At 39.1% G+C, this 56,595-nt stretch overlaps 3 gene segments (V, D, J or C); all 3 read left to right on the plus strand.

The window, feature by feature from the left end:
• The first annotated feature begins 14,216 nt into the window (after positions 1–14,216).
• Positions 14,217–18,709, plus strand: LOC119799832. The segment is given in 3 exon segments: positions 14,217–14,268; positions 14,445–14,770; positions 18,596–18,709. Coding segments are annotated over 3 exon segments (492 nt in total).
• Positions 18,710–19,471: 762 nt separating this feature from the next.
• Positions 19,472–20,612, plus strand: LOC119799833. The segment is given in 3 exon segments: positions 19,472–19,566; positions 19,683–20,030; positions 20,539–20,612. Coding segments are annotated over 3 exon segments (474 nt in total).
• A 24,839-nt stretch (positions 20,613–45,451) lies between these two features.
• On the plus strand, positions 45,452–46,016 carry LOC119799835. The segment is given in 2 exon segments: positions 45,452–45,503; positions 45,679–46,016. Coding segments are annotated over 2 exon segments (390 nt in total).
• The last annotated feature ends 10,579 nt before the right edge of the window (positions 46,017–56,595 follow it).

Consider the following 56,595-nt stretch of genomic DNA (forward strand, 5'->3'; position numbering starts at 1 on the left):
GGATAAGGAAGCAGAGAGGGAAATCAGAGAAGTATCACCTTTCAAAATAACCACAAATAGCATAAAATATCTTGGGGTAACTCTAACCAAGGAAGTGAAAGACCTATTTGACAAGAACTTTAAGTCTTTGAAGAAAGAAATTGAAGAGGATACCAGAAAATGGAAGGATCTCCCTTGCTCTTGGATTGGGAGGATTAACATAGTAAAAGTGGCAATACTACCAAAGGCAATCTATAGATTTAATGCAATCCCCTTAAAGATCCCATCAAAATTCTTCACAGATCTTGAGAGGACAATAATCAACTTTATATGGAAGAACAAGAAACCCAGGATAGCCAAAACAATCTTATACAATAAAGGAACTTCTGGAGGCCTTACCATCCCTGACTTCAAACTCTATTACAGAGCTACAGTATTGAAAACAGCTTGGTATTGGCATAAAAATAGAGAAGTCGACCAATGGAATCGAATAGAAGACCCAGATATTAACCCACAAATCTATGAACACCTGATTTTTGATAAAGGAGCTAAAAGCACACGATGGAAGAAAGAAAGCATCTTCAACAAATGGTGCTGGCATAACTGGATGTCAACCTGTAGAAGAATGAAAGTAGATCTGTGTCTATCACCATGCACAAAACTCAAGTCCAAATGGATTAAAGACCTCAATCTCAATCTGAACACACTGAACCTGTTAGAGGAGAAAGTGGGAAGTACTCTACAACATTTGGGCACAGGAGACCATTTCCTACGTATAGCCCCAGCAGCACAGACATTAAGGGCAACATTGAATAAATGGGACCTCCTGAAGCTGAGCAGCTTCTGTAAAGCAAAGGACATTGTCACTAAGACAAAAAGGCAGCCCACTGACTGGGAAAAGATCTTCACCAACCCCGCAACAGACAAAGGTCTGATCTCCAAAATATATAAGGAACTCAAGAGACTAGACTTTAAAATGCTAATTAACCCAATTAAAAATGGGGCACTGAACTGAACAGAGAATTCTCAACAGAAGAAGTCCGAATGGCCAAAAGACACTTAAGGGCATGCTCAACCTCCTTAGCAATCAGGGAAATGCAAATCAAAACAACATTGAGATATCATCTTACACCTGTCAGATTGGCTAAAATCAAAAACACCAATGATAGCCTTTGCTGTAGAATGTATTCTTTTATTGGAAAGTGAAGACTCACTTCCAAACATTTCTCCAAAAGTGACTCATCCCCTTCTTGAGATTTCTAGTCAATAACCTGAGAAATAAAGTTTTTTAGGTAATGGAGTTAGGATAGTGGGAAATAAAGTTCAGTCCCCTGAAGACAACACAATTATGAAGGACTCACAACACCATTAATATACGTGGGTGCGATGGCAGATTGTGAGTGTCCTGTCAGAACAAAGACCCATAGTTGATGAAAATTTCCCCAAAACTTCAGCAGAATACTTTGCAGTCATAATAAGGTAGGAAGTCTGTGATCAACTTGTGACATGTCAGACTGGAGATACTAAGAACCAGAGCTTCCCAGATGAGCCCTCAACATAAGAGCAGTGTGATGTTTAATTTCTGCACTCAAGTTTGAAAAAAAGTGAATGGCAGTTGAAAGGCCACAAACAGATATGCAAGGGTATTTCCTGAAAATCAAATTTCTCATAGTCATGGGGAGGGTATGTAGTGTGTCACTGCTATGGGGCTTCAAGCTACACAAAAGCCAAATTTCTTATCTGGAGTCACCTGTGACAATGCACATGCCCTTAGGAAAGGGGACACAGCCAGCTTAATTTACAATATTCATCAGCGCATGAGAAAAGCAGACAAAGGAACAAGAGGAGAAATAACTGGGGTCCTTTTCTAGGGACCTTTCCTGGAACTCCACTTCACACCTTTGAATTACTGGCCTCCTGAGATGAAGAGCTAGCACCATGTTCAACCTCGACTGAAAATTCACCAGAATCCTGACTGTGACTTCAGATGTGTACTTGACGGACCCCAGACCTAATGAGTGATGTGGGGTAAACTATGTCCCTTCAGATGTTGTATCACCCTGACAACCATGTTAGACAAGGTTAGGTATCTCAGTAATTCCTAATTCTAGAAGTCAAAGGACAGCACCTGTCCCACGCATGACTTCATCTCAGTCAAACTTGACACACTGAAGGATGCTCAGGAAGTGACCAACAGATGAAACTTTGCTTAAGCGGTTCTGAAAGAACAGATTTGAGACTTTCCCTCTGTAGGTGTCAAGTCTCCCTTTTTTTCTACAGGGAGGTGCAGGTCTCTTAGAAGTTACCTTTCTCCCTGCACAAGGTGACACAGGGGGCATCCTCCTAAGGTTTATTTAGAGTTACAGAGGATGTACCTTGGTTTCAGAGCCTTCAGTCATGTGCTTTCAGAATCCTAAAGATAATTGCTGCTGTCACAATCACCCAGGTAGTGTAGGACTGGCTAAATCACTTGTTGATGCTTCAGACTCTCATTTAATGGAAAAGCCATTCAGGGACAGAGCATTTTCACCAGTTTCACAAAGCCATCTTCACTGACAGCCCCGGACACCTAGAATAGGCAGGAAGGGGCAGCCTCTGCCTTGGTCCACTGGCTCTAGTAGCTCTCAGTCTGAACTGGTGACATGTCTCACCCACAGCTGGTAAGTTAGAAACTTTAGGGGTCACTGGAAGACAGCAGCACTTGGTGCCTCTACCCTGATAATGGTTGTGATGTAGAGAATGACAACCTTAGGCTTTGTCAGGGTGCTCTCCTTTCCCTATTACTACTGAAAAACACCCTAAAGCACAGCAGTGGGAGCAAAGTACAGTGACGGGATAGAAATCTGATTGATTCCTCCATGTGTCCTTCCCACTAAGAGGGAAAGCAGAGGGTACCGAGCACAAAGGTTACAGCCTTGTCAATTCCTGACTCTGTCAAACTAGCCATCGTGAATCCTTGATGGGGGATCAGCACTTTAGAAACACAGAGAAGCAATATATGCCTATTACATCCCAGGTGCCTCCAGTTCCTGAACCCTAGTCCTGAAAGGCCCAAGGCCATCACATCCAGAAAGTTCCCTAGTCCCTTCCTTGAACTCACTGCGTCTTCCCCAGAACCATTTAATTCTCCATGTTTTTCAGTTAGACTTAGGGCCTGCTTCCTTCTTCCTCACTCTGGTCTCTCCATGCTGTCCATTCTCTCAAGTAGACTCCTCAATCTTGACAACATGCCTATAGGTGAACCTTAAAGACACTAAATGAATGCCTTAAGGGAAGTTGGTGTTGCTATAATGCTAATGACATCACAGAGGGTGCCCAGAGCTCTCCAGGATACAATAGAATTTTTGGAGAAGGGACTGATGATGTCACAGGGCACAGTCTTTTTGTCCGTGCTAATGGGTTCTCCCTATACTGACCAGAAGCTGAGGTTACTTTTACAGGATTCTCTCAAGTGACACAGAGGAAGCCATTCATCACCATCTTCTTTCAAAGGTAGAGATTTCTCTTGGCCTAACTAGAAACTTTTCACTGCTTCACCCATGAGGAGTTGAATGCTCACATTATAAGCACTGCTTAAGAATGGCTGTTCCCCTCCTGAACATCCATACGCAATAATATGAGAAATAAAGCATGCCAAGAAATTAGATCAGGATGATATGGTGGATCAAGGTTGTTATGAAGTGAACAAACTCCTTGGGAAGGTTAAGATTAGGTGAAGGTGGCAATTGGTAATTTGCACGTGAGCTTAGATTGTTTTAAGACCCAAATGGGTCTAGACTGCTCTCTCTACATGCCTGCTGTATTAGTCAATGCTCTTTAAAGTAACAGAAGTTATAAAATGATCTCTCTATATATTGAAAGGGTATTTGTTAGAATGATGTACAGACTGTGCTCTAGCTAATCCAATAATGACTGTCTATGAAAGGAAAGTCCAGGAATCCAGGAGTTTTTCAATCCAGAAAACTGTATGTCTCAGCTGTTTGCAGTATATCCTGGATGCTTAAGGAAATAGACTCTGTCAGGGAAGGTTTTGAGGTGCTAACAAAATTAGAGCATGTAGAAAAAGAGTAAAAGTTTCCTCCTTCCCTGTCCTTATATAGGCTTTCAAGAGAAGGTGTGTTCCACATTGCATCTGGATTAAAGATATGAATTAAAGGTATGACTTAGTATCTCAAAGATCAAAACTAAAGTAGTTCTTCCTACTTCAAATTAAGCAGAAATGGCCCACAAGTGTGTCCTCTATTTGGGATTTTTTTGTTAATCCCAGATGTAGTCATGTTTACTAGGATTTGAAGTTTCTCTGAGGGTCAGAGAAGCTGGATTTGAGGCAACACCACCAGGAAACAATTCATACAGCCAATTCATAGAGCCAAATCCTACTCCAGAGCTCACTGCTGACACTATCATGATGAACATGAGCTCTGAGCTCTGCAGTGAGTCATCAAGAAGAATGGCATTACACAATGCACCTGGTGCTGCTTCAGGAACTTGCCACATCTATGACTCTGAAAAAGGGATACAGACTTTCCCAAATTATCAAGCAGATTGGACTCCTCCATTTCTTGAGAACATACGCTGGAATGAAGTTGATGATTCAGGCTTGTATTTGTGACCTAGTCTCTGTACAGGGTACGGCTTCTGATGGCAAGTTCCCCACCAAAACACTGGAGGAATGGTCAAATTTGCTTGCAGCCAACAGTCACCCCCAAGTCTATCCTATAGGAAACATAAGGGGCTTTAAGAAGTCAAATTTATCAACTTGTCCTCTGTGTATTGGGCTTATTGTCACTCATTGTTTTAAATACAATACTATTTCCTGACATAAGTCCTTTTAAATGATTATTCCTAGGATTGAAATTTCATGTCGGACATAGAATTCTATGGAATTATACGGAAGCTCAATTTTTCTAAGCAGTAAGCAGAGGTTTATGTTTTCTAATATAGGGCTTGCTGTTGTGGCTAATCTTTGCTGTCTGCTTGACACATTGTTAAAAAATTGACTTCATAAGAATGACTTACAAGCATGTTTGTTTGGCATTTTCTTAATTGTTAATAGATTTATGAGCGATTGGCCTTCTGGGGATAGATAGCACCATCCCTAGGCATGCGAGCCTGGGCCACAGAGGAAAGCTAGCTGAGCAGATCAGTGAGCAGTGTTCCTCTGTGGTTTCAAGCCCCTGCCTTGGGATCTTGTGATGTCTTCCCTTGATTATGGACTATAATCAGTGTGGTGAATAAACCCTTCACTTCCCCCCCCCCCCCACCACAAGAGAGAGGGGGGATGGGGGAGAATAAAATTGTCGTAGAGGAATTGAAAGGCAATGCTCATAACTGGGCCCCCCTGGTGTCCATGCATACATGGTCTCCTTCTGTGAGAAGAACCTAGAAGTGGCAGGTGACAATTCTGAATTATACTCTATTTTAAAAGAAATGCAAAAGGACTGCACTGGTAACTATGTCTCTCATCAGTTTGATTATGTTGAATTTGATCTGAGTTCATCAAAGTGAAGATTGTCCCTCAGGGTCCTTTTATGTATGTGCAGCACCCTCACCTGGGTCTCCATCACCTTCCGGAGCTCACACCTGAAAGCCAGCCTGTCTCAGCCATAAAGGGTCTTCAGACTGATTGTGGGAAGGGTGAAATCACAAACAACTTATAGACCTCCTGACAACGGGACTGAGGGGTGTGGGAGTTCCTCTGCTCTGAGTCACAGGTGGAAAACTGGATACAAACCACTTGAGATTACAGAGTAAAGAGACTGGGGTCCCAGGTTCAGACACCTTCAGGGATCTGGCATGTTCCATGAAGGCAACACAACAGCGAAAGTGGATTCTTGGGAAATGTTTTATTCTTATGAGTTAGATCATAGGCGCCATCTCCTTGTTTCTTGTTTTACAAAGAAAAGAAGCTTTCTCCTTCAGTGGAATTATGAGGGACAATTGAAGGACAACAGATGAGTAGCCGTCCCTCAGCTCCAGAGCAGCTGCTGCAGATGCACAGATGCCGTCATCAGGCTGGGACACCAATTGGGCTCAGCAAACTCCTTAAGCATGAGTCCGTGTGGGGACCCCAACCCAAAGGAGGGTTCCAGTTCAGAGAGAAACAGCTCTTTTCTGGGACAGCATTTTTTACCTCAGTCAAAATTTCACCCAATGTATCCTATGAGACTGGGGCACATTACTTGCTCTCATACTGTTGAGATGAACTGAGATGGTGTAAGGTTGATGGTAAGCTGTTTTTAAGGAGATTGCATGTTTTATTTTCATTACTAATCTCATTTCTCAAGCTGTCAATTTTAAGGTGAACTCCTTAAATTGTATTCCTCTATTGTTATTAATGCACAATTCTTTATCCCCTGCATCCACCATATATAAAAGCACAGCAGCTCTGCTGTCCCTGTCATTCTGGATACAGCACTCCTGCATTAGCTTTCCCTAGTCCACGTCCTTCTTATGAATCCTTATTTTTAAATCAACATTTAGAACAAACCTACAAACCTTGAATGGAGCAGGAGTATCCCAATTTTAAAATGCATTCTATAACATTAAAACCGTTGCATTTATACTTACCTTATCATTATGCTCCTGTTCATTTTCTTCTTCTACTGTGGTGACTTTACTCAAACTAGTTCATGGGTAAATTCTTGTTACTGTTGTTTATGATCATGAGAGTGGATTGTGAAAATATGTGGTATTTTGTGCACAGGTTCTTTGGAAAATAGACGAGAGTAACAGGTACCCAGGAGCTGGAGTTACAGGAAGTTGTGAACTACCTGATGCGGCTGCTGGGAAGGGAATTAAGGGCTCCTGGAAGGACAAGGAGCCTTACCCAGTAAACGGTCTTTAGTCAAAACATGTATCTTTTTCTGAGTTAAAACTTTAGCTATTTTGCATTAGCCCCTTCAGTTGGCAGTCTAGAAGACTCCTTACTATTGGAACCAGAGGAATCACAGCAAAGGGGGGAAATTACTTGGTGTTAGAACAGTTTGCACACTCAGAATTAGAAAACAGGTAGTTATGATGCCAGTACCGTTTAAGGAGCTGACTGAGAGAATCTTGATTGAGAGCTAGGCAGTGGCTGGACTGCAAATGAAAGAGGACTTTGGATCTCACCTCTAGGGCACCTTCTGACTAGATTTCAGATAAGAAAACCCTTTGTTATGGGCAAACAGAATGCTTCCTATGCAAAATAAACATTTAGGGACAGTTCTTTCCCTGTTTTTCATACTTCTCCTGCAGATTGAAGCTGAATATAAAATATACCTTTTCCCACAGTTCCGTCTAAATATGTGCTTTATTACCTCTTTAAACAAATAAATACTCTACACTAGTAACTGTTATACTCGGAAACACAGTCCTAAGGTTGGATGATATAAATTAAATTTCCAACCCCAAAATAAAATGAAAGAAAAATTGTTTTACAATTCATGTAATTTCAAATGTTCAGCCTAGGGATATAGCTCAGTAGAAGAGCAGCAGATTGGTATTTGACATGTATGATTTCTATAACCACAATGAAATAAAAATGAATGAAAAAAAAACTTTAGCTATTGTTTCTCTGAGTATGTAAGGCTCTGTGTGCAGCTGAGGATTGTTCTCCGTGGGCAGGGCTGGTTCTCTCTTGCATCCAGGATCCCTAAATCCATCCAACCTCAGGGTCATCTGAAAATGCTCCCACTGTGCTCCACCCAGACTCTCAGCCAGGTATAGTTTGGGAGAAGTTTCAGACTCAGAAGGTTGGAAGAGAACTCTGTAGTATCTAGCTTGGCAGGGTTCCTGGGTGAAGCTGTCTGGTTGTAGGGGGAAAGACACTTCAACAGTCATTCTGACACCAAAGGCCAGGGGTTGGTTACTTGCTTCTGTTTCCTGTATTCAGGCAAACACCATGAAGAGGTTGCTGTGCTCTCTGCTGGGGCTACTGTGCGCCCAGTTCACTGTGAATGTGGCTGTCCCCATTCAGGGAACAGAGAGGATTGTGTTCAGGACATAGAGGGGTGGAAAAACAGTGTATGGGCTCCGAAGAGCTCTCACCTTCTTTAAGGACATGGGAAAGAGTTTAGGGATCCATTAATACTCAGTGTCCTCCACCTGTGTCTCTTTCTCTGTTTCTAATCAGGGCTGAAAAGGTAACAGGTGAAGCAGAGTCCCGTGTCCTTGGTTCGGCAGGAGGGAGAGAATGCAGAGATGCAGTGCAACTTTTCCACCTCTGCAAACTGAATGCAATGGTTTCACCAAAGCCCTGGGGGACCTCTCATCAGCCTGTTCTTCAATCCTTCTGGAACAAAGCAGAGAAGAAGACTGAAGTCCACGACAGTCACTCAGGAACGCCTCAGCTCTTGGTACATTTCCTCCTCTCAGACCACAGACTCAGGCACTTATTTCTGTGCTATGGAACCACAGCGCTCCGCACACACCTGCAACCAGTACACTGTTCAGCTTGGTGGCTGGGGACCTTATGTCCCCTGTCATAAGACATCAGAAATTCACCACAGAACATTTTCTTGATTTAATATCCATTTTATGTATAGGTAGAGTTTTAACTTCAGGTAAGCTTTTGACCATGTAAGTTATGGATTTGGGTCTTTAAATTCTCACTATACACTGTCTCCTATCCATCTTATAACTAACAGAGAAGCTGATTGAAGGACAGAATCAACGTGATCATTTAAGTCTCAATATGTCACAAATGATAAAGAGAAAATGGAATGGAAGGCAAAGACAGGCTTCCAGGTAACCCTGATGTGAACAGGGTCAGGGTTAGCAAGGAGAAAACAAACAGAAGTAACGGCAAGAAATCAAGCTATGGAAGAAAAAGAATGTACAGATAGCTGGATGTTCTACCTTTCTGTTTTGATAAGTTTTCCAGTTTTGTAGAATACAAGTTTTCGAAATATGACCTGATGATTCTCTATTTCCTCCATGTCTGTTGTTATGTCCCCATTTTCATTTCTGATTTTATTAATTTGGACATTCTCTCTATGCCTTTTGGTTAGTTTGGGTAAAGGTTTGTCTATTTTGTTGATTTTCTCAAAGAACCAACTCTTTTTCTTATTGATTCTTTGTTTTGTTTTCTTTTCTTCTATTTTGTTGTTTTCGTCTTTCAATTTGATTATTTCCTGCCATCTAGTCCTCCTGGGTGACTTTGCTTCTTGTTGTTCTAGAGTTTTCAGGTGTTCTGTTAACTCACTAGTGTGGGATTTTTCCAGCTTCTTTTTTTATTTTTTTGGTTTATTTTTTTATATTTAAAAAATTTCCATCTCCTCCCCTCTTCCTCCCCCTTCCCTCCCCTCCCCTCCACCCATACCTCCCCTCCCTCCCTCTTCAGGCCAAGGAGCCATGGGGCTCCCTACTCTATGTTAAGACCAAGGTCCTCCCAACTCCCCCCAGGTCCAGGAAGGTGATCAACCAAGCTGAGAAGGCTCCCACAGAGCCTGTCCATGCAGAAGAGTCAAAGCTCAGCGCCTTTGTCCTTGGCTTCTCAGTCAGCCTCCACTGTCGGCCACATTCAGAGAGTCTGGTTTGGTCTCATGATCCATCAGTCCCAATCCTACTGTAGTTGGTGATCTCCCATTAGTTCTGTCCCACCGTCTCCATGGGTGAACGCACCCCTCACGCTTTATGTAGTCATTTAGTGTTATGAACTTTCCTCTTAACGCTGCTTTCATTGTGTCCCATGTATTTGGATATGCTGTATGGTTATTTTCATTGAATTTTATGAAGTCTTTAATTTCTTCATTTATTCCTTGACCCATTGATGATTCAGGTGAGCATTGCTTAATTTATATGTGTTTGTGGGTTTCCTGAAATTAGTGTTGCTGTTGAATTCTAATTTTAAGCCATGGTGATCTGATAAGATTCATGGGTTATTTCATTTTTTTTGTATCCTTTGAGGTTTTGTTTTGTTACCTAGTAGGTGGTCAATTTTTGAGAAAGATTCATCTTATACTGAGAAGATGGTATATTCTTTTATGTTTGGATGGAATGTTCTATAGATGTTTGTTAAGTCCATTTGAGTCATAACATCTGTTAGTTCCCTTATTTCTCTGTTAATTTTCTGTCTGACAGACCTGTTCAGTAGTGAGAATGGGGTGCTGAAGTCTTCCACTTTAGTGTGTAGAATTTAACATGTGATTTAAGCTTTAGAAGTCTTTCTTTTACATATGAGGATGCTCTTGTATTTGGGGCATAGATATTCAGTATGAGATTTCCTCTTGATGGATTTTTCCTGTGACTAATATGAAATGCCCTTTTTTGTCTCTTTTGATTGATTTTAGTTTGAAGTCTATTTGTTAGATATTAGGATAGCTACACCAGTTTGTTTAGTAGATTCATTTGATTGGAAATTTTTCCCCAACCCTTTACTCTGATGCAATGTCTGTGTTTGAGGGTGAAGTTTGTTTCTTGTATGCAGCAGAAGGATGGATTCTGGTTTCTTTTCCAATCTGTTAGTCTGTGTCTTTTTATAAGTGAGTCGAGTCCATTCACATTAACAGATATTCATGACCAGTAATTGCTTGTTCCTGCTATTTTAGTTTTAGTTATTGGTGATGTTATTGTGTGTGTTTTTCCCTTCCTTGGGATTTGCTGCTGTGAAATCATCTATTGTCTGTGTTTTTGTGGATGTAGCAAATTCCATGGGTTGGAGTTTTCCTTCTAGTACTGTGTGTAAGGCTGGGTTTGTGGCTATGTATTGGTTAAATCTGGTTCTGTCATGGAATATCTTGTTTTGTCCTTCCATGGTGATTGAAAGTTTTGCTGGGTATAGTAGTCTGGCCTGGAATCCATGGCCTCTTAATGTCTGCATAATGCTTGACCAGGACCTTCTGGCTTTCATAGTTTTCATTGATAATTCAGGTGTAATTCTGATAGTTCTGCCTTTATATGTGGTGTGAACTTTTTCTTTTGCAGCTCTTAATATTCTTTTTTATTCTGTATGTTTAGTGTTTTGAATATTATGCGGCAACGTGGCTTTTTTGACCCAGTCTATTTGGTGTTCTGTAAGCTTCTCATATCTTTATATGCATACCTTTCTTTAGATTGTGGAGGTTTTCTTCTATGATTTTGTTGAATATATTTTCTTTGCTTTTGAGTTGGGCTTCTTCTCCTTCTTCTACCCCTATTAATCATATTTTTGGTCTTTTCATAGTTTTCCATATCATCTGGATATTTTGTGTTAAGCTTTTGTTAGATTTAATGTTTTCTTTGACTGATGAGTCTATTTCCTTTATTGTATCTTCAGCTCTTGAGATTCTGTCTTCCATCTTTTGTATTCTGCTGTTTATGCTTACATTTTTGCTGTTTTTGATCTTAGCCATTCCTAGTTACTGTAAATAGAGTAGAAATAAAACACAGATAAACAAATATCTTTGGAGTAGGATGCAGCATTCTTTGAACACGGAACAAAATGTAGCCTAGCTGTGTCATGTGGAAGACTCACCTTAGTGTTTAGAAGATTCTCCACACCTATTAACAGAGTAGCTGCACAAATATGCATTTTCCTGAGAGTAAATGTGGATGTCTAATCTCCGACAACTTCCCCATTCATTGATTCCCTGATGTTTAGATATTCTGACGGGGGTGAAATAAAATCTCAAAGTTGTTTTACTTTGCATTTCCCTATTTGCTAATGATGATGATCAATTTTAAGATATTTTTTAGCCATTTTTCAATTCTTCTTACGACTCCATCCAAACAGTGATGCTTTCCTACCATCTGCATTTCCTTCGCCAGGAAGGGATGGAGTCAAAAGGGCTGGTTTAGTAAGACGTGGAGATGGCCTCAGGTCATTTGTTGGTCGTGTAAGTCCACTAGGGGGCACTGTAGGGTTCCTAGAAATTATTTTTCTTAAGTTGCCTAGACGTTTGAAGATTCTGGAGGAGACATAAGGCAATCCACTCATAAAGCAATGAGTAGGAGTGACTGTGTGGGATTCCCTGGTCTTATGTTCTCAGTTATTCTATACAAAACCCACAGATATCTAGAGCTTGTTCACTGGATCTTATGTGTTTATAAACTGAAAAACCAAAAAAAAAAAATAATAATAATTCTCTGAGCTGGGTGGTGGTGGTGCATGCCTTTAATCCTAGTACTCGGGAGGCAGAGGCAGATGGATCTCTATGAGTTTGATACCAGTCTGGTCTACAAGAACAAGTTCCAGGACAGGTTCCAAAACTACAGAGAAACACTGTCTCAAAAAACCAATAATAATAATGATAATAATAATAATATTAATAATAATAATTCTCTGAACAGATGTAAGCAAAATAAAATCTCACTGGGCATCATGAGAATGGGCAGTTAAGAGAAAATATCACTGTGTTCATTTTTTATGTTATATTTTAACATTTTTCTAAATTCACAAAACTAGAAATTATTCCATTTCCTTTATATCATATATGATATAGTCAAGATATCTATCTATCTATCTATCTATCTATCTATCTATCTATCTATCATCTATCTATCTATCTATCTATCTATCTATCATCTATCTATCTATCTTTCTATCCTCTGAACAAGAAAGAAAAAGAATAACTACTTAGAGAAGAAAAATAGGAAATACAAATTCTAAAACAGTACGCTGGGCACCAGATGAAGGTATAAGTCACAAACAATACCACACCAGTTTGGAATTATGATTAATAGAATGGTTATTTATTTAAAGGGGAAACACTTACAGATCACCGTCCCAGACAACAGCCCTCTGCACTATCAGGATAGGAGTCTAGGAGCCAAAGCTGAGCCAAAAGCAAGAGAGAGAATTGAGGACAGCTGCTGCTTTTTTAAAGAGAGAAAGAGACCATGCCCTAATGGGCTGATATCTCAGCGGCTATTGGCTGAAGGAGCAGAAGGAGCTCCCTCAACAGGAGAGGAGCTTGCTGACTAAGAACAGTCATTCACAACCAGGTCAGAATCATCTATTTTTCCTGCACAGCTATGAAAAAGAACTGTGCACAAATCAAGAGATGGAAAATAAATCATGGTGAAAACACAGGCAAGGCCTTTAAAAAAAAAGAAATCAATAAACCTGTCATTGGGAACATTTTCTATGCACATTATGATCTGATAATTTGAAGAAATATTTTTTATTCCTTATAGTGCGTTGCATGCTGACTTGTTCCATTTATGATGTAAGGACTTTCTTGTTGGGCATACTGTAGTATGAGGAGTGGCAGGTTGCTTGTCCCAGCTGCCCAGCTAGCTTAGCTCCAGAAATAACCACACAGAAATGTATTAATTAAATTACTGCCTGGCCCATTATCTCTAGCCTCTTTTGGCTAACTCTCACATATTAGTTTAACCCATTTCTAATAATCTGTATCGCCACTTGACTGTGGCTTACAAGCATGAGTCTAACCAGCGTTGGTTTCAGGCAGGAGAAGCATGGCGTCTGCCTGACTCGGCTCTTCTTCCCAGCATCCAGTGCTATCTTCCCTGCCTACCTAAGTTTCTGCCCTATCAAAAGGCCAAGGCAGCTTCTTTATTTAACCAATGAAAGCAACACAAATACAGAAGGACCTCCTACACCAGGCATACTAAGCACATCGAATGGTGGTCCCAGGCCCATCAGTAGATGACCACACAGAATGAGCTCAATGGTGTTTCTGTATCATATTGCTTAGTTTGAATTTTTCTTTTTGCATTTATTATTCTTTTGTCTATATTTAATAGTCACCTGTTGTGTTTTATGGGTTTTGGATGAGTGTTTCTTTTTTGTTATTATTTTTTTAATACTGATGGCTCATTTGCCTGTCTGTTTTCTTTCTAGAGAAAGGGGGGCACACTGTTGGGACAACGAGGAGGTAGAGAAGATCTAGGTGGACTTGGGAGATGGGAGACCATGATCAGAATATATTGTCTGAAATTCTTTACACAAAAAGGTTTAAAAAAATCTTGCTAAGATTCTGCAAGGCTCTTCTAACTCACTGGTGACATCAGTTTTCACATCAGTATTCTGAATTTATGAATTCTCTTTCCTCACACATTTTGTCTCAAACTCCCCTTATATGAAATGCTACATTAGAAAAATACAGTCCTCGGATCTGCCTGTTGGCCTCCACAGTTGTGGAGCATTTACCCTGTAGAGTCATGAGGTGAAGGTGGGTGGGGCTGTTCAGATGAAAGAGGAAGTTTAGAGAATCAGGGGGAAGCTTTTGTGTATAACACAAGCATGTCTGCATACAATTCTTGATACTCTCACAGGTGGAGAGAAGACAATACAGCAATTGGACAGGGCCATGGAGAGTAAACTGGGAGCTGCACTGGGGATTCTGTGGGTGCAGATTTGCTGTGAGTTGTGCTCACCTAAGTCGTTTTAGGGATTCTGCAGAGATGTCAGTGGTGGAGGGGGAATGAGTCAGTTCAAAGCCCCTGTGCAGTCATCCTCATGGTGTTTCCTGGGATGTTGGACAGGTGTGTGTGAAAACCCTTCATTGACTCTGGTTTGCTTTTCTGTTTCCAAACAGGGGTGAGAGGAGTTGATGTGGAGCAGAGTCCTTCAGACCTGAGTCTCCACGAGGGAACCAGTTCTGCCCTGAGATGCAATTTTTCAACCACCATCATGAGTGTGCAGTGGTTCCAGCAGAATCCCAGGGGCAGCCTCATCAAACTGTTTTACCTGACTCCTGGAACAAAGGAGACTGGAAGGCTAAAGTCAACATTCAACTCCAAGGAGCGCTACAGCACCCTGCACATCAGGGATGCCCAGCTGGAGGACTCAGGCACCTACCTCTGTGTAGTGGAGGCACAGTGCTTTTTACAAGCCTGCAGCCTGGCCCAAAACTGCAGCTGGGTGTGCAGCTGCAGCCCTGACATGGGGAGAGTCGACAGGAGGCTTTTCACAGCGGTGGCTTTATCAGATCTCCACCAATTACAAAGAAATTGTGAAGAAACAAAATTTCCACAGGAGAAATTCGTGCTTAAAATCAGATTGACATGTCCTTGATTTGGATAAGCTTAAATGTTCAGCCCACATGACTAAGATGTATACTTTATTTCACCAAATGCTTGTGCTAATGTCATGAACTATAAGCCTCTCTTACACATTCCAGAACCATTTGGATCATGTCTCAAAATTGGAAACTGGGGACAACTATTTCCATCCTGTGTTTAGAGAGCATAGGAAAACATTTACAGCTAATCTACTTCATATAAAGTTGATAAAAAATTAAATTTGAAGATCTAATAGATTAAGTTGTAAAAGACAAGATAAACAAATCTTATTAAACTAAGACATTATTTCTACAGTATCTTGATATTTTTAAAAATATAATGCATTTAATTATGCAATATAAAACAAATATTTCACATAAAATGATCAGAGAGAAAAGATAAATGACAAACTAGAGAGCTATATTTGCAATTTTTATCAGAATAATATTTGTAGCAATTGATTCTACCAAAATATTTATACATCTTCAATGTGATATATACATGTAACTTCTCATTCAAAGATAGCTCTCAAAAGTAAAAGTGGAGCCCTCCTAAAGGTCACACAATAAGGGATTATTTCATTATACAGTAATTAAATATGATCCCAACAGCTGCTTTGTTATCTTCTAGATAACAAAGGGTTGTTATCTTCTAGAGCTGAAAAACTCTGGCATGCCAGTTGTCTTTATAAGGAACTGGAAAGCTGCCATGCTCATTGATTCCCAAATTGTCTCTCTTTTGCTGTGTTCATGTTAAAACAGCAGCTGAGTGGTTGCAACAGTGACTGGACTGGATTAGCTAAAATATTTATTTTTCAGAGTTTAACAAATTAACTGATGCCCCCTTGTGATTCAGTCAGCTTCATCCCCATTGAAACTACATTTTTTTCCAAATATAGATTATATGAGCTTCCAGATAATAAGAAATTCTTAATTCTCAATAAGATATATATGAGTATGGATAGAAGTAATGACAGTAACAGCTTTTACAGTAAGAATTATTGCTATGGTATAGTTCTACTAGTTCTGCCTTTATATCTTACTTGGTCTTTTTCCTTTGCAGTGTTTAATATTTTTTTCTTCTTCCATGTATTTAGTGTTTTGATTATTATGTCTCAAGAGAACTTTCTTTTATGATCCAATCTATTTGTTCTGTAAGTTTTTTGTATTTTTTTTTAAATTTTTATTTTTTGTTTTTTTTAATTTTTATATTTTTTTTTGTTTTTTGAGACAGGGTTTCTCTGCAGCTTTAGAGCCTGTCCTGGAGCTAGCTCTTGTAGACCAGGCTGGTCTCGAACTCACAGAGATCCGCCTGCCTCTGCCTCCGAGTGCTGGGATTAAAGGCGTGCGCCACCACCGCCCGGCTAGTTTTTTGTACTTTTATATTCATATCCTTACCTTCACACAAATCTAACTCCAGATCTTCATTTTATCTTTTTGGAAAACAAAGAAATAAAAAAGCAACCAAACCATAATAGAATAAAGTAAATAAATAACAAAAAAACACACGAGGAGCTCATTTATATGCAAAGACACAAGCATGCACACAAAAATATATAACACCACAAAATGGAAGCCATAATATATAAGAAAGTAACTGATATGTTAAATAATGACTCAGATAAAGCATTAAGAGACCTAGAAAACAAACAATAAAATTGAGTTTATTTGAGTTGGCTGTCTACTGCTGGGCATGAGACCTACCTTTAGTGTGGTTTGTATACCCAGGGAAATGTTCTTGGAGAAAACTAAATTTTCCCTTCTGAGCAATTTTCAATTGGAGATAGCTTCTCTGTTAGAAGCAGATAAAGTCCATTTTCCCCTCTTAGCACTTGGACTCCATCTGTATCAGACTGTGAGGGCCCTTTGCATGTTGCCACCAACTCTATGAGGTCATATGTGATACAATGTAACTGCAGGGCATTATATCCTTAGTGCCTTCCATCCCCAGTGGCTCATATAATCCTTTTGCTTCCTCTTCCACAAAATTCACTGAACCCTGAGAGGAGAAGTTTAATGGAGACAATCTATTGAGGACTGGGTGTTCTAATGTCTCTCATTCTGAGCATATTTTCCAGGTGTGGAGTTGTAGATCTCTGTGTTTGTTCCCATCTACTACAAGTGAAAGCTTCTCTGGTGATTGCTGAGTAAGACATTGATCTACTGGTATAGCAGAAAGTCATTAGAAGTCACTATATTGCTGTGGATGTTTAGTAGGACAATGATATTTGGTTTTTTCTTAGGTCGATAGCCTGTGTAGTCTCAAGTTTTTGGCCACCAGAGCAGTATTAGAAATGGATTTCATCTAATGGGCCCTAAGTTCATTCAGAATATGGTAGGTCACACCAATAACAACTGTCTCTTAATTATACCACTGTATCATGTATAGAGATCACCATTGTAGAACAGATGATTTATAGCTGTGTTAGTGTTTACCTTTCTCCTCTAATAATGATATATATGCTTTGCTAGATTTAAAGACAGGAAATAGACTCACTAGGGTGTTCAAACAACATTCTTAATCTCTCAACACTGGAACACACTTGATATGACATATTTGTTAAGTGTCTGAGTCCCTCACATGTCAGAGAACACTTAAGCAGAGGCCTCACTGGTTAAGGATACAACCACAAGGTGGTAGTAGACCTCAGCTGCTGGAGAGTATGCAGAGGACTCACTTCTTTGTATGCCGATTGTGCATGCTTAGGGCAGAAGCACAGCCTTTTCTCTTTGACTGAGTGGATGACTCAAGAGGTAGAATTTTCCTTAGAAAGAACAACATCCTGATAGCAGTAGCTGACCAGCTAGTCATCACAATTTATACTGGGCCTTAATTTCTTTGAAAAGAATAATGAAGACATATTTTCCTTATTTATTCATGTTTCTGTAACTGCAGTGGCATGGCGAGCTAAGATTTTAGGGCTACAGAATAATCCGTGGGTATTTCTGACACATCCAGAAGGTACTCTATGTTAGTCAAATTTTCTCTATTACTGTTTAAAAAGAGAGAGAGAAGAAAAGAAAATTTGGCAAAGTGATGAGGTGACCACCTTTCTCCTTTCTTTCCATCTTTTTGTATAGGGGTGAGCCAAGGAGAGCAGGTGGAGCATCATCCTTCTACACTGAGAATCCAGGATGGAGCCAGCGTTGTCATCAACTGCACATATGTAGACAGAACCTCGTACAAATTCCTTTGGTATAAACAAGGACCTGGAGAGCATCCTAGGCACATTATTGACATTCATTCAAATATGGAAAGAAAGAAGGACTAAAGACTGATAGCTTTACACTATTTTGATAAGAAAGCCAAACACTTCTCCTTGTACATTGCAGACAACCAGTCTGGAGACTCTGCCATTTGTTTCTGTGCCAAAGATACCCACTGTTCCCCAGTCACATACAGCCTGTCCTCAAACCTGTCACAGTGCCTGGAGCCCCATCAACATTCTGTGTCACAAGCCTTCCAGTGCAGCATTTGCCAGTTGTTAGTGGGCAAGTGCCAACTCTAGTATAGACATTAGAACACAAAATAAGTAGGTTAGCTTCAAGTAACTGAAGCTCTTTTGGAAGGTTTTTCTCCTTCTTTTAAAAAAATATTTTAAAATTTGAAATACAATTTTGTCATTTCCTTTCCCATTGCAGCACATGATTTCTGTCGTAGATAATCAGAACTCACTGTTCTTCAGAGAAGAAGATGCTCTGGCACACCTGACCCAGATGGGACATATCAATCACACAACCTTGTCCCACGGTCAAAGGTCACTGAGGAAGAGGAGATGGAAAGAATGTCAGAGCAATAGGTGGGGGATGAGTACAAGGAAGCAGTGTTTTCTGGACATAGCAGGGCAGCTGCACACATGAACTCACATGTTTACAGCACACATAAGACTTGCAAGGATCAGGGCAGACACAGTTTGATCAAGGAGTGAAGGTGTGCATTCCCACCTTTAGCTAAGAAGCTTTGTGAAGTTGGTAGCTGCTGGGAGAGAGACTCGGGTTTCACTAAAAGTAAATTCCTAGTGCATAGACTGCCCTCCAGTGAAGGCCACACATCCAAGAGTATATGGGTAGCAATCCTGTAATGCAAACCTTGATGTGTTCTATTTTTTAAATGAGTGAACATAACTGGGTTTATAGAGAAGAGTGGATGGAGTTGGCAGGATTGAAGGGAGCAGATGAGCATGATCAAAATTAGTTCCATAATATATTCTAAGAACTAATAAAACGAGAAAAGATAAATTTTATCAGAAATGTATGTGTTTGTGTCTGTATGTCTTATTTTACGTATATTCATCACACTAAATACCGAAGGCTACACATAGTTCAGTAACACTGGTGATTTCAGGCACCCATTGGGGACTTGAGATCTGTCTCCTTTGGGTGAGGTTTCAAGTTCATTTACCATGTGTTGTGCAGTTTGAATATAAATCAGTAGAGGGCGATGTCTCTTCAGGTAGGGTCTCACCATCACTCAAGCAGGTGGTGGCTTTACATCACAGACTGTCACTGTGCAGGAGGAAGTCTTTGTTTATGAGTTTCAATAAGGTCCTGAGGAGACTTGCCTGTGAGTTTGGTGAACTCAAGAACCAAGTGTCATTGACGTCTATGAACATGCTTCCTGACACCTGCTCAGTCCTGGTGCTCCTGTTAATGCTCAGTAAGTTACATTTACCCTAAGCGCTGATGATGTCATTTTCTTACAGCTATGGAAGCTTTTACCTACTTCCTTACATAAAAAGTGATTTCTTCTTATTATTTATTTATTATTTTCAGGGAGGAGCAATGGAGATTCAGTGATCCAAACAGAAGGCCTGGTTACTGTCATAGAGGGGTCACCTGTGATGCTGAACTGCACCTATCAGACTACTTACTCAAGTTCCTACGTTTGGTGGTATGTGCAATATTCCAACAAAGCCCCTCAGCTACTCCTGTGGAGCGCCACAGACAACAAGAGGACAGAGCACCAAGGGTTCCATGCCACTCTCCATAAGAGCAACAGCTCCTTCCACCTGCAGAAGTCCTCAGTGCAGCTGTGGGACTCTGCCCTGTACTACTGTGCTCTGAGTGACACAGTGAGGGAGACTGCAGGGGAAGCTGCACACAAACCAAGGGTGCAGGAGGGTAGAGGGGAGTGGCCCTGTGAGGGAGGGCTGTGTGCTTCCTCTAAGTGGGTTTTACTCAGTCTCCTGAAATACATCATCAAATGTAAAACTAGGAATTTGTGGACACTTTGATAGGATAGGACAAAAGTCATTGCTAGAGACAATTGGGGCTTTGATCCCAAGAAATACTGTTTTCTCCATAAGTGGAGAACCTCGTATAGAAAACCTCTCCAGGAAAACTTTGACAAGAGACTTTGCTCTACCAATATGTCTTACAAAATTTATTGCCAGATATTCTCCAACAATATTTTGTTACTAGCCTGCAAATTTATGACCAAACGAGGAACATAGACTCTAGTCTTTGAAAATCTCCTTCAATCTCACTCCACAAGTTACTTAGATTCTTCCTCTTCTTGTTACAGAGAGTTCAGCCTGACTTCCAGTCTCAGTTACTGTTCTATTGCTGTAAAATAACCATCACCAAGACAACTTACCAAAGAAATCATGTACTTGGATCTTGATTACAGTTTCAGTGGGTGAGTCCATGACCATCATGGTGGCAAGCATAGTAGCAGGCAGGAAAGCATGGAACAGTAGGTGAATGATTCTTTCTGATCATAAGCAATACGCTGAGAGAGGCCCAGCTTGGGCTTCGAGATTCCCAAGCCACCACCAGTGACACCTCCTCTGATGAGGCCTCACTTACTGACCCTTCCTACTCAGTCCACCAACTGTGAACCAAACATCCAGATCCTGTGAGGGCCATTCTCACTGTAACCCTCACACTCCCCGACAGCCTTCACTCTGTGCAGCTGCTCAGGAAATAGAGCTGCTGCACTCTCAAGATGATGTTCTTTTTTATTTATTTATTTTCTATATATTTCATATTTCTTTTATCACCTTCCCTCCTCTTCCCCTTTCCCTCCCCTCCCTTCCACCCATACCCCCACTCCCTCCTTCTCCAGGCCAAAGAGCCATCAGGGTTCCCTACTCTATGTTAAGTCCAAGGTCCTCCCAACTCCTCCCAGGTCCAGGAAGGTGATCAACCATTCTGACAAGGCTCACACAGAGCCCATCTATGCCATAGAGTCCAAGCTCATTGCCATTGTCCTTGGTTTCTCAGTCAGCCTCCACCGTCAGCCACATTCAGAGATGTTCTGAGAGCAGCTCCTTCTCTTTCCTACATGCCATGTAGGTGGCAAACTGTTCATGAAATACTCTTTTGAAAAATCCTTTCCCATTCATGTCCACTCTTATACTCTACTGCACTTTGCTTAAATTCTCATCATGTGGTGTAGTCACTTGCCTGAAATTAGACTTAGGTCGTCTTGTAATTCTTATGAAATATGGAAAAAGATGACAAGGTTTTGATACATCTCAATTCTGGAACCAAAATACTGATTTAAATTAACATGCTTTAGTACTCATATTAATCTGTCTGTAAAGGAAGAAAGATCTGAAATCAATGGCTATGAGGTCCCTCAAGAAAGTTTTCTGTTTGTGTACACAAAGAGCAACAAAATAGTACATATCTTGGACTGGATGGATTTTAGCAGAATGGTTATTAAAGGTATGAGAGTGACTTTACTTAGCAGCTGATGGGAGCAGATACAAAGTCTCACATCCAAATACTGTGGGAAGTTGGGGAGTCCTAAAGAGGAGGGGAGGGATAATCAGAGGAATCAGAGTGGTCAGGGACACCACAAGAACCAGCCCACAGAATCAACTGGCGGGCTCACGGAGATCAGGGAGCCTATAGGGGTCTGACCCTCTGCATATGTTATGGCTGAGAAACTTAGTGACCTTATATGATTGCTGACAGTGGGAGCAAGAGCTGTCCTGATTCCTTTGCCTATTTATGGGACACTTTTCTTCGTACTGGGTTGTCTCATACAGTCTTGATATAATGGTATGTGCCTGGGTTCACTGTAGTTTGTCATGCTGTGTATGGTTGATATCACCGGGAGGTCTGTTCTTTTCCGACAAAGTACAGAAGGGGTGGATCTGGGGAAAAGGGGAAGTGGGGGGAAACTTTGCATGAAGGAGAGGTAGAGGGGCTACAGTAGGAATATAGTATATGGCAGAAGAATTTTAAAAAATATTAAATTCATAGAATGTAAAATGATCATATCAGAGTAACTGGTCCATCTGCTTAAAAATAAGTACATTCTGTCTTACTGGTTAGGGCCCAAAACAGAATGTTAAATTGCATTTCTGAACTCCCCAAATCTACTTCAAATGGCACAGCACAGAATAGAATCTCAGAGATGAGTGCTTGATAAACCTAGATTGAAGGCTAAAGCCGCAGTGGCAGGCATGGGAAACTTCCCTTCAAGTTACTGCTCAGGGGTTTCAAGAGTCTCTTCCAAACAAAGTAGTGAGTTTCCATTGTCCTTAATTGGCTCATGAAATTTGAAGGTAAGACCCTTTTGCTAAGAGTACTGCATCCATCAGAAACAGGCTTTGGAGGAATTTGCCAGAAATGACCTACAGACTCTTACTTAAGAAGTTCTCACAGTATAACCAAGATTCCAAGGAAGGAAAGTGAAAAGTCCTGCCAAGTCTCAAAGACTATGAACCTAAACACTGACCTCAGTGGCAAGATCTCCACAAGGATGCAGCAGTAGCACTTTTATTTCCCTGGTAAAAACTGACATAAGTCTTATTGGACTTAGGCCTGTTCAGTAGGAAGGATGTTAGCCCCAGTACTGTAAGCCTTGTTTACCGCCCACATCTGAAGAGGGCATAGACCCTAGAGGAGAACCTTCTGTGGCCACTTTTCTAACTCAATGTACATGTAATAGTATTGTAAATACTTATAATTTTATATACTTACAAACATAGATTTCACCCCTCATCAACAAACTTTATTTTGAAGCACATCAAGCAACTCTTGTCATTGATAACTGTTCAAAAAGCAGAGAATAAATATTGAGAAATCTCTAATCCCTGTCAATACGTTTACAATTCAGTTCCCACACCACAGAACACCACAGAAAAGGAGCAGGAGGGATTGTAAGAAACAGAGGATCAGGACACCAGCTGAAAGAATGACATGAAGGAGAATATTTATTCATTGTTGAAGTGAATGCAAATGAGAACACACAGTATATAAATAAATATGGAGGTTCTCCCAAATGCTGAGCATACATTTACAAAATCTAGCTATACCACTATTTAGAATTTAATCAATAGTCTATATCTTTCTACAGGGATACTTGTTCTCCTGTGTTTATTAATGCTATATTCATAATCACTAGGAATTGGAAACACTTTCAATACCCATCAACTGTTGTGTGAATGTGAAAATGTGGCACATTTACACAGTGGAATATTCAACTGTTAAGAAAAATGAATTTTTCAGGTAAGTGGTTGGAAGAAGAAATATGGGGGAAGGATTACTAAAACTAAAAGTATTTGAAAAAAATGAAACCCTCTCTTATAGAAACTTCCTGAAACATATACTCCTACCAAAGTGGAGGTTATGAGTATAAACACACTTAGAATGTGGTTTAACATGACCATTTAGCAAGATGAAAATAGTAATTTCCAAGTAGGAATTAACTTGAGTTTTAAGTTAAATTCCTGAGTTTCAAATTAGATTCAAAAGGTAAAACATTTTGAAGGTTCTTCTTCACCAAATACCCCTCAATTACAATTTTCATTTTCCAGGTGATGATAAAGAGGCCATAAACATATTTTGTATCTGGCCCAGTTGAGTGATTGAGTTGAACTTACTCATGCAAGCCATGGTTCCTTCATTTTACACATATATGTAGCCATCAATGTTTCACAGCCTTTGGCTAATACTATTTTACATTACAGATGTTTGTTTCTTGGTTCCTTAACTCAAAGTCATCTTGGTTTATTTCCAGACCATTTCTAGTGCTGGAATCTTTAAATCCCCTCCCTATATTACTGAGTATAGTATTGCTCCCAGAACTCTTTTCTGCCCTCATTGCTTGCTGCTTCCACACAGTATACTCTGATCTGTCTATAGAGGATTCTACCTTTGTGTTCATCCTTTGACACAACATTTCCTCATTGAATGGAAACTGATAAGGTTCCAAATGAATTCATTTTGATTGACAGCACACACATGTACACAGAGGGAGAGAGATACAGACAGACAGAAACAGAGACATGAGTGAAAGAGGGACAGACAGACAGATACATACACACATACACACACACACACACACACACACACACACAGAGAGAGAGAGAGAGAGAGAGAGAGAGAGAGAGAGAGAGAGAGAGAGAGAGAGAGAGAGAGAGAGAGTTGTAGTAGTGGAATTGGAAGGTAATGCTCATTTCTCCTGGTCCTTGGTGCCCATGCATTAAACAGTCTCCTCCCATGGGCAGGACCTGGAATATGGCAGGTGACACTTCTGAATTATATTGTATTTTATAAGAAATGCAAATGGACTGCACAGGTAACTAAGTCTCTCATCAGTCTGATGTATGATGTATTTGATCTGAGCTCATCAAAATGAAGAATGTCCCTCAGAGCCCTTTCCTTTTGCACAACACCCTCATCTGGGTCTCCAGCACCTCCTGAAGCTCACGCTCAGAAACCAGCCTGTGTCTGCCATGGAGGGTCCTCGGCCTGACTGTGGGAAAGATGAGAAAATATGCCACCTGAATATCCTCTGACAATGTGACTGAGGAAATTAGGTGCTCATATGCCTTGAATCATAGGTGCAGAACTGGACACAAACCACCTGAAACTACAAATTAAGAGACCAAAGTCCCAGTCTCAGAAATGTTTAGGGAGTTGCCACATTTCATAATTGCAAGAGTATAGAGAATGTGCAATCTTGGGAAATGTTTCATTCCTGTGGAATAGATCTCAGTTGCCATTTACCTGTTTCTCGTTTTACAAAGAAAAGTTCTAATTTGTCTTTCAGAAGAATTATGACCCTGAGGAGCAAGAGATGAGTAGCTGCCCCTCAGCCTCAGAGTACCTGCTCCAAATACACAGATGCAGTCATCAGGCTGAGGTACCAACTGGGTTCTGCATCCTTCTGCAACATCAGTGTTGTGTGGGGGACTAAGCTCCAGGGAGGGTCTCAGTTCAGAGGGAAACAGGATGGTTTTGTTGGAAAGAACAGGATTTTTAACTCAGTCCAAATTTCCACCAAAGTATCCTACACGATTGAAGGACATTAGTTGCTGTAATATCATTTGAGTCAGTGATGGGCTGGGATGGCATAAGGTTGACTGTGGTTTATATTTGAGAAGAATATATGGTTTTGTTTTTTATTACTAGTCTCATTTCTCACGTGATGCTGTGAGGACCAGCCTTTAGCAGATCAGGAATTGGGCAGTGAGGGGGTGGGGGCACCATAGAGTCAGCAAACTAATCACTCAATTTGACTTTTCTATCTTAAGGACTAAAACTCAGTTCTCTGGGGTCAGCAAGTGGGGCAAAACTTAACTGTCTCAGACTGGTGAAAAGTGAAACACACACACACACACACACACACACACACACACACACACACACACACTCTAAGGGTCACCTCTTTATAATCTCTTCTTTTCTTTCCTCTCTCCAGATGTATCCCTTCTGTACATCATCAGTTTTTCCATTACAATTTCTATACCCGTATTCCCCAGGAAAATCTTTCAAGCAGCAGAAAAATTACAATGCGATTACACTCAACTTTTAAGTGAATGATTACAACAAATACAGGCAAGAAACATGTTTCCCATGTCCCTTACATGATTAAACATTTTTCCTATCACAGCTGGAAAATAAATTATTACCAAATAACTCCCTACATTCATGCAGAAACAACTTGTTATAGATTAACAAAGTGTAAGCAGGCATCTTTATTTCTCCTCAGTCAGTTATTTTTATGACAAGCTGCATTTTGTTGTTATGAAGCAAAAGTCAATCACTTTATTTTTTATCTAAAGAAATATTAAAAGAATCACAAAATTAAGTTGTGTGTGGTAGAGCATGCATTTAATCCCAGCATTAGGGAAACTGAGATAGACAGATCTCACTGAGTTTGAGATGAGCCTGGTCGACAAAGTAAATGCCAGCACAGCAAGTTCTACATAGAGAAACCCTGTCTTCCCTGTCTTGAAAAAACAAAAAAGAAAGAAAGAAGGAAGGAAACAAAGAAAGAAAATAATCAAAACTAAACTTTTATATGTGAAACACAATTATTTAGCTCCACTTTAGATTCCCAGGGTGCATACCCATTTATCAACAGGTTTTTATATAAAGAAGCTGAGGGTAGAAATGGGTATAAGGAATTCATTATTACCTTTGATTACCAACCCATCCTAGCAAGAATGTCACACCATCTAATAATATCTGGGCTGTCTTTGTTCTTGGTTCTTGACCTCAACAAGCCCCGCATGCAACTATGTATCTTTATGAGCTTTAAATTGTTCCTCAAGAATTTCTACTACAAAGCCATTAACAAAAACATCTTAACCTAACCTTAAGTCTTATTTAAAGCTTTGTGTAAGCTATGATGGACAATGAAACCCATGAACACATCTCCCAACATTAAAAGAACAGTTAAAAGAACTTGAACTATCCTAACTTTCGAAACCAATTGCTCTTCTTAAACATTAACCCAAGCCACAGTCTATGTGACACCTCAAGAGAAACTCATAAATCCTAGTTGTGTGATACTTCCTTGTTCTTATTTTCCATCTTCTGCAGGCCTTACATTATTAGGGTTGGGGGTGGGGGCACCACCCTATACCTATAGTAATTTTCCCACTAAAGTAACCTCTATCACAATCTCTTACTATATTTCTTAAAAATCTCCAATCATCAAAATCCTATTTAAATTAACATCATTATTGTGTAAAATCATTGTTTCAGTAACACAGTATAGTTTAAGAGGAAATCATATTCATAATATTCCACAGGTGAAATTGCCCAGCAGAACTGGATATTTCCATGAGATAACCATACTAACCTAAAGGCAGTAGGGATCTCCCACACCAATTCACACCATGCCAAATAACAGAGGAAAATGGTAGTGGCGAACATGTAAAGGAAGAGCACTAGCGAGAGACATCCTGGAACTGAAATTCTTTGAGGGGGGCAGTCTTGCCTATCCAAGATTCACACATCAGTGCTTTGTTTCCTGTTAGGCCAATCTTCCCAAACTCCAGTGCCACCTGCTGTTCCTCTGACATGGTCACTGACACTCAATTAGATCATCTTTATGATAAAAATCTTGAAAATGTACTCCTCTATTGTTATGAAAGCACAATGCATTGTTCTCTGAATTCAGCATATGCAATAGCACGTGAGCACTGCTGCCCTGTCACTATGGGTTACAAAATTCTTACATTAACTCTCAAATCCACTAACTTCTTAAGTGGTCATATTGTTAAACAACATTTAGAACAAACCTTGAGTGTTACAGGAGTGTTCCACTTTTAAAAATGTATTTAAAATCTATGAAACATTGTATTCATACTTACTCGATTGTATACTCTCAAACTCATAGTCTTTTTAAAACTATTATTATTACATATAAAGAATAAATATAATCATCTGTGTCTGATTAGTGATGTTTGCATAATATAATTTTAGCACTGACTACTTGGTATTGGACAGACAATAATACTATCTTCAGGGATGATTAATTCTCCCTCTCTCCCTTAACTGTCTGTAGTTCTTTGTCTAGAAAGTGGGCCATCATGAGATTTGAGCAACAAAATAGGAGATGGATACTAAAGGGATAAAATAGTAAAAAATAAAACAAATAATTATCAGGTGATTTGAATTATATATAAGAGGTCTCAAAAACTCTACCAGAAATTCACTACAGCTTCAATATTGACATATATAGGAATAAACATAACCAAAGAAGTATATTACTTCTACAAGAAAAACTTTGAAACTCTGAAGAAACATGTTGAGAAAGATACTAGAAAATGGAAAATCCTCTAATGCTCATAAATTAGTAGAATTAACATTGTGAAAATAACCACTCTACTAAAAGTTATTTAAAGATTCCAGCTCAATCCCAATAAAAATCCAACAGTATCCTTCACAGAAATGAGAAATAAAACTTCAAAATATTCATATGGAAATTCTCAGAACATGAAATAAACAATACTAAAAGAGAAATACCCCACGACATATAATACTTAAAACATGAAGTATACTTAGAAAAGAAAGTATTATGAAAACTGCAAGAGAAAAAAATCAGTAATATATAAAGAAATTAATACCATCTCTTAATAGATGATGGCTTTAATACCACTACTTTCTAAGGTAAACAGTTCACCTGGACAAAGTATCAAAAGAGAAACGTCAGAATTAATTAAAATTTACAGCAAGTAGACTTAATGGATACCTACAAAATACTCTACCCAATGCCAAAGAATGAACATTCTACGCAGCACATGGAAGATTTTTTTAAGATGGACCACATCTTGGGACATAACAAAACCTTTATGAATGCAAAAATTTTGAAATCACTCCTTGTATTCTATGTGATCATAAACCAATAACACATAAACAATAACTAACTAAATAAATAAATGACAGATTTTCATAATTTTCTATATCAAAATTTGGTTCTGTTGTGCATACTTCTTTTACTTCATTTCCCCCATGCAATGCATCCCATTCACAAACCATTTCCATTCTTTCAAAGTCCACCATCCTACCATTTCACCCCTTCCAAATAGAAAAAAAAAACACACACACACCAAGTTCAATTCATTGTGCCCATATACTCATTGAAGCATAGTCAAACTCACAGTGGCCAGACCCTTAATGGTAACTGGGTTTTACCTCCCCAGCCCCGAAGCCATCATCTGTAAAGAGCTAAACACATGAACCTTAGAACATAAGAAGACAGAGAATCCCAGTGCCCTGAGGGGATTCTGTTAGCCAGAAATGTTTTAAGGGTAAACGGGAACCTTTTTTTTTTAATATTTGAACATTGAATGTTTACTTATTTTTAAATAAATGAAGGCTTAGAATGAAAGAAAACATAATGCAATGGACACCACTGCCAAAGAAAGAACCCTGATATTTTGGAATGAAAAGAGGTCAACATTGTCCTTCTAAATTCCATATGTGATAAATTCAGAAATTTCAACAAGCAACCCAAACATTCTCTCTCCACATCTCCCCTTACCCCCATCCCACCCCACCACCCAAAGCTCTCCATTTTTTCCTGGAAATCTTGTCTACTTCCAATATCCAGGAGGATAACTACATGGTTTTTTTTTTGGGGGGGGGGGGGGTGTTTCACCTTCCTATTTACCTTCTCTAGAATCATGAATTATAGGCTCAATGTCCTTCATTTATGGCTAGAATCCTCTAATGAGTGAGTACATACCATATTCATCTTTTGGGTCTGGGTTACCTCACTCAGGATAGTGTTTTCTATTTCCATCCATTTGCATGCAAAGTTCAAGATGTCATTGTTTTTTACCACTGAGTAGTACTCTAATGTGTATATATTCCACAGTTTCTTTATCCATTCTTCCATTGAGGGGCACCTAGGTTGTTCCAAGTTCTGGCTATTACAAATAATGCTGCTATGAACACAGTTGAACACATGCTTTTGTAGTATGATAGGGCATCTCTTGGGTATATTCCCAGGAGTGGTATTGTTGGATCCTGGGGTAGGTTGATCCCGAATTTCCTGAGAAACTGCCACACTGCTTTCCAAAGTGGTTGCACAAGTTTGCATTCCCACCAGCAATGGATGAATGTTCCCCTTACTCCACATCCTCTCCAGCAAAGGCTATCATTGGTGTTTTTGATTTTAGCCATTCTGACAGGTGTAAGAGCATTCCATTTAAGATATTCATAGGTCTCCAAGGACATATAATTATTCCCTGCCCAAAGCTGCTGCTATAGTTCTACCCGACTTAAGAGATTCTTAACTCTTTATGCTCACTTTCCCCTCAGTTTACTAATAATTTTAATTTAGGAAATTTGCGGCTTTTTTTTTCTCTCAAGGACAGCAGAAAGGATAATTATGATACCAGAGAAATACTTCCTTCTGGTTGGAAATAAACACACTCATCTACTGACAAGAATGGCTGATAACAGCATACTTTGGAACTGGTAATTTAGAGACCTTGTTCTTTCCTTTGTCTTTATCACTTAAGCTGTGTGCACTAGGCTTGTAGGCCCATAACAGTTACAGCATCTGGTGTATGTGCTATCTGATCAAGAGCTATGGCTTCTCCATGACTCTTCATATAGGTTGCTTGGTTAGCTGATTCAATGCATGCTGGGAGAGGAAAAAGGTGACACACTAGAAATAAACTTTTTAGCCCTCTACTAAACACCTAAAATGTAGCATAGGACACTAACCTTTCCCTCTAGAGTTCCCTGATGATTTAATTCCTTTCTTAACTAACTTTCTCCACTGAGAAACTCACCACAGGTGTACTAGCCTCTCCCACATGGATCTTTGTGTTTTTGTGTCTAAATCCTCATCTGATTTTCTATGGGGTAAAAGAATTCTGGCTCTGAAATCTTCTAAGACTCTGGAATTACTAATTTTCAATCTATATATTACTATGGACATTTGTAACAGATAAAGAGAATAAAGAATCATAGGCAGACAATTACCAATGTGAGTAGGCTTCTTTACCCTCACATATTTAGCTCTCCCTTGATTATTATGGAGACCTTTTCCTGAACCCTGAGAAGGGTACCTTAGAGGCTGGACTTTTAGAGACCCTGTTACTTTATGTAATGGTTTGAAATGTCAGGTATTGTCCCTTGGATGCTGGACTCTCTTGGATGATCACCCCCTTTTTAGAGTGTTGCTTTGTCTGGTTCTACCTGCTTTTTTGTGATTCTAAAATGCATACTGGTATCATTGTTTTTGCCCATGGAATTTTTTAACCATGTCTGCAAAAACTAAAAGCCTGGTAGAGATCATCCCTTTTTTCTTCTCTTGCTGCTTCTTTACCCAAAGGAATAAAAGACATGTAGAGGTAAGACACATGAACTGATTCATTCTGTTTACCCTCACATCAAATTACCCAGGTTTTGCTTGCCATAGCGAATCTTAGCTGGACCCTGGGGGATTCTTAGGCTGTTAATCAAGTCCCTGATACTTGGCCTTTTGTATTACCTGTATTTTTTCTCATGAGACCTGGGTAAGTACACTTTTATTGTTGGTTTTATTTCTTATGTATTTGTATGAATTTGTCACGTAGGCTGCCTTCGTGGAGTAAAAGATTTGTTTTGTGTTTGTGGTTGTACAGCCTTTGTTGACTTTAGATCAAGTGTATAGAGTCCACAGATCAGGTTATACTTAGTGTTTATTCTGGATTTGGATTGCAGGATTGAGGATGATTGCAATTCAGTGGTAAAGAAAGGTTGAGAACAGGACAAATGAACAGATACGCTCAACTTCATGGGCACATGTGACACCTGAACTACACCTGGGAGTGTTAAAATGGTGTGGGTGGCCTGAGGCCTTAGGAAATCATCAGGCTAAGCCAGCATATGTGGGGTGTAGCCCAAACAAAGCTTAGAGATTGGAAATAGCCGGGCAGGCAGGTTCTAGTGACTCATCAGGCTGGATTAGTGCAAAGATATCACTAATCTAGGTCAGACTGAAACTGGATCACGATGAGTGGTCTGGGAAAGTACTGGACACTGGACGTGGTCTGGACACGGTAAAGTCAGGTGTGCTGAACAGATTGGGTTGTCTGGATGTGCAACCAGGGCCCACCATTCCTTTGAGAGTGATGGTCTCTCGGTGGCCTTGAACTCATTGCTTGACTGGCCAGCAAGGCCAGGGATACATCTGTCTCTGTCTACACATTACGGGAATTACAAGTGTATGCTATAATCTATACTTTTAGGGTTTTTGGTTATTTTGCTTTTTATGGATTCTGATCTGAAGACTGACTTCACAACCTCATGTTTTCACAAGGACTTTATGAACTGAGATATCTCTCCAGACCTGATCAAAGAAGCACTGCAAGTGAACTTTTTCTTTAGAATTTATATCAATTGTTCTACAATTTTGGCTTATTATATACAAGATTAAATTAAAATTATTACTTATTACTATTTTCAGAACACTTTAGCCTATATAATTCTTATATTCCCAAATCACTGTTAGTATCATAGTAGAAAAAATGGATGCTAGGTAGATAGATAGATAGATAGATAGATATAGATCAATAAATAGGTAATATATCAAATAGGTATATATCAAAGCGATTTATACAAGACAAAACTACTTTAGGATAAAATCCAGAAAAAATATGAGGCTGTGAGAAAGAAGCATGTTTCCTCATACTGGAACCTAGTTAATACTTCTCACCAGCTGAGCAGCAACAGTAATACAAGCACAAAAGAGTTCACTCCAAAAGCAGCCAGTGTATATTTGCTATCCCTTTCATACCTTAGTATTTTTGTAAAAATAGCAATGACCCAAACTCACAGTCTGAATATACATGAGTTTGGACGGAGCCACGTTCAAGCATGGTCAGTTTCTATACAGATGTATTCCTGGTTATACCCAGGTATGAGAGGAAAGAATCTGATCTGCCCTAACTGTTTTGGGAGCATGAGAATGAAGTTGTGATTATTGAGTGAATAATGCAGGCTCTTGACATTTCACAAGCCATTGCATGAGATAAAAAAAATATATAACAGGGACAGATTTTGATGTTCCATGTGAAAGTGTGATGATGCTTTCTTTTTATGCAACATATAAAGCCTAAGTCTAAATGGATCTTAGATTGGAAAGGGAAAAATTATGCTATAAAATTTGTGAGTAAAATATTGCAATTTAGATACTTTGGAAATTGATTGGGAAAATCCTTCCTAGATGTTGTATTAGAAGGGAAAGGGAATTAAGATATATAAAAAGATCTTTATTGTTCAAGATAGATAGTCAATTACATGAAAATGAGCGCCACAGTGGGAAAATATATTGGCCAATCAATTATTTAATAGCATGCTTCCAACCACAATGCATAAGCAACTCCATACTTCAGTGACAAAAAGACAAATAAACACAACTAAAAGTCAGAAACATGTTCATGGACAGTCTTCCTAGTATGATATAGAAATGCTCAATAATCACATGAAAGAATGCTGAACACTGTGAAATTTTAGAAAAGAACAAAAATCCAATGGGATACCACACCATTCCACTAAAACAGGTAATATAAAATAGAGATAAAAGAGCAAGTTTTTTTCTAAAGTGAATGGAAAGTAGAATCCTCATGTGTGTTCATGGAAAGGAAAAATATGGTAGCTGCTTTGGAAAACAGCAATTAATTTCCTAGTAATATATGAAAGAGAATTGAAAGTGTGAATGACGTAAGTAGTATGCAAGTGTTCATATCTGCACACCGATAACAGTTCAAAGTGGAAGTAACCCAGTGTTTATCTCTGCCAACCGATGAATGGAAATATGTAGCTTACCCATGGAACGCAATGTTGGACATCAATAGAAAGTATTGACATTCTGATTCATGCTACAACATGTACTTTAAAATACACAAAATCAATTGAGAAATGCCACCTGCAAAGGACTATATGGAACAAATGTCTATTCCTATGTAATAGTAATTATATAAAACTCTATTCATAGCAGGATTGGAGGGATGGAGGTGGGGTAACTGTCTAGGTTGGAGTTTATTTTGGGGCTGGGGAACTTTTTAAAATCTACTTAATAATGCTGAGGTAGTTCTGTGAGTAAAACACTTATCACGGGACACTTTAAATGGCCGAACTGTACAGTGTCTACATGATGTTTCAGTAGAGCATTCACAACACAAAGCTCTAACACACTGAGAAATCTAAATTCTGATAGTAGACATTTGGGAAGTAAAAATAAAGCTCTACCTTCTGAGCCTACCAAGACCCTGGCATTTTGTCTCTTTCATCTCAGTTGCTACACCCAATGTCTCCTCTCTGGAGCTTTCCCAGCCTGTTCACTAGACCCCAGCTTCTGTCCTTCCTGGAACACTGTCTTTAGACAGTAGTGCTTATACACCACCCTGGTGTTCTTTCTACTGCTGTGATAAAATAAAAAAAAAGAAAAACGAAACTCGAAGAGTAAATGGTTCAGTTGGCTTGCAGGTTATAGTCCATCATCAAGGGAAGCCAGGGAAGAAACTCAAGTCTGGAGCTGGGAACAGAATAAAGTAGAACCATAGAGGAATGCTGATTATAGCTTGATTCTCAGTCTCACTCAGCTTGTTGTTTTTATGAAAACAGAACTAGACTTAGAGTCCACTGCCCCCAGTGGGTTTGGTGCTCTCACATTGATCATTAACTCAGAAAATGCTCCACAGATTTGCCTATGTGCCAATGTGATCTGCATTTTATTCCCCTTTTCCAGATGACTCTTGCTCATTTCAAATAGACAAAAACTAGTACAAATTGACCTGTTTTCTTTTTGACACACAAACCATCACTACTGAAACTTTATCTTTTCTTGTTTGCCCCAAGATGCAATGCTAACACTATAATCTAAAATATAACATAACATTAAAATATCTAATGTTTCTTTAATAGTTCCATCTTTCAATTATGGTCTCCTATAAAATTATATATATTTCCTGTAGCTTGTATGTGCTTTGGTGTGTTGTCTTTGTCTGATGTGTGTGTGTATAGCTTATGGTGTATACAATATATACATGTGAGTATGTTTTTGCATGGGGTATGTGAATGTATGTGTGTAGTGTGTGAGTCAACTATGTATGTGCTTTGTATTGTGTTCATCTGTCTAAGTGATTTGTGTGTAGGTCTATTTATAGTGTATGAGTGTGTTAATATCTATGAGTAAGGACATTCATGTAGTGTGCTGCATGTATAATGGTGAGAGAAAAACTTGAGGTGTGGGTCCTTACAATCTACCTTGTTTGTTACAGGGTCTCTTCTTTAGTACTCTATGCTATCTGACTCCAAGAGTTTCTTGGGAGTCTGTTCTAACATTACTGCCAATCTAGGTCTAGATCAGTGGTTCTCAACCCTCCTAATGCTGTGAGACTTTAATACAATTCCTCATGTTGTGGTAACCCCCAACCACAGGATCATCTTCATTGTTACTTCATAACATTTATGATTCATAAAGTAAATATCTGATATTTCTCATGGTCTTAGGAGATTCCTGTGAAAGGGTCATTTGAAACCCAAAGAGGACACAACCAATAGGATGAGAATCATGTCTCTAGAAGATAAAAAATTATGGACATATGCTGCGATGTCCAGCCTTACACAAGTTCTAGAATTCTCAACTCAGGACTTCTGTTGTATGCCAAAGGATTCAAAACACTGTGTCATCTCATAGCTTATTTAACAATATTTTTTTTTACTAAAAATATGACATTTGTAACTCATGTTGTATTGCTGATGCTCTTCAATTTAGGAATTAGATTCTATCAGCATAGCGAAATGGAGAATTCTGCTGTATTCTACCAATGACAAGAAAGCTGCACTACCTACTCCAAGCAATATGGTACCCTTGGATTTCACACATGCTGGGCTCTGCAAATGACCATAGCAAGCAGAAAGCCAGCTGGAATCATCTGTTTTGTTTTATATGTGCTTCCTTCAGAACCAACTTCAATATGACTCTAACTCCTTTCATCTTCTGGAAGTACTTGAAAATCTAACACTTCTAAGATAATATTTATTCTTCTAATACTTGTAGATTTACATTTATTCTCCTTTATACTGTTGTTCTTTAAGTTAAGGGAAATCTGAAAGAAATGAGAGTGTTAACATGCACACACACTCCACAGGCTCATTAATACATTAAATGTTCACATATTAAAGGCATAGGTGAACTATCTATCTCCAGGAAAGTCCATTTCTATAGGAAGGAATAGATAAGAGAAGAGCAAAGGGAAGAGCTTCCTTCTTGTTCTTGGAATCAAAGAAAACACATATTATGACTAAGTCAATGAAGTTCATTGACCCAGAAAAATCCACAAGCTTTTCATCTCAAGTTCTTTCCTGGAGGATAGTAATTTCACCAGCCATGGAGGTCTCAGGGTTGTAGTTCCTCTGCCTCCAGCAGTAAAACATTCCCATCTAGAGTCACAACTTGTCATGGAAGCAGAGGCACTCTTTCTTCATGTGTTTTCCTGTTGCCTTTGTGCTGCAGAGCATCCAACATGGGCGATATCTCTACCATCACATATCACCACCCTAGCAATGGTGAACATTCACACTCAGCCTGAAACTATTGCACCTGAATTCTGGGGTGCATTTCATGAACTGCTTTCATTATAAATGTCAACAATCCATTCCACTTCCAGAAAATTCTGAACTAATATGTCTTCACAGATTAGGAGAAGCAATGTACTTTGTGAAAATTTTGCTTTGTCTGGGAAAATGGGACAGAGCTGGTGACTGGTTGTGGTCACGCAGGACATTTTTTCTCATTTGACCTCCAGAGGGCGCTGCTCGCTCACCAGCGTTCTTACTTCAGTTGAGATCTTCCCCACCTGCTCACATCTCATCCTTCTTGCCCCTGCTTGTTTTTAAGCAAAGATGTGTGACAAGAATCAGATTTTTTTCCAACCTCGTGTTGGCAGCATCACTGTTTTTAGCTGAGTAGGACACTTCTCCAGCAGACCCTTCCTCACACTTATTTTCAAACTACTGCTTTCTTCAGTTACTTCCTTCCTGTCCTGTTCAAGAGATTTCTCCCAAGACAGAGATCTTGCCATCCCCTTGTTCAGCCATGCTCCTAGCGCTCCTCCTAGTGCTGGGGGTACACTTTTTCCTGAATGAGTATAGCTTCCTCCTGGTCTCCATATCCTGAGATTCTGACTGTCCTCAGGAAAATCCGCACTGCAGTTACTGACCTACGATTCCTGTCTAGGAGACTCCATAGCACAGTCAGGGACTCAGTCTGACACTAGTGTCACTGTCTCTGAAGAATATTCTATGCAGCTGAGATGACTTTATTCCTCCAGTATAGCACCTTACCTGCTCTGGTATGTCCAGCACCCAGGGACTGCAGTTGTCTCCTCAGATATTGTTCTGGAGACTCTGTGGTTCATGGCTTGAGAGGCTTTGAGGCTGAATTTAGCAAGCATGATTCTTCCTTCCACCTGAAGAAAACCTCTCTGCACCTGAGTGATTTGGCTGTGCACTTCTGTGCTCTGGGTGCAGAGTGTCTGGGGCTGCAGGGGGAGCTGAACATAAACACCCACAACAGTGGAAGGCTCAACTCAAGGTCTCTTCTTAGGTCTTTGAATGATCTCATTCAGCTGCCTTTGCACAGCTCAGTTCCAGCTACAATATCCACTGTCTGGCTTTGTCTCAGAAGTTCTTTGCTTATTTTCAAAATTATCTAATGCTCAGTCATGGTTCCGTAGAATGGAGGAGACTGTGTTGCTGTCTGTGAGAATCATTTCTGGAGTGGTCATTGCTTAAACCATAACTACACCATGTGGCTGATTGTGTCTGCAGGAAAACAACAGAAGCTGGACTTCCATTTGTCATTTTGTGTAGCGGCTACACAGAATGTAGAAGTAAATTCTTATAGCTTTTGCCTGAGGTTTGCCTTCACTACTGAGTCCTTCATACTGATTTCTCTACAATTTCTTCTTTTGGTTCTAAATGTACTGATCAGAGTTGATCATAATATAAGTATTTTTAATTAGAGAAGATTTTGATGTATTGTTAGTCAATATAGGAATTAGCCATAACCACAGAAGCTTAGAAATCTGAAACAATTATGTCAGCTAGCAACAACTAAAAATAAAACAGGAGAAGAAGGAACTGGAGAAAATGTGGCATTTTCCAAAGAATTCTTTGCAGTTATACATGTACTATTTTATTTTTTGCCCCCTCAGACTCTTAAAATCTGCTTGAGAATTTGTGTTATGATTTTTTCTGCATCCCTCATTACTAGACATTACTTTCACCCAGGTTTATATGATTTTACTACTGGCACATCAACGATAAATTCTTTTATCCTAACATAAAAATTCCCAGTTGAAAATACAGGTAAAAGTCACAGTGGACATTAGGGTTCACTGGTGAGTACAGAATTTTAGTTTCTTCTCCCTATATTTGGGAGAATTGTAGAAGAAGATTTTATGCTTCTGTGATACAGTCTAGGAGGATGGCAATTCTCAGTATAAAAAGGAAAAGGAAGAGAGAATTTTCTAGCTGATGCTCGACTAAAGAAAGGAAATGGGTAGGTGACCTGAAACCATGAGCTCCTGAGTTTTATTTCCAGCACACACATGAAAAACTGAGAATGGTGGCTCTTCTGAGGTGGGCTGAGGACAGACAGATATCTAGAGCCCACTGCTCTCAACCATAGACTGACCATGAGCTCCAAGATCAGAGTGCTTGTTTCCAGTAAACAAGGTGGACAGCTCTTTAGAACTGACGGGTTGACCCCTGTACTCTGCATTCATGTGCACACATGTGTACTCAAATGCACATATGCGAATACACACAATCAAGGTGTTTATAACCTGAAAAACAACACCCAAGATTTTCCTCTGGTCTCTACATGTACACCGACACATGCCCATACACATGTGCTGTCCCTGCTCCCATACACTTGCACCCATACAGACATGAGCACATTCACATACTCATGTACACATGAATATGTTTATATAGAACTCAAACAAAATTTATCTGGAGGTTCAAATAACAAGTGATTTATCTTACATATTACTCTGTTAGCCACTTACTTTTGATTTTCTATATAATGAAATGAGAAGGCAGTGGTATTTGATGCAAAGATACAATATCTATGTCACCCAAGGAATTTTCAGGTATACTATTCAAATCATCTTGCCTCCTGCAGACAATAGGTTTTCCTATTTTTTGTCACTGCACATTGGCCTTGTAGAGAACTTCAGGTTTGTGGAGTTATATGGCAGGCTTTCTTGTGTTTCTCATTCTGTTCACACTACATGTCACTGAGGTTTACTCAAGTTCTTATGGGCCTCAATATCCAGCACTGTTATTACTTAACACTACCTAACATATAGAGAGAGCACACTCTGTTCCTTCATGTCCCACACTAGCTTGACAAGGAATTTTTAGGAATTAAGTATTTGGTTATTAGTGAGTCAAGGTACAGGCTAATCTAGATTATTATACCATGTTCATCTGGAGAAAGGTGTGTATCTAAAATTCTTTAGTCAAATCACTAACCTAAGTCCCTTAATTAAAAGGTCTTTTTCTGTTTGGCCATTCTGTGTAACATGGCCCTGCTCTTGGGTTCTTGGTATTGAACCCTACTTTGTGATATAACTCATGAAATGTGGTGAGACTTTATGTATTTATCACATTGTTGGCAACAGAATTTCAGTGTCCTCTGTCATGAGCTTCATCTAAAATTGCAGCTAGTGACCCTGGAGGAGTGCATTCTTGGCATGCTTCACTGCCTCTTTCCATTGAGAGTTACTTCAGTAGCACATGTGAAATATCTCACATCGGAGCTGAAATGATTTAACTTTAACTTAGCATGTGCATAGTTGTACCTGTTTACTATTATTTATTGGTTAAAATGTACATGTTCCACAAACAAGTTTTAGAAATTCCCCCTGCAAACTCTGAAGGTTTATGCCTTGGAATTTACCCCTTCTCTGTAGATATTCCAAGCAAACTTAAGATGTAGTAGGTTTTGTTACAAGCACTAAATCTTAAAATATCTAAATCCTTGCTAGAAAACTACAGTTGAAGTTCACTTATTTGCCATTAGCTTGAATGTCTTATACCACTTTTTGCTTTCTTTAAAATATATATTTTGAATTAAAATATAGTACTTATTTCCCCCTTTCCATTTTCTTGCTTCAACCTCTCCTATATAGTCACCCCCCAACCCAGAATACTCCTCTGCTGGAGGCCTCACCAGTACTAGGAATCCCAGGTAAAACACCACCCATTGACTGTTAACACCCCATAAAACCCTCAAAGTAGTCCCCAACAGTACCAAGCTCTGGACTTCATATCTAGGCCCACAATTACAGTAGAAGGTAACTCTACTGGAGACCACTCTAGTACTAGGAATCCCAGAGACCTAGAAGCCCAGAGGCCATACAGGCCACTAAAACTCCCACAGGGATAACATAGGAGACCTGGAGGCTCACTGGTCACCAAAGCAACAAGCCACTTAGGCCAGAAGACCAGTGAGAAAATAGAAACCAAGAGGAAAAACATCAAAAAATCCATCCAAAAAAATAAACTCAGAAATTGACAAATAAACCTAAAGTAACACCAAACACAGATGACTATATTGGCACCACCAGAGTGAAGCTTTCCTACTATGTAAGCCCTGAATATTCCAACCCATTTGAAACACAAGAAAATGACCTTAGAGGTCTTAAGAGATGGCTCAGCAGTTCAGAGCACTGGCTGCTCTTCCAACAGTCCTGAGTTCAATTCTCAGAAACCACATGGTGACTCACAACCACCTGTAATGAGATCTGGCACCCTCTTCTGGCCTACAGGCATATGTACAGACAGAACACTGTATATATAATAAAAACATAATTTAAAAATAAAAGAAAGAGAATGACCTTAAACCTAATCTTATGAGGGAGATAGATGAAGAAATCCTTTAAAAATTGAGGAAAACACAAACAGGAAAAGGAAATGAATAAAAGCATTCAAGAAGCTTTCAAGACCTGATAACTGAACTAGAAATAATTAAAGAAGATACAAATCAAGGGGTTCCTGGAAATGGAAAAATCTTTGTGTGATAGTTTGAAAGAAAATGCCCCCCCCCCAATGAAGTGGTATCATTAGGTGGCATGGATTTTTAGTATGGTATGTTTGTAGGAATGTTCTTGTTGGAGGAAGTCTGTCACTGTTGAGACAGGATTTGAGGATTTCTATACGCTCAAGCCATGCTCAATACGACAGTCTACTTGCTGTTGTCTTCTGTTCAAGATGTAGCCAGAATCACATCTGTCTGCATGCCACCATGCTCTGCAACATGATCAAAATGGCTTGAACCTCTGCAACTGTAAGAAGGTCATCCCAATTAAATATTGTTCCTTTATAATAGTTGCCATTGTCATGGTGTCTCATCACAGTAAAGAAACCCTGACTAAGATAGCAGAAAAATGAACAGGAACTACAGAAGCAAGCATCACCAGCAGAATATAAGAGGTGGAAAAGAGACTCTCAGGCATAGAAGGTACAAAGGAAGAATTGATACATCAGGCTAACAGAATCTTAAATCTAAAAGTTCTTGACTCAAAACATCAAGAAAATCTGAGACAATATGAAAATACCAAACCTGAGAATAATAGAAATAGGAGAAGATTCCTAGCTCAATGGCCCAGAAAATATTTTCAAGAAAAAAAATCATAGAAAATTTTCTTAACCTAAAGAAGAAGAATCTATAAAAGCAAAGAGCTTTCAGAATACCAATAGGATTGGAACAGAAAAGAAAGGGCCCCTGCCACATAATAGTCAAAACACCAAGCATACAGAAGAAAAAAAGAATATTAAAAGCTGAGAGAGGAAAAGACCAACTAACATACAAAGACAGAGATATAAGAATTACACCCAACTTTTCAGAGGAGACTCTAAATACAGAAGTACCTTAAGCTCTAAGAGGGCACAGATGTTAACCCAGACTACTATACCCAGCAAGGCTTTCAATAATAGGAGAAAAGAAGGTATTTCATGAAAAAGTCAAATTTACTATTAGCTGTCCACAAATCCACCTATACAGAAGGAAAACTGCACCCTAAGGAAGGTTAACTACACCCAAGAAAGCTCAGTAAACAAATAATTTCACACTACCAAAACAAAAAGAAGAAAAATACACATAGACCCTCACACACTACCACCACCACCACCAACTACAACAACTAACAGTAATTTGTAATCATTGGTAATTAACATCTCTCATCAATTACCCAATAAAAAGACACAGGATCAAAGAAAATAGGATTCATCCTTTCTCTGCATACAAGGAACTCTCCCCAATAGCAAAAACAAAACTTAATTCAAATAAAAGGATTTGAAGAAGTTTTCCAAGCAAATCAACCCATGAGTCAAGCTAGTATGGCCATTCTAATATTTAACAAAATATACTTCCAACAAAAATTAATCAAAAGGGAGGGGAAGGACACTTCATACTCATCAAAGAAAAAAATCCCAAGATGATATCACAATTTTGAATTTCTATACCACAAATTATGCTTACATTGTTATTCCCATTTCTAGTGTTTCTCCCCTACTACATGTTCCTTTTAGAACTACATGTTCTGGCTTCTGTGGTTACTCCATGTTATATATTTCCATGTGAAGATTTGGAGTTAGGGGCCTCTATAGTTTCCTTTGGACTTGGAGTTCAGTGGCAGAAGATGTGGCATTTATCCTTTTGGTTCTCTGTCAACTCATTTTAAATAAACTTTTCTAGTTATATCCATCTTCCTGAAAAGTTTATGATGCCATTTTTCTTTACATTGAAGAATAGTCAATATTTTTTATTATCCATTCATCAATGGAGGGTCATTTAAATGATTTGTATGTCCTAGTTACTGCAATAGAGCATCAATGAATATAACTAGGCAACTGTGGAGTAGGATGTAGAGATCTTTGGACATAAACTGAGAAGTGGCATACTGGGCTGTGTTTAGATTTATCTTTAAATTTTTGAAGCTTCTCCTTACCGATTTCCAGAGGAACTCTACTTATTTTCATTCCCCAACAGTGAATGCGGTTCCTTTCCCACACACAAACTCCTCCCACCAACATTTGTTGTCAGTTGTTTTATTGATTTAGATACTCTAACTGGGGCACGATGAAATCTCAAAATTGTTTCAGTTTGCATTTCCCTAATTGCTAAAGATGATGAAAAATTTCAAATTATTTCTTGTACAGTTTTATTTCTTCTTTTGAGAACGCCATCTAGACAGTCTTGTCTTCTGACCATCTGCATTTCCTTCACCAGGAAGGGATGGGGTGAAAAGTGCTGGTTTAATGAGACTTATGGAGATGGCCTGAAGTCACATTTGTTGGTGGTGTCTGTCCACTAGGGGGCACTGCAGTGCCTAGAAATTACACAATCTTAGTTTGAAGATTTCAGAAGACTTAAGGACATAAGGCAATCCACTCACAAAGCAAGAAACAGGGGTAGTGATGTTGTAGAGATCACACTTATCTTTAGCTCTCAGTCATTCTATAGAAAACCACAGATATCTAGAGCCTGTTCATTGGATCCCATTTTGTCTACCAATCTATTTTAAAAACAATTCTCTGAAGGTAAATAACAAGGTGAATCCTAAGAAAAACATGTATAGATCCATGTAGAAAGTCGAAATAGGCAAGATCGCCTAACAAAATTGGGAGCATGGAGGTAGGAGGAGAAGGGAGGTTATAAGGGGAAAAGGAGAGGAGAAGAGAAGGGGGAGGAGAGCTTGAGGGAACAGGATAGTCGAGATGGATCAAGGACAGAGATGAGAGCAAGAATACAGATATCTTGATTGAGGGAACATAATGGGGCTATCAAGAAACCAGGCTCTAGAGAAATTCCCAGGAATTCACAAAGATTATCCCAGCTAAGACTCTAAGCAATACAGGAGAGGGTGCCCAAACTTGCCTTGCCTTGTAGTCAGACTGATGAATATCTCAAATATCACCATACAACCTTCATCCAGCAACTAATGGAAACAGAAGCAGAGACCCACATCAGAGCATTGGACTGAGTTTCCAAAGTCCAGTTGAAGAGTGGGAGGAGTGAGAATATGAACATAGAGGTCAAGACCCTGACGGATACACTCATTGAAACAGTCTACCTGAGCTAATGGGAGCTCACCAACTTCATCAGGACAGGGAAGAAACAAGCATAGGTCCAAACTAGTCCATCTGAATGTGGTTGACCATTGCATGGTTGGGGCAGACTAAGGGGTCTCTGGCAGTGGCACCAGGATTTATCTGTATTGCATGTACTGGCTTTCTGGGAACCTATCCTCTTTGAATGGATACCTTGCTCAGTCTAGTTATAGTAGGGTGTGCCTCAGACCTTCCTCAAAGCAATGTGACTTACACTCTCTGTGGAGTGTATGGCGGGGGCTGGGAAGGGTGACAGGGGCATAAGTGGAGGGAGTGCAAGGAGGGAAGGGAGTTGGAACTTGGATTGGTATGCATAATAAAAATAGTTTGTTTTCTTTTTAATAAAAATAAATAAAAGAAAGGAAAAAATCTTTGAATACATGTAAGCAAAGTGGACACTATGAGGATGGACATTCAAGAGAAATCATCTCCACTGCTTTCACAGCTTTCCTTTGGTTTTATGTTTAAAATTTCCTAAATTCAAAGAAATAGAAATTGTTTCTATACCCTTTATATCATATATGATATATATGCATAATTCACACACATAATACATATATACATACAAATATATATGTATATGTACACACACACACACACACACACACACATACACACACATATATGAAAGGAGAAAAAAAGTACCTGAGAAGAAAACTTTATATGAAAGAATAGGAGGGCAGGGCCTCACTGAGTTGGAGCTGGCATTCATAGCCTGATCTGAATCAGCAGTGTTTTCCTGTGCAGCACAATGGACGTGCTGGGCAGAAGACAAGAGATGGAACATAAATCAGGGTGGAAACAGGGGCAGAGCATGTCTTGTTTTTCTTATAGCCCACAACTGTTTTGGAACGTTTTCTATGCACATGATAAGTTATTTGCAAGACATTCCTTTTATTCTATATAGTGCACTGCATGATGATTTGTCAAATAGGGTAATTTAAGAGACCTGCCAGGACTTCCTTGTTGGGTTATTGACCACACTGAAGGGTGGGCCAATGCCTGCAGTAGATGGCCAAGACCGAATGAATCCAAAGATGATGTTGTATGACACTGCTTAGTTTGAGCATTTTTTTTGGTCTTAACTGTCTTTTGTCTGTGTTTGTCTGTATTTTGTGATTTTTTTGAGGTTTTATGTGTGTCTTCTTGGTTATTTTTTTTAAAATTCTGCTTTGTTTGGGTTTAATTTCTTTTCCTCTGTTTGATTTCTAAAGAGAAAGAAAAAGAAAGAACATGGAGTTGGGTGCATAAGAAGGTATGGAAGCTCTTAGAGATGATGGAGGAGATGTGACAATGATCAGAATAAAAAAAATTCAAGACAGAAAGCAAGGCTCATCTAAGCCACTGAAGCCATTAGTATTCCTACCAGTGTTCTGCACTTATGAATTCACCTTCTTCACATATTTTTCCCAAACTGTCCTTATAAGAAGAGTTACATTAGGAATATAGTGTCCTGGGCTCTTCATCTTTGTCCTCCACAGTTGTGGAGCAATTAACATGCAGAGACACATGGTGGAAGTGGGTGGGGTTTCTTGTTCACATGAAAGAGAATCCTCTGTGATTAGGAGAGAATCTTGTGTGTAAGCACAAGTATTTCTGAGCACAAGTACTGCCATCCTCATAGCTGGAGAGAAGACATCAGCAATTGGACAGGGGCCATGGAGAGGAAACTGGGAGCTGTGCTGGGGATTCTGTGGGTGCAGATTTGCTGTGAGTTGTGTTCACCTAAGTTGCTTTAGGGATTCTGCAGAGATGTCAGTGGTAGAGGGGGATAAGACAACACAGAGTTTTTGTGCAGTCATCCTCATGGTGTTTCCTGGGATGTTTGACAGGTGTGGGTGAAAACCCTTCGTTGACTCTGATTTGCTTTTCTGTTTCCAATCAGGGGTGCGAGGTGTTGAGGTGCAGCAGAGTCCTTCAGCTCTGAAACTCTACGAGGGAACCAGTTCTGCTCTGTCATGCAATTTTTCTACCACCATCATGAGTTTGCAATGGTTCCAGCAGAATCCCAGGGGCAGCTTCATCAATCTTTTTTACCAGGCTCCAGGAACAAAGACAAAGGGGAGGTTAAAGTCTACATTTGACTCCAAGGAGCAGTACAGCACTCTGCACATCAGGGATGCCCAGCTGGAGGACTCAGGCACCTACTTCTGTGCTGCAGAAGCACAGTACTTCCATCAAGCCTGCAGCCTGGCCCCAAATTGCAGCTGTTCATTCAGCTAAAGCCCTGACATGGGGGGACTCTACAGGAGGCTTTTCACAGTGGAGGCTTTTTTTTTTAATTACAAAGAAGGAGTGAGGAAACAGAAAATCACCAATGCAGAAGTCCACACTTAAACTCTGACCAAGGTGATACTGACTTGAAGGATACATGCTCAGAAACATCAGTCTCATGACTAAAATCTACACTTTATCAAATGCGTGTGCTAATATCACAAAATAAACCCTCTGACACACTCCAGAATCATCTTGGTCTTTTCTCAGAATTGGAAACTGAGAACGACTGTTTCCAACCTGTATTTAGAGAGCACAAAACAACTCTTGCAGTTAATCTGCTCAATATGAAGCTGAAAAAAAAATTAATTTTGAAGATCTAATAAATTAAGTTGTACAAGGCAACACAAACAAATATTATTATCAAACCATGATATGATTTTAACAATGTCTTAATATTTTAAAAATTATAATCCATTTAGTTATACAATATAAAACAAATTTTCCACATCAAAAATTATGACAGGCAAAAGATAAATGATGAACTAGAGAGATATATTTGCAATTTGTTTTGCAATAATACTTGCAGCGAATGATTCTACAAAATATTTACACATCTGCAATGTAATATTCATGGAATACTTCTCATTAAAACACTGCTTTCAAATGGAAAGCTAATAAATGTCCCTCAATAGCAAATGAATTCATTACACAATAATTAAATGTGATCCAAACACTGCTGATTCCCAAGGGTTGGCAGCTTATTTTACACAGTTGAAAAACTCTGGCCTGCCACTTGTCTCTGCAAGGAATTGGAAAGCAGCCATTTTCATCCATTCCCGAACTGTCTGTCCATTGCTGTTTTCACAGGGAAACGGCAGCTGAGTGGTTACAACAGTTACTGGGCTGGCTAAAATATTTTCTTTCTAGAGTTTCACAAATTAACTGACCCCCTTTGTGATTCACTCACTTCCATGCACATTGCAACTACATTTGTTTCAAATATTGATTATATGAGCTTAAATAATTCCTTATTGTCAGTAAGATTTATGTGAGCATGGCTAGAAGTGGTAGCACTAGAACTGACAATTTTCTACAATAAAAATGACGAATTCTGTCATTTCAGAAAGTTCACAACACCAACTATCATAATCCTAGCTTCTTGATAGTGGAAGGTACAAAATTACTTGAGATTGGAATAAGCAATCAGGCCCAGAAAGAGGGTTCTCTGAAAAGGCTTTCTAACTGATATCAACAGATCTTTTTCCTAATCTCATTCCTGATTAATCTTGACTTGAAAGTGCTTGTTTAATAAAGAAATGAGCTTGAGGACTATGGTTAGTAGTTTTAGAAGTTTTCTAGATAAGACATACAATAAACTTTAAAAAAAGAATATAAATGTCATTTTCTGCTGTAAATTCTTAAAATCAAATTCAAAAGTTAAGTTAAATCAAATTATAAAATGCAGACGAGTTGTAGCAATTGAGAAAAGCACCCGCAGTCATTATTCCTGAATATCCTCTTCATCCCATGGTGTTAGAAGGTCTGTGAGCTCTTGCACTTGAGTTGCCAATGGCCATCCTCTCTTCTAAATCTGGTCTACAGTAGTATCTGTTGATTGCACAACAGCTTTCATCCTGCTATAGTCATTCATCATTTCTGTTTCCTGTGCTGACTCTTCGGGATCTTTTTTTCTTTTAAACTTCAGTTTTCTCATTAGCTTCTGTTAAGGTCCAAATCCTATCCAGATAAATTCAAAGTTATTTTTTAGGCAAATATATTCAGTTTTTGCTTTCTTCTCTTCCTGATTAAAATTTATATTTCTTTTAATATTAATAAAAATAATATTTCTTTTGTGAATCTATTAAACTGTTCATTCTCTTTTTAATTTTCTGTTTCCATTTCATGCCTCTCCAAAGAGTCAATTGACCATTAGATTTCTTTATCCCATACTTTTCCACATTCTTTAATTGTCTATCTTTTTATTCTGACTGGTTTTCCAGATGGTGAATTTTGTCATGTATAAACCAAGTATCCCACCATCATGCTGAACCATCTCCAGTTCACTTTCCAGTTCCATTACTTTGGTGTTTAGCTGATTTTCAAATTTTGCTTGTCTTTCTCCAGATTGTTCAACTTCTTCAAGGTCAGGTCTACCTCTTGTGCTGTCACCATCAGTGACTAAGTAGTTCTGAATAGCTGTGCCACATTTTATCTTTTAGTTCATTTACCTCCACCTTCACAGAGGCAACAGATGAGTCCTTTGCCGACTCTTCTTGCAGTGGCAGGTCATCTGGATCGACTTTCACTAATTCTTTCCAGTCTATATTAGGTGGCGTTTTGAATTCTTCCACTGTCTTTTCCTCCTAAATGAAGACTTGTAACCAGCTGCAAACCCCTCTATAGCAACCACTACTCCTGGTTCAGCCCCAGCCAATGCTTTCTCTCCCTTGAGCCATCCTCACACACTCAGGCTCCCAACAACTCTACCTGAACAAAGCAGAAAAAAGTGACTGCTAGATGACAACACTCCCTTCCTTAATATTTTCATTTAAGTTACAGCACTTTTCAGTTGCTAAGCTAATGTTAACTCAGCGCAAACTGTGTTGTGTTTTATAATAACCTAAGTCACTTTTCCTGCATCTAAAAAGTGAAAACAATTCTCTGTTTTACATCGGGTCCCACAAGCTTTATCACTACCTCTATTAAGAATTCGAACCTTCCAGTTACCCCTGTAAAGAGGATATTTAACTCCAGAAAGCCATCAAAAAAGTTGTCAGCATGACCTTTGCCTCATATACTAATAAAATGCCATTCTCAGGTTCTCTAAGTTGCAGGGTATGTGTAATTTTTACAAGAAGAGTGGGTTAGGTTTAATGATATAACAGGACCTCTTAAAGGAACAGCCTGCTTATTTCTGCCTTGGTTATCCAGTTCACCACCTTGTCACACCACATATGATCATGATATTTAGAAAGTTCAATTTTATTTTATTTTATTTTATTTTATTTGACTATAAATTTAATCTCCCCACGATCCAATATCAATTCATTTATGTTATTGGAGTTTGTAAATCCAGAAAGGCTCTTTCTAATTTTTCAGGGACCTGTCATGGAAATGGCATGTATGTTAGATGCCTGAGCAAGCGAATGGTCTTGGGTTTCCATACTATGAGACAATTTCTTCCCAGTCCAGTGCCGTTCTATGCCTGACACTATAGGTATTTTCTTTTTTCAGTAACATAAAAGAATTTTAAGGTAGAAGAATTCATGGAAACCCTTGTCCAATTCCATTGCAAGGCAGAAGCTACAAGAAAAACGTTATTATAAAATGATTAGATAATAAGTGAACATGAATAAGAAGAAACTCTGCTGTTACATTTCCCCCTAAGCATTGTGTCATCACTTGAATCCTGGAGGAGCAGTCACCTCATGGACAATCAGCTATTTTCAGCTCAGCATGTTGGATCTCAAAAGGACATGATCAATCTATCTGATAACGAGAATAAATCACTCCATTCTGTGTAAACCTGGGGCTCTTTGAGCATGAAAGACTCAGTCTGTACCACTGTTATTCTTTTGTTTTCTTTTGTTTTAATTGAAAATACATCATTTTCAAGGAATATACTCTGACCAGTTTTCCCTTCCTCAACTCCTTCCAGATCCTTCCCACCTCCCCACTCACCTAACATCGTCCCTTCTTTCTCCATCTCTGTAGAAAACACACAAGCAAATAAACAAGCAAACCAGAAAAAAACCAAAGCAAACAGAAAAAATAAACAAAAAACATGAGAAACACATATTCATTGAAAGTCATATACATACACAAAAATCCATAAAAACACAAAATTTGACATGAAGAGCTCACAGCTGTGTCACTGTTAACTGAGTATGGAAAAAAACCAGGCTAACTTAAAGATAGACAAATATATTTTATTTATTATAAGGGGAAAAACTCATTCCACAGGCACGGAAGATCCAGGCTCTGCTTGACCACGGGGGAAACTACACAGAGAGAGCACCTGGGTGGTACACAGGTTTTTATCTCCTGGTCCCAGAAAGCCATGCCTAAACTATGATCCACCTCTTAAAGATTATTGGCTAACAAGGCTTTCCCCATCATCTTCCCCTTTTGTCTAAACAAGAGCAATCCAACTCCAATAGAAAACTATATACAATAAGAACAGATATCAAGTATTAAATTACAAACAACCTAAGCAATATTAAGCAAGGAATACATGACAGATGTTTTAATCAGCATGTTATTTTAAAGAGCCTAAATATTGTATCGGAAATAAGCTGGGCCAAATCATAAGAGAAATATAGCTATAATTATCTAATCTTCAACCACATCGAAGTTCTGAAAGGGAAGGAATATTACCTGAGCAGGCAAGAAGTGTAATCAGGCAGCTTCCAAAGTGAGGAATATATGACAGAGACAATTAGCTACCTGAGCAATCATCCAAAGTCTGTTGATAATTATTTGTACTAGATAGATGGTTGGGGTGAAAACTATGTTTGTTCAATAAATGATAATAATGGTGGGTAATAGAGTGAATACTTGTGGCTATTATTTATCAATAATTTGCATTGTTATAGTTTTTGTATATTGACACAAGTTCAAATTATATTTGTTATTTTGTTTACATTATTTGTACACCTATGTCAAGTTATTCTATTAGGTTGTATATATGCATGCTTCTACCCTGTTTAGGACATTTAGTATATTGACACAACTTTTAGGATATATTTTCATATTGCATTATATATTACTCCTACCTCTTATCAAGATACTTATAGATTGTTTACATTTTGAGGTCATTTCCCTCATTTGTTGCACATTTGTTTACAGATTATTTAATATTCTCACATGAAGTTTTAGTCTTTAAGTTATACACCTATTAAAAATTATATGTCAGTATAATGGTTGTCCATGTTTGTTGTACATATAGTCAGATCAATTAGGTTCTTTACATACATAGAGATTGCATTCTGTCTAGATAGGTAATCTTCAAACACTTCAAGGATCTGTAAAACATGATGTTTAAATAACTTAGGGTTCTGTTGACATGAGACATTATTGATCTTAACAGCACCATGATGGAGGAATGTCTATATGTTACTTTCATTATTAATAAAGAAACTGCCTTGGCCCTTTAAGAGACAGAAAATTAGGTAGGCGGAGTAGACAGAACAGAATTCTGGGAAAGAGAGGGGAGACGCTTCAGGCAGTCGCCATAAGCAGTCGTCATGCTTCTCTTCTCCAAGATGGACGCAGGTTAAGATCTCTCCTGGTAAGCCACACCTCGTGGTACTACACAGATTACTAAATATGGGTTAAAGGAAGATGTGAGAATTAGCCAATAAGAGGCTGAAACTATGGGCCAGGCAGTGTTTAAAAGAATACAGTTTCCGTGTACTTATTTTGGGTAAAGCTAGCCGGGTGGTGGGACACAGCCCCACCGCTCCATTCTACAGATAACTGTATGGGCTGTTCTACAGATTTTCTCCTCAACACCCCTCCCACTTATGGGAGCTTCTCTTACTTTTCCTTAATTTCTCTCTTGTCCTTAAATTTTCTTAATAAAGTCTGCCTTTACTTGTTTCCTCATGTGTCCACATCTTTTATTATCAGCAGCTGAGATAATGAGAAGAGACCTACTGTCTCAGGGCATGTATTATGAAACTTCGTTTCTATGAACTGCTCAGAAATTCTGCAGAGATAAAAAGTAGACGAGGGGTTGCCTAGAGGGCATTGCATGGGCAGAAATCATCTCTGACTGCTCATGAGCAAGGACTCCTTTACAGCAGTGGTTCTCAACCTGTGGGGTGAGATTACTATGTCGGGGGAAGATTGAATGAATTTTTCACAGAGGTCAACTAATATCATCAGAAAATACATATTTTTCAATACAATTTATAACATTAGCAAAATTACAGTTATGAAGTATCAATGGAAATTTTATGCTTGGGGGTCACCATAATATGAGGAACCATATTAAAGGGTCACAGCATTAGAAATGTTGAGAACCACTTCTCTAGAGGGATCGTGAAAATTTTCTATGATTAATTATGAAAATGGTTGCATACTTCTGTAAATATACTAAAGCTCTGGAATTATATCTTATCTGGAAAATTATGTAGGACATGATTCCTATCTCAACAGAACTATCACATAAAACAGACAATAACACATGATACTGTAATATTTATTGTCCTTTTAAATCAGTCTTGATTCTCAACACCAATTGAGCACAACTGCCATGAACACTAGATGAATGGGTCTAATGTTGGTCTGATCTCTGTTCTTAATCACAGCCTTTTCTTTTCATATGGACTGGCACTTAATAACTGTCATCACCTGACTAGCTGGCACACAGTGGGAGCACAGTGAAAATGTATTAAGTATGAATACATAGTTGTCATGTCAAACATTGTTACATTGTCATAAGCAGGCTTTCTCTGTTCTAAATTTGTGATTTTTGATGATGAAGGATGAGAGGCAGTGTGGCCTTTGAATTTTACATATACCTTTAGTGTTGAAGTGATTTATTCAAAATACTCTCTAGGAAAGTAGAAACATTAAATTGGAGTCATTTTGAATCATCACACATAACTTCTCTTGGTCCTGTGAAGAATACGCATTAACTAATGCATCCACCTGTCAGATTATTGCTTAGTGCTTAGACTGTCAAATCCTATGCCTTGTGACAAAGAGCATGGATTTTAAGCTGCCTTCAAACCAAACAAAAAAAAAAGAGAGAAACCAAGGAGGACAAAATTAATTTGGTCCTTGAGAAAATATCAGAGAATCAATTCCAGTTTCCCAATACCTGCAAATAATTCAGTCTTTCTTTGAAGAAAGTGACAGGAAACTCTCCACTGAACCTCTTCAGTAGAAGGAGGGACCATATCAAAAACTCCATCCTGGGTTCTAGTTTTCAAGGAAAGGAGTTCCTGTGAACAGTCACCAGAGGGGGCTACAAACCTAAGCTCCTTCCAGGCTGAGCCAAGGCTGTCATGGTTGTACAAAGGATTTCTTCCCTTCTGTCACCTTATCATTTTATAAGCACTTTGTGAATACATTGATAGATTCAAACACACAAGGAAGCTCATTGTAAATGGCAAAGCAGAGGGGTGAGCCCAGCCCTTACCCAGGGAAAGTGAGGGAGGAGCTAGGCATGGCAGTGCAGCCTCAGCCACTTGGAAACTGAGGTGCTGGTTCCTTGAGATCATGAATTTTTATTCGATCATTTTTCTTTTCTGTTTGATTTTTGGCAGTTTCATACATATGTACACTGTGTTGTGGTTATATTCACCACCTCCTCCATTACTCTCTGTTAGACCCTTTCCTTTCCCTCTGGATTTTTCTTCCCAATTATCCCCCCCCCCAATGGCTGCACTACTGAATAAAATGGCATCCTCAAGCAACCACTGACAGTAATAACTCCTAGAAAACTGGGCATGGGAGTAAGGAGCATGTTTTAAGAAAGCCTGAGCAATAGAATGAGACTTAGTCTCAAAAGAAAGGAAGGAAGGAAGGAAGGAAGGAAGGAAGGAAGGAAGGAAGATAAAATGAGAGAAAGGAAAGAAATCTACATGGATTAGAGATCTAGTGCAGGGTTAGAGCATTTGCTGAACATTTATCAAAGCCAGGGGTTCACTCTCCAGTTTGACAAGTAATCAATAAGACAGGTAATTAATATAAAGGTCAGTTTTAAATAACCAAATATTTATTGTTACAGAATATCGACAAGTTCAGTTTTATAGCAGAGGAAGGAATGATTTAAGTTTTATTCATGCCCATATTTCCAGTAATCACTTTTGATAAATTAAACTTTTGATGAGTGCTACCTCCCTTGTCAAATGGCATCACTTCATTTTCTTCTCCAAATCTTGTTTTCCTGCCCCTTATTTCTTTTCTTTCCTATTTACTATCTTCAAGGCATACCACTGCCAGGGGAGGTTAGAGGTGAGATTTGTGTTAGAGTGGGGTTCACAGAAGATTGTCTTCGACAAGCAAGTCATTGGTGTCTAGACAGTAACCCCAGTCAGAAGAAGTCGGAGGCAGAATCTTTTGCAGGAGTCCACCTAGGAGGCTGGAACACCAGAGAACGTTTCTTTTATCATGTTTTTTTCCTGCCATACTGATCACGCACTCTCGAAAAACCAAAAAAAAAAAAAAAAAAAAAAAAGAGAAACTATTTTCATTAAGTATGTTACAAATAGTTTCTTCTACAGTGTTGCTTAATTTTTAACTTGGTTTATCATATTTTTGATGGGAAAAAGAAGTTGGCATTTCTAAAAGTTAATTTATTTCTGCTCCTAAGACTTTTATATTATCAATATAAATAGGAAGTCTTTTTTATTCTTATAGCACAAAGGTCAATAAGAATTTCTAAAATAAAGAACAATTCCTATCAGTTCAATAGCACACTAAACTATTTTTAGTTTTGCCTGTCCTATAAACAAGGGGAGTAGAGTTTCTTTTTAAAGATTTCATACATTCTGACCAAGCTTTGTTGAGTTAAGCCTTGAAATTATCTCAATGAAAATTCCAATGGGGATTTTGAAAGAAAATTATTTTCATCTTTTAAATGTTATATTTAAACTTTGGAGGTAGAGACAGACCCAACCAAAAGACACATGACCAGAGCCACCTACAAAGAAGGCTTCTTGAGGAGGAGCAATGCTGGAAAGTGCTGGTTTGTGGTTTGAGGCCTCACATCCTCCCATCAGACACAGATTCTGTGCTCAGAACCATAGAACATCTACTTGCTCTTAACTATGAGGTTTGTGAGTGGAATTCCCATTCTCCTAACTTTGGGTAAGTGTTCTGGACCTACAGAAGGATGATTTTTGTGCCTAAAGACAAAGAAATATGTCTGTTGCCTCTTCTCCCTCTCTGATTTTCCAAGATGCTGGAGAAAATTGGTGTCTGTGAGATTCTTTAGTCTGAGCATTGTCAGCATGAGCAGCTGAGTATCCCACTCGCAGACTTATATAAAAGAAGTGCCAGGTTCATTAAGCTTGAGGAAAGTGGGACGTGGGCATCTTTTCTTTGGCTGCGTGATTCTGCACAGCTAAGGAGTAAATTTTTAGCAATTTCCTCTGGTCCTGACCAATATACAGCACTCAGCAGCAGAACTTGGAAGAAGAGTTCTGAGGCATCGGAGAGCCTGACACTTAGACACTTCGGTATTGAATGGCCCAAAGTTGATCTGTTGCTTCTTAACTCCTTAGGTATTGCGGGTGACGCTAAAACTACACAGCCAGATTCAATGGAAAGTACTGAAGAAGAAACTGTACACTTGCCTTGTAGCCACTCCGCCATCAGTGGGAACGAGTACATTTACTGGTACCGACAGGTTCCTCTTCGTGGTCCAGAATATGTGATTCATGGTCTACAACAAAACACAAGCAATAGAATGGCCTTTCTGGCTATTCCCTCTGACAGAAAATCAAGTACCTTGATCCTGCCTCGGGTCAGCCTGAACGATGCTGCTGTGTATCACTGTATCCTGAGAGAAGCACACTGTGACAGACAGGGCTGCACCTGTGCAATATCTGCCTGGTGGGGGAGGGGGAGCAGCGGCATCCTCTAAAGGAATGAGCAGAAGCCCTACAGGGGAAAGAGGAGACTGAGGAACCCAGCAGGGACAGGAAAGGAATGCTGAGCCTGGGCAAGAAGAGCTGACAGCAGATAGACAGACATGCCTGCAGGGCAGCTGACAGCACAACTTCCAGTTCCGCAGAGAGAAGGGAATGAGAACTTCTGACTCCTTTTCATTTAAAAAAAGTTTATTTCTGTGTAAACTGGAGCAAAAAAACTGATGAGAAAATCCTTTTGGGGCCGGGACAGAGTCCAAGCTCTGGGACACACCATAATCACTATGTCCTAACATCCCTAAAATGCAAAGAAGCCTCACCTTTCTTCCATTTTCTCTTAAGAAAAAATAGTTTTTCTTTTCTGTTGCTCATGTGACATAGTCCAAATAATCAGTTTCTGAAGGAACAGATATTTCACTTTTAATCTGTACTGAAATATTTGTATTATTAAATAAAAGAATAAAAATAATTTTCATTAATTCTCAACTTGACATTCCCATCTCCATCCATCTTCCTCTTTAACTCCTGTAATAGCCAGTTGTGTTCATTTGAATTATATTCTAACAATCACATTCCTTTGTTGTTGGAGGCCATTTGTTGGTTCCCAGCTGCTCAGCCCTGAAATAATCACACAGAAACTATATTATTTAAAACACTGCTTGGCCCATTACCTGTAGCGTCTCATTAGCTAGCTATTACATCTTAATTTAACCCATTTCTAGTAATCTGTATTGCCATGTGGCTATGGCTTACCAGTTAAAGATCCCAGCGTATATCTCTGGTGGGGCTACGTGGCTTCTCTCTGACTCTGCCTCCTTTCTCCCATCATTCACTTTAGTTTTCCCTGCATACCTCTATTCCCTGTACCGGCCCAGGACAGTTTCTTTATTAACCAATGGTATTCACAGCATAGAGAGGGGAATCCCACATCATTCCTTTCCATATTTACATGGATACTCACCATTACCCAATTTTATTAT

The sequence above is a fragment of the Arvicola amphibius genome, chromosome 13 (assembly GCF_903992535.2).
Source record: "Arvicola amphibius chromosome 13, mArvAmp1.2, whole genome shotgun sequence".
Taxonomy (NCBI): Eukaryota; Metazoa; Chordata; class Mammalia; order Rodentia; family Cricetidae; genus Arvicola; species Arvicola amphibius.